General features: G+C 28.8%; 2 protein-coding genes across 2 annotated transcripts; one reads left to right on the top strand and one right to left on the bottom strand.

Annotated features, from left to right (window-relative positions):
* Window positions 1-31,977: 31,977 nt before the first annotated feature.
* LOC100215890 (acidic mammalian chitinase) lies at window positions 31,978-37,161 on the bottom strand. The gene is made up of 5 exons (XM_065806873.1): window positions 37,041-37,161; window positions 35,714-35,873; window positions 33,039-33,274; window positions 32,401-32,760; window positions 31,978-32,317 (listed from the first exon to the last, which is right to left on the bottom strand). The coding sequence occupies exons 1-5, from the start codon at window positions 37,126-37,128 to the stop codon at window positions 32,019-32,021; spliced, it is 1,143 nt and encodes a 380-aa protein (XP_065662945.1). The 5' UTR covers window positions 37,129-37,161; the 3' UTR covers window positions 31,978-32,018.
* A 2,453-nt stretch (window positions 37,162-39,614) lies between these two features.
* Window positions 39,615-40,247, top strand: LOC136085556 (uncharacterized). The gene has a single exon (XM_065806872.1). It carries the CDS (start codon window positions 39,615-39,617, stop codon window positions 40,245-40,247), a length of 633 nt encoding a protein of 210 aa, XP_065662944.1.
* The last annotated feature ends 15,307 nt before the right edge of the window (window positions 40,248-55,554 follow it).

The raw sequence follows: 55,554 nt of genomic DNA, 5'->3' as shown, positions 1-55,554 counted from the left end.
TTTATTTCATGAGAATTTAAAAAATTATCTTGCTTAATACTGATCTATTCAATTTTGTTAATTTGTTTTGTAAATAAATTTTCGTAATCATTTAACGCCGCATTATTCAAATTGAAAACTATAATTTAATTTGAGAAATAAAACAAGCACACCTGTTTATAGAGAAACTCTAATGATTAAATAAATACTTGATTTATTATATAAGTATAAAAATTATATCGGCTAAATATTTCATACTTTAAATTAGTAACTTGATACGTTTTTTTTTCAACATAGTTAAAAAAAGTTATAACATCTTTTTTCAAGGTTAAGCGCCGAAAACTTGTAATATTTAACATTCCGAGTTTTTGAATGAGAACTTGAAGTAGTTTTTGAAGAAGCAGATGGTTTTCACATAAATCAAAATAGATCGGGACTGAAATTTATATATATAGATAGATATATATATATATATATATATATATATATATATATATATATATATATATATATATATATATATATATATATATATATATATATATATATATATATATATATATACACACATATAAAATATGTTAGTGTATTCTACAAACAGAGTTCTCGATGTTCTAAAAAAACAGAGCAATAATAAATTAGTAAAAACACTTATCTAATTTTTGATTTCTTCAACACTGTGTTTCACCATCAGTAGGTTCCTCAGGAAGAATATTTCTTCCTGATGAGCCAAATGATGGTGAAACACAGTTTTGAATAACTCAAAAATTAGATAAGTGTTTTTCCTAATTTTTATATGTATTTATATATATATATATATATTAAATGTATTTTTCAAAATAAGTAAGTAGGCAATGATATATATATAGCTATATATATATATATATATATATATATATATATATATATATATATATATATATATATATATATATATATATATATATATATATATATATACATATAAATTATGTTAGTGTATTCTACAAACAGAGTTCTCAATGTTCTAAAAAAACAGAGCAATAATAAATTAGTAAAAAAACTTATCTAATTTTTGATTTCTTAAACACTGTGTTGAAGATAGTAGGTTCCTCAGGAAGAATATTTCTTCCTGATGAGCCAACTGATGGTGAAACACAGTGTTGAATAAATCAAAAATTAGATAAGTGTTTTTACTAATTTTTATATGTATATATATATATATATATATATATATATATATATATATATATATATATATATATATATATATATATATATATATATTTGCCGGTTCATTACTTAACTGATTGAAGTAAACTAGAAGTTCGAATATTTAAAATAATTTTTTTGCACAGGTTATTGTAATTGCATGTTAATACGTTTGTGAGTTGTAATTTAATTTATTGATTTCGTCTTCTCTAAAACTATTTTTAATGGCTACTGTGTGTTTAACAAAACACCTACTCCGCAAGATGAACTATTTGAGTAAGTTGAAGAAAACTTGCTTGTCAATCATTTAAAATAAAATGTTAAAAATTGCAATAAGGCTGTAGCCTTATATTACAATATATATTATTATATTTATTATATATTATTATATTTATTATTATATTATATTATTATATTTAGCTTACATATTTAGCAACTATAATATAAGAGAATTTGACATATTAGTATCGTATATATTAAGTTTCGTAAGGGTTAGGGTTAGGGTTAGGGTTAGGGTCATTCGTTTTGAATTAACTAAAAAGAGCAAAGAGAAGGAAGCTGTATTTATGAAAAATGTTTTTGCTAATAAAGAATCACGTATCAGTAAATTTACTCAGTGAAATTTCAGGAATGTTAATTATATTGGATAATGGCTGTTTATAATGTTATTGCTCTTATGTGCAATGTTTAGAGTATTTTGTGGACAAATGATATACTTGAGGCTAAATCACGAAATTTAAAAGTAATTAAAAACTCATTCTAAGTCTTTTTTAAAAATTTTTTCTAAACCTTTTAACTTTTTTATGAAATATAATTAACGCTTTTGAACTTTTTTGATATTTCTTTTTGGGTTTTAAAAATTTGAAAACCAAATAAATGTGTAATCATTTTATAAAAACATTGTCTTATATAATTGGCTACTTCCTAAAACAGAAGCTTTGTAAAGGGAAAGGGAATATCATTACCTGAATGAAAAAACTTATTTGAAAAAACTTAAAAGTAGTTAGATACATAGGAAGTGTCTGGCTCCTGAAGAATATGAGGTTTCTGAAAAATGAGGCTATGAGCTAGTTTCAGAAATATGAGGCTATTTTCAGAAAAAGTTCTACTAAGATTCAGCAAAGATTGAACTTAAGATAAATAAAAAAAAGACATGTTTGCATAAACTAATCAAGCTTTTTTCTTTAAAAAAAAAAGGATAACTGTAAAAAATATTGGTTAAAAAAATTGGGTAGTAAGAAATGTTTGGGTTGCAAAAAATATTAGGGCAGTAAGATATTTTTTTAGGTTTATGTGGTATAGACAAGCATACCATTTACGTTGATCAAACTTTCCTTCCAAAATGACGGAGTAAGACAATAAAACACTTTTTTTAAATTACTATATAACATTTATGAAAAAAAATTATTTGCTTTTAAAAGAAAGAATATCACGTATAACTTAATTTTCAAAATTCTGAAAAGTATTCTAAATTTAAAGTTTGTATTTAACAGGCAAAGGTACCTAAACAAGTCTAACTCAATTACAAGCTGTTAATTACCAACAAGCCCCCAAATTAATATATCATAACTAATATTTTCTCAATTCAAAATAAAGTTTTGAATTTAGAAAATATTAGGTATGATAAACAGTTATCTAACAAACACAACACATTTACACAAAAAGATTATGTCCTGTAAGTGTTAGTTGACAACTCCATTTATTTAATGGTTGAAAACAAGCAAACATTACTTCAACAAAAGATATGCAATCATAGGTATTAATTATACTGTATTATTTTGTGTTATAATTATGTATAATCATAGGTATCAATCATACTGTATTATTTTGTGTTGTTAATAAAAAAATTAACAACGCAAGATGATGTACCAGTTACAAGACTAATCATAAACATCTAACCTAGTATTTCATTCAAAATTTTACTTTACCAAAGAAAACTCCTTAATAGCCTAATATTTTTGTTTTATATTTTAATGACCTATTTATGGGAACAACTTTTTTTAGAAAAATCTGGAAAATGTATTAATATACAAATAATTCTTTTGTAACTAAGGTAAACAGAACTTGCAAGACTTAGGAGAAACAAACATGTATTTATATTGCAAAATAAATGTATTCTTTCTCATTAAATTTTGAGTTTATCCTTGTTCTTATAAAGTTTGAGTTTTACTAATGCATAAAGCTTAGCTATAATTGATTTTTTATTTAAATGTTTAAAAGATTGCTAAGCTATTTAAGTTTGCAAATTCTTTTTTTAATATGCTGATTGAAATCTTTGAGCTATTTGGTAAGTGTAATAGTCTATCTATTAAAAAGTATTGCGTAAATGTAAAAAACATTAATTATTGTAAAAAAATTTGTGTAAACCTTTTGCTAAAAATTTCTGTGTAAATTCAAAACAAAATTTTAAAATTTTGTTTATAAACTAGTGATATCGTTTTTATTTGGTTTAGCTAAAGCTGTTTTTTTTTTTACTATTTGATGTTTTTATTTTTTTGTTTTTTAAAGTATTTCGATATATCTGTTTGTATGTTGTTTGTTTTCTGAAGAAGTCCATGTTTGATCAACCTGAAAGTAAATCGTTGCTTTATCCAAATATATAAATAACCCAGCGGTATTTTTATAACGGTAAAAATGATTCAGCAACTAAGTATATGTTGAAGTTAAAGCCGACGCCTAGAGGCGATTTTAGGAATTAAATGAAGGAGGGGGGCCGCGAATCCTTCCTTCCCCTATTACCCACCCCCTTCATTTTATATGACTTAAACTAAACCAATAAAAAAGTTTGTTCTGAAGCATTAGTTTTGCTACCGAACCTTGTTTCACTCAATGGTTCGGTATTGTGGTTTATTCTCCTCCGGCTAGTTGCCATACAGAGACCACCATACCAAGGCACGCAAAGACAAGTTCAGCCCCCCAAGAAGGAGCGTCTTAACCGCTTTACGGCCAAGATTAAAGTGAGTTATGGAAGAACGAAGATATGTTAGAATGAAAGATAGAAGTAGTCAGGTTAGAAAGATAGCATAAAGAAAAGCCGACAGAAAACAAAAATGCAAACAGCTAGTAACATATTTATAACAGAGTTCTCAAACCAGTTGTTAGATTAGATTAGATTAAAATTTATTAGAACAGTGATACATCTTCTATTTACAAAAAAACAGTTTTAGTTTTATCACATTTATTTTTTTCAAGTAAACACAGTTAATTAATCGGACGATTCAAAAATATGTTGTTTTTTTAACAGACAAGTACCTTAGGTAACTTATACATTGAAGTGCTATAAAATTGTTTTTTAATAATACACGTGTTCGTGTTTCATCAACTGTAAAACACGATCCGTTGTCGGTTATAATTTAGCAAAGCTCACCAAACTTACTGGAAATTCTATACTACCCTAGAATATATGCTAAAGCTATTGAATTAGAAATTAAAACTGAATGTATAAAGTGTATGCACGTATAAAGTGTATGCACAAGTGTATAATTCCCTAACTAAATTCAATATACCAGTTTTATTTTAGAGTTAAACTTTTAAAAACTCACTAACAAACTTTTATGAATTTTAAATTCAGTTTTAATTAATTTAAAGTTGTTTTACATCGTTGTTTTTAAGATATATAACAATCTAAAATAATTAATTCTGTAAAACAAATTGATTTTTAATTGTTTTAAATTTTAATATAAATTGTTCAATAAATATATCTTGTTTGCATTTTCTTTTAAGCATGTAACAAATCAAAAAATATATGCTGTTAAATAACATCTCGTTTGTATTTTGTTTGTTAAACAACATATAGTTTGTATTTAACAAAGAATAAGTATTTTAAAAAGTTATTTTAAATCTATAAATGAGTCATTACTTATAAATAATGTTTTGCTTCATCTAGTGGGTCAATTAAATCAAATTTCTATCATAAGAATGCTAAACCTCTGTAGTATACAGAACTTTGAGTCCATTGAACCATAACTGATTATTAATTAAATTTTCAACGCTAATTCCACGGGATACAATATCAGCAGGATTACGATCAGCTTTGACGTAATTCTAAGGAAAAAATCAAAACAATCTCTAATTTTTTCAAGACAAATTTGGATAAAAAGTATATAAATTTTACTAGAGTTTTTAATCCAATGTAAGCAAATATAAGATCCTGATATAACTTTATTTTATAAAGGAAAATACCAGAAAGTTCCTTGACATAAGAACAGCAGGCATTAAGCAGTTTTTTTAAACGAGGTATCGTGTTTTTACTTGACGAAGCTATTCTTTATTTTGAAGTAACAAGAGAAGAACATCGATTGTTCTTATCTTAAAATGATCTTAAATATATACAATAGCAAAAGGCTTTCAAGTTAGCATCACTAAAAATAAAGTTCATATCTCATGTAAATAGCACAAGATTTTGAAACTAGGCGCTTAAATAAAGTGTACCAAACCTTTATAAAAGTTGACATCATTTTAATGAATATTCGTTAATTTTACTGTCCCATTCTATCCTATTTAAGATTGGCAAATTTGCTAAAATTAAATTCTTGCCTTAAAACTAATCTAGCCATAACTCGTAAAACTAATGAAGGCTTTTTTTTGTTGGAAAAGAGACGACAGTTTCAAACAAAAAATACGATTTTTTGTTTTTTTGACTTTAAACTTTTTGTTTCATGCTACGCCAAATACCTTTGTAATACTTTTACTATAAATTTCTTTATTTCATTAACTTTTTAAATCCACTGAAATAGATTTAAAGTTTCTTAAGTTGAGTTTAGCTTCGCGAAGCCGGCAACGTCATTTCTCATAAAACTTAAATTACTGATTTAGAAGAAAAAACTCAACATAAAAAGAACTTGTAAGTTGGCTTACAAATATAGGACCAAAGCTTAAATAATGCTCTGCATGATAAATTAAACTTGCTGAAAGGTAAAAAGGAAAAAAATTAACCTCGAAATAAAACTCGAGGTAATCTTTATGTTACTAATTTATAAGATTTGAAATTTTTTATGTCTGAATTATCCGAAAATTCATATCCTAAATACCTTATGAAATCAAGTTCTTTTTAGTTTATGATATATTTTATGAAAAGTTGTTCAATGTTTTAAATAAATGTCAAAATAAATTTTATGTACACGAAAACGTAATAAAACTTTGCTTAAGAGAGTTGTTAAAGAAAGGCCTGAATATAAACAATTATTGAGCAAACCGGCTAAATTAGTCACACTTGCACACTTGCAATGCAATACGGATTATAATTTTTATCTGCTTTTATGACCAATCTATGAAGTAAATAATGAACGGATCCAACCTTAGATTTGAATATTCAAACTCACTCAACCGTTCTATTTAACTGTTGGACGGACATTAAAACGGCGCACTCGAAACTTGGTAAATGACAAAGACTTTCGTTTTACTGCTAAAAAGACATATTTCTTTGGCTAAATAATTAAGTTATACTTTGAAATATAACTTATCAAATTATATTTCAAGGTTCACTTCTTTGCGACATCAGCAATCACACTGGTTTAATAATTAAATAATAACTTCCACCATTGCAAGCAAAACACTCACTCTTTCTGACGCTGCAAAGAAATTTAAAATTTTCAATTTTCACTCTAAATTGCAACTATAAAATGAAAAATGATCATAAACAGCAGGTCGACTCAAGATATTAAGTGTTGAAGAAAAAAATAGTTTTGTTTACAAATTAAAAATTACAAGTGAGTGGGGATTTCCATTTGAAGGGTACAAAGGAAGAACAGGTTATGTCAGTTTTTCGCAAACTGTGATAAATCAAATTTTGTTTTCAAAGTCTTCCCATACGTTATGTTTTTTCCTTTTCTTGTCACTAAATTAGACCAACAATTTTTATTTATTTGCTTTAATTTTAACACTGAAGGTAGCTTATGATTTGGATAATATGATAACAAAAAATCTCAATATTTTCAAAAACTGACATTCCCTGTTTTTTCCTTGCATTTGATTTATCAGATTTGAGAACTATGGCTTAACAATATTTGAATAAAAATGGAAGAAAAGTATATTTTCGAAAAGATAACCTTCCAAAAAAAAATGTGGGCGACAATTATTTTTGAAACAAATAGATATGCAGCCAATATTACCACAGATGGAGTAAAAACTTCATCTAATATAACTGATAACTTCTTCAATAATCTTGAAATAATATAAAAAATGTTGCAGCTGACTGTATCACCAACTGCGAAGAAGAAAACTTGAGAAATAATTCTAAAGTATGAGCCTAAAAAAACATTTTTTAACCAGGTATCTAGAAAGAAAAAAAGAAGGAAAAAAGCTTTACTAAACTCTGCTTTTCCACATCTTTTGCATCAGTTAATGGAAAAAATGTCTCTATACAACATCTCTAAAAAAACTTGATTTCTGGTTTAAAAAAGTGTGCCATATATCCTTTGAACAAATACCATCCAAAGTCAAGATTACCACAGTCAATTGTCAACAGCCAAGCTGTGGAATTCAACACATCTAATAAAGTAATGCTAAATTATATGCGACATGACAATTGCAAAAAAAGTTCTCAAAATTCCCAGACGTAAACAACGCAATGTATTACTAGGAATAGGAGTTTGTGTCAAAAATAACCTGTTTCAAATATATCCTGTTAATTCGAAGAAGGTGAAAAATAAAGAAAAATCAAACTTTGTGTAAGAAAACACATTTGAAAATTGCTATGGCATTATAGAAGAGAAAGCTGGTACTAGTGAAGAATTTTTGCTTAATTAATAATAGATAATGTTGGTGCTAAATTAATTTACAATTGTTAATGGTAGTGTGTTGTGTTTGGTAGTGAGTTAAGATTGCAATGTTAGTAATAAATACCAAGATTTATTAGCGCATGCATAACATATATGTTGTGCACCCATATCTGTTTTCACTACCCTAAAATCTTCAAGCATAGACAAGACTTATCTGAAAGTATTATTTTATCGCTTAGCGGCGTAGTAAGGGCTTATGAAATTTTCACGAATTGTTGTTTTTTTAATATTTATGACCAAACTTAACTTCATAAATATATTTAAAATGCTGCATTTATACTGTATCAACTTTAAAAAGTTAAGTAAAGTTAGAAACAATAATATATATACACAATTATTTACGCTTTGAATTTATAATACCTTAATGTAATTTATATAATTCATTATATTTTAAATTTAAATCTATATTGTAAAAAAAAAAAAAAGTCATTTGCAATGACTAATTTAACACCATCTCAATTAAAACAAGTCGATGACGCAATTAAAAACTTCTTGAAGCTGAATATGCAAAATGGCTGGCCAAAATATCCGAACTAAAGCAAGTCATAAAGCAACAACAACTGGATTTAAATCAACTAGTCCAAAAATCTATTAAATAAACTATTATAACAACCAGAATTATTGAATCCAGTTGGGTTATAGTTGCAAACAAAAACAAAACATAAAACCCTTTAACAGCTAACAGTTATCAACGCATTCTCCATTGAGCAGCAACAACAAAAAAAACGAGAAAAATGTTTAATAGTTTATGGTATTAAAGAGTAGACTCTATAATACCATAAATAATTACATTTTTTTCCGCATCTGATAACCCATAAGTTATCAGATGCAGAAAAGCAAGTCGACGATAAGGAAACGGTTCAGAACATATTAACTAACGTTGCATCTGATGCAAAACCAAAGTTTGTAAAACGTATTAATTTTATATCTTCGAAACCAAGACCAATTATCGTCGAACGATCAGATGTTTCTGAAAGAAACTTACATCAGCGAAAAAATATGGTTTCGAAATAACTCAGTTCCTAACATAGATGGGTATAATTTATATTGCAAAGTTCGCTGTGACGGATGTCAAGGTGGCGGTGTAGCTATCTACATTACTAACTTATTTAACTTTCACGAAGTTAATCAGTTCTATACAAACCCACTTGAACATGTTTGGGTATCAGTAAAAGTTAATAATAAACTCATACTTATTGGGTGTTTATACAGACCAAATGATACTAATCTAATAAACTATGTCACTGAACCTTTCAAATTAGCACATAGCTTAATTAGGAAGCCGATGATTGTTTGATCGTTGGTAATTTCAATTTCCCGAATATGAAGTGGTCTAATAATGGTATTAAATCTTTGATTCCAAACAATCTCTAACGAGTTTGAATTTTCTAACGATTTCTAACGAGTATGAATTTTGGAACATTTACCAAACAGCCTCTTTACACAACACATCACATTCCCTACTTTCCAGAGAACTTATGGTTCCCCAAAAAATATGTTGGACTTATTATTTATCTATAACAATAATTCTATTTTAAATTTGTCTTCTAATGCTATACTTGGTAATAACACTAAAGGTCATTTTAGTACTACTTGTAGAACTTTAGTTTCAGAACCGCTACCCGAAAACGAATCTCAATTGTTTAGTTACCACAAAGGTGATTATAATTGAATATCAAACTTTATTGCATCAATCGTTTGGGATATTTTATTTCTACACAAAAATATGAATCAAATGTTCAATATAATTATTTATTTTTATTGTATTGCTTTTATTCCCAAGATTAAAAAAAATAACAAAAAAGTATGATGTTACTCTTGAGTTACTCCACATATTAAAAACTTAATCCGAAGAAAAAAATTGGTTTGGCGTATCGGCTTGCACCCTTTAATACTTAAGATATGTCCCAAAAACTTTGCAATTCCGCTTACAAAAATCTTCTATGAATCATTTAATTCTGGAATAGCACCAACTTTCTGGAAATTAGCAAATACTAGTCCGATCTATAAAAAAAAGGGAGACAAACTACTTCCTGAAAACTATATACCTATTTTACAAACTTCGGTTGCGTTCAAAATCTTTGAAAAAGATGTAAAGAATAAAATCTTGAAGCACAATAATGATAACAACCTACTCTCTATAAATCAACATGGCTTCCTTCATCATAAATCTTGCGTAACCATTCTGATTAAGACTTTTGATATTATTTCGTCTTCCCAAGCACCGCACCAGTTTTTGATGTAATATACCTCAACTTGCCAAAGCTTTTAATTCCGTATCTCACACCAGACTTATGTTAAAATTAAAATCATTCGGAATAAACGGCAAGTTACTACAATGGATTAATTCCTTTTTCGTAGGTAGATAGCAACGCATTACATTTAACAATATAGACTCTGTCTGGGTTGATGTTCTTAGTGGTGTTCCTCAAGGTTTTATTCTCTTCCCGCTCCTCTTTATTCTTTTTACAAACAATCTTGTTCAACTGACTGAAATTTCTGAAATATTTGCCAACAATACTAAACTTTTTTCTAAAATTTTATCGCCGACTAATTTTGTTGATCTGCAGGATCGTCTACGCTTAGTATACAAGTGGTCAAGCACTTGGTTACTTGAATTAAATATTTCAAAATGCTCTGTTATCCATTATGGTAAAACTAATCTTATGTATAGTTACTTTTTGCAAAATAACCAAGTTATAATTGAAAGCCTAAGAACCTCAACTAAACAGCGCGATTTTGGAGTCATTTTTACATCTAACCTCAAGTCGAGCGCACATATTTAATTAGTTGTCTCTAAACCTTAACAAATTCTTGGTATGCTAAAAAAGACATTCACCACCATTGATGAAAAAGTGGCTCTCAAATTATATAAAGTGTTTGTAAGACTACACCTTGAATATGCAGTGTCTGCTTGGGCCCCGTATTTAAAAATGACGTTGCTTTTGTTGAATCTGTTCAATGTAAAGCAACAAAATGAGCTTTAAGCTTGAGAAATCTTCGATAATACGTAAGAATAAAAGGACTAAATCTACCACCTCTTGAATTCTGGCGCCTACAATGCGATCTTATCCAAATTTTTAAACTAATACACCGATTTGATATAATTAATAATATATATCAACCAAAATTTATTAACTCCTTGTCACAAGGTCACCATATTAAAATAAGGCTTGTAATATTTTCCAAACTGTCTTCCAAGACACAGCCAACTATATAATAGATCAGCAAAATACTGGAACGAACCCGAGCAAGTAACTTTCTATTCAACTATACTTTCTTTTAAAATTAGACTAGATCACTGATTGAAGATAAAATTCGAAACGAATATTTATAAAAATGGTTGTTTATATTAGGGTGTTTTCCCTGCTCGCTGTATGTATATATTGTATGTATATTTTACGGCTGCAACTATAATAATCAAAATTAAAAAAAAACTACTAAAGTTCCACACGTAAAAGACTTAAAATCTTAAACAGGTTTTGGTTTCTATTTAGAATTCTTTATATAAAAGGTGCATTGTTACAATGTAAAAAAAGATATTATTTTATAACAAATATACATTTTTTAATGTGAAATATATTGATCAAAAAAATATTTAAATGCCCTTTCATTCCAAAATTGAACAAGCACTATAGCTTAAAGTATAGAGATTGAAAACATTTGTTTTTGTCGTCAATAGCATTATTGATCTTGCATATTGACTGAGTAAGATATTTACGCTTTAACAAATAAATTTGCAGTTTAACAACAAGTCCTTGATTTTAACGTATGACTCCTTGGATCTCGATTCATAGACTGGAAATAGAAAGTCGTATGTATGGGAAGAAAGTTAAATGTGATTGACTTAAGATTCTTAATATTTGGACAGTGCAAAATTCAATAACCAAAACTTTTCTTTTACAAAAAAGTAGCTTAAAGTCTACCTAGGTCTTTTTTGCGCCAGATAAAAACATGGAGTGTTTTTAATTTGCTTAAAGCATTTGAGTTTGTTTGATTTTCTAGTCGCAAACATTAGGATTTTTTTCTGTGCAGCCCCCCAGTGGGCACGGGACGTAAAAAAAACGTAGTTTTTTAAATTTCACCAGATCCATTTAACGTATTTTAAAATACCTTTCTTCTCTACATATCTCTTACTTTAGATAGATACTTTGTGTTTGAAATGCTTTATAAAACAAGCTAAATTCATATTCATTAAGTATACGCGGTATCGTAACGGAGTAATATTATCGGCAAAGTTTATTCCCTCTAAAGAGCAGTCATTTTATGATTACGATGTTATCATTTCAATGATAACACCATAATCTTCACTTATGCATAAGAAAATAGCAGTTTTATAATTAATAGCAGTTTACTTTGCTTTTGTTTCAAGGTTTAAAATTTTTTGATTTACTTGCTCTAATTCAGTTCGAAATAACTACAAAATATCTAATGGATAAAAGTTAGGGAATTAGAATGTGAACACAAAACGCAACAAAAGATTGTTGGAAAGCATTTGAGAAAGATACACGAGCACTTTTTCTATTTTCCAATTTTGCTACTTTTTGCTTAGATAATTTTTTTTATCTGATATCACTTAAGTGTTGATAGTTTAACAATTTATCGGACTTTCGATTAAAACTACCCGTTTTTTCATCAGTCTTATTATTTTCTTTAAAACCTAACTTATGTGTCACCTAGTCTAATAGGGGTAAGTTGAGCAGCTTTGAAAAAAATAAAATAAAACTGAACTTTCGAACACAAAAAAACAACTTTGATAAAAAATAATTTAAGGTACATTATTTATATATACTTCTAAAATTAGTAATTTTTAAATCGGGCTTCAAAATTCAGGATAGTTGTATAAAATAATATTTTTTAATTTTATGACGCTTTCTTACTGTATAACTTTTTTTCTTCTCCTATTTAAGTCATTAAAGTACATAAAATAAAAAGTTTGTAAATTAAGCACACGGTTACTGTTAGTGAAAGTTTTATTGATGATTCCCCCAAGTTTCGTACCATGCATATTCATTCATTTGTTGATTGCTCAACGTACCCCGCTGGGGCAGGTTGAGCAGCTCCGCAAATTTAAGGCCTTTAATAAAAAAATCAAAAAGTATACTTTTTTCTTAACACATTTTTAGCAGGTTAAATTATCTTTTAAATAGTGAAAAAATTATGTAAATCCAACGCTCCGTTCATGAGATCTATTAGATTTAGTAAAAATTACTCAACTAGCCCAGCTCTACCCTACGTAATATTAACATACGGATTTGATATATTAATATTTTATGTAACGAACAAAAATCTTTTTTATGCGCCAAAGCAAAACTTTATTTCTCACACACGAAAAAAGGATGGCAGACAAAAGGAAAATTTTTTGGTTACATCCAAAGAATCTTTTCGCTAAACAAAAAAATCAAAATTATCAAAAGGCCGACTACATGTCACTCAAGAGCATAGAATAGTTTAAGTGCTTCTGGAAGTTTTGAAATCTTGAAAGTCTTGTTAAATTTTTTGTCACATTATCACCTTTATCACATTTTGCAAGTTTTCTCCGACCAATCAAACATGGACAAAAATAATTCACAGATAGAAAAGGTTGACAAATGAGACACTAGGGGAAAGCCGTCTATGATGGCATAGCGCCTATGATGGCATACCGGTCATATTTCCATTAAAATTGGTTTTGATAAAAAAAATGATTAGACCTACATGACTATAGTGACTTTACATTAGTTTTAGTGAATAAAACGTCCCTTGTGCACAAATATTGTTTTTATAATCAACAAAAATCGATTCTGGGATGTGCTGTTGTAGTTTTATTTCCTTCATATATTTAAGATTGTGATTTTACTATTAACTGTGCAGAAATGAAATTTTCATGCATTTTATATTCAAGTTTTGTGCATTTAGTGGAATAGTTACTTTAATTTTATCTTTTGAACAAAGCAGACACAGCCTCTTTTAATGAAAATGATGACTTTTACCCATGATGGCATACTGACGAGTTGGGGGTGTTGAAATATTGACGAGTTGGGAAAACCTTTTTTTTTTTATAAGAAAAACTTATTTTTAAGTAAAGTTAAAAGAAAGCGATGCTCCAAAATTTTTTTTTGGTCCAAAAAATACGTAAAACGCAATATATCATATGCGCATGCGCAAAATTTTACAATGCTGGTGTGTAGCATGAAATGGTAAGTTAGGATGGTTTCAAGTAATTTCTGGCTTTTCTGAGGGAAGACTCTAAGGTTAAATGAAATCATTAAGTTACCCTCGATCCTAACTAGCCCCATCCTCCCCTATGCCATCATAGGAGCAGTGGTTGCCTATGATGGCATACTTGCGCTTTTTTTTACAATAAGAATAACTTATAAAAATAATAAAACTGATGAAAACTCCCAGGATAATTATTGTTCTAGATGTAACAAGGAATGTATCCATATCAAAACTTCTATTATTGGTCTTCAGGGTACTGAATAATGAAACTTCAAAGTTAAGTATGCCATCATAGGCGCCTTTCCCCTATTATTAGACATTCTAAAAATTGCCTATAATCGTTAAGGACGATGTTTTCATAAAAAAAGTCATCAAAAACGATTTTAATGGAAACAGAATGCTTCCTTGTAATTTCAAGAATGTAGATGTGGATTTTATTTTGGAGCAAATTGTTTTACCCAAGCAGATCAAGATGAATTTATAATCAAAAACTGCTTGAAGATGCTTCAACCATTCCAAGAGGTTTAATATCTTTTAGCTAAGAGAGTTCTCAGGTCGTTGTCAAAGCCAAGAGAGTTCTCCGGTCGTTGTCAAAGCCAAGAAAGTTCTCTTGTTTCGAAAATATTTTTAATATTTTCGATGCAGATTTTCAGTGTAAAGGTTATAGAAGTGAGGCGAAAGAATCAATCCTTACTTTTTTTTTTTTTTTTTAATAATAAGTATTTACAATTTCATAAAGTTACATTATCTCAGGTTAGAATAATTTATGTTTTACAATATATAAGTTTTACAATTGTTTGAGTTTATATACATTTATAATATCAAATATAATTTTTTGATAGTTTTCGGTTTTATAAATTTTTGTTTTTGTTTTTTTTGATTTTGTATTTTTTTGTGTTTTTCAGTTTTATATTTTTTTGTGTTTTTTTTTTGTGTTTTTTTTTTGATTTTATATTTTTTTTTATTTTTTTTTTTTTTTTTGTTTAGCCACTGTGCGGAAGGATGTCATAAAGTAACTAAGGTTTTTTTATTAAATTTTTATTTGAAGATTTGGTTCAAAATTTGTTAAAAGTATTATGAAAAAGAAAGGTTTTGTTAAAAATAATAATTAAAGAAATTACAAGACTTTTACACAAACACCACTTTACAAAAGCTACATAAAACACTTATATGTTGAAATCATATATCATAAAATAATGGCTGGCAGTGATTGTCTAATCATAAATAACAATAGTTTTTTTGTAAAAAAAAGCTTTGCAGGGATCAGGAGGTTATTACTAAACATTTAAAACTGAATTTTGAGCAAGCGTTAAGATTTAGCTCAAATATTTAGTTTTAGTTTCCCGTTCTCTACTTGGCAAAATACATTATTAATACAAAAAAGTTGACAGAAAGTGTCCATAGTGTTTATACAGACATGGTATTTATATTTTAAACTAATAATATTCCTGATGCTCCTGATTACTACCCTGATCACTGTCATTGGATCAATTTTTATGTTACTAAACATGTAGTGGCATCTACTGTTCCGTATGGCATCTACTGTTCAACAGCAGCTGCGAAGTGGGATTTTTCTCTGATAAATTCGCTGTCTCGATCGAGAAAATCGAATTTATCGGAGAAAAGTTGGTTTGGGATGACAAGGATTTATATACATTTTTAAAATACTCCCAAATTTCAACAGAGGGAGGATAGTAAGCAAAGTATGGATGTTGTCCTCGATTTTACCACAAGTTTTGCATTTGTTATTTTTGACGATCTGTTGCCTTGTGCTTTTGGCTAGCAAGGCCGTAGAAGCTAGACTGTTGTGTAAAAAACGAATGAGGATATTTTGCGTCGGTCCGCATGCGTGGGAGGTGAAGTTTTTTTTCCAAATTTATGTCCACGGCATTGTTGTTTTTGTTGAGCTGTTCCAGAAAAGTTCTGCTGGCACGACTGTCTTTTTGTTTTTTGCCACTTCTACGTAAAAGTTTTTTGTTGTTTTTAGGGGGATGTTAAAGAGGGAAAATTGTTCTGCTTTAAAAAGTTCCAGCTTTGGTTTTGGTTCGTAAATTTTATAAGTGAACTCGCCAACCAATACTTTGAAAAGTAGTAATAATCGTGAGCATAAAAAAGTGTCTCTTTCTTGACCGGATTGAAATTGGTCTTTTGCCACAGATTTTTGAAAATAGCTCTGTGCAGACGTTCTATTACCCATTCGGGAATGGGTAGAGCGTTTGCCAGAAACTACACTTTTGACATTGCTAACGTATTTATCAACATAGTCAAGAGAGAGAGGGGGTTGCCCTGTCTAACTCCCCTTTCCGTAGGAAAGGAGGACGACAGGAAACCACAATTCAGAACAGAGCCGAATCTTCTGAATATAAGGTGTTAATAAACGATACAAATTTTCTCCGAGATTGAATTTTTGGAAAATCTGAACCAGAAACACACGATCGACTTTATCAAACGCCTTTTCTTGATCTATTGACAAAACGAAACTAGGTAGATTTTTTAAATTCCGCGTAATCTATAAGATCACGGACTAAATGTAAATTTGAGAATATTGTTCTACCTGGGATTCCGCAAGTTTGATTTGGTTCAATAATTTTTCCCATTACTTTTTCAAGTCTTAGGGCCAGCGCTTTTGTGATTATTTTGTAATCAGCGCCAATTAAGGATCCTTACTCCTTGTCTTAGAAGAAAAGAGTTTGATTTACAACCTTGATATAAGACTGTTGCGCTACTGTTGTTATATAACGAAAAGATAGTGTTAACTATACATAGTGGTAATTTTTTATCAAAATATAATTTATCACAGCTATCAAAAGCTTTTTCTGCATCTAAAGAGCATACGTGCACAGGGGAGTTGTTGCTGTTGTTGTAATGTTTAACTGTTTCGCTTATTAGAAATTCTGCATGTAACGTTGAACAGTTAGAACTGAAGCCAAATTGTAGAGGATGATTATCTCTAATACCCAGACAAATAATAAAAATTAGGTATTCTAGAACTGACCTTTGTAACTATTAATTAGACCTCTGATTATATCTACTTGATTTTTGTATTCTTCTAGTGACGAGAGATTAGTTCGCGATGAGGAGAACTATATTCCAATAACTATAATATTAAGTTTATTTTTTTCGAAATTTATTGCAAAAATATGATCATCTTTGTATATTACTCTAATATTTCGGAATTGATTTTTTCGTATAAAGAACGCATTTCATGTTTATAAGATTGATGGAAATAATTGTGTATTGTTAGATATATCTTTTATTATGGAGTATTCAAGTTTAGATATCCAATGTTCACATAAAAATTTTATAACATAAAATTGTATGAGTGACTTCGCAAAGTCAATATTTGCGATGCTTTTATAATCCGTAAATTTAGTTCCAAAAATAGGCTCGGAAACTTTTTTTCGAAAGATAAATTTTGGTGGCGTGTGACAGGCTGCATGGGTATGTAATGTATGTTTGGCAATCGTAGAATAACATCCGAATTTAAAGTTTTGTTTTTTCATTGGTATTTGCGGTCGATTTTGTTTGAGCTACGACATTCGCATACATTTTTAATAGTTGTGGTTAATTTTTATTGTGTAAAAATGTTTTATCCAAGGTTTCTTTAATTATATTATTTGTAACATATTGAATGAATCCATTTTTTTCACTATGCACAAAACCATCGATTATAATCTTTTCTTTTACTTGGGTATTGTGGTTTATCCTCCTCCGGCTAATTGCCATATAGAGGCCACATACCCAGGCCAGCAAAGACAAGTTTAGTTTATTAAAAAGCATCATCACCCGCATTGCTGACCAAGAGTAAGTGAGTTTAGGAAGAACGAAAAAAGTTAAAGTAAAAGTCAGAAAAAGTCGAGTTAGAAAGATAGCATAGAGAAAGCGGACAGATATTGCACGAGATGTTAGAATGTGCAATTCATACTGCACACATAATTGACTTGAGCAATATATGTGCATGATTTTCTTCAACAAAGTGCATCTTTTCTTTACTATATTGAAGTTTATTCTCCTCAGGCATTTGCCGTGCAGAGTTTTAATAATGAATACAGTAGTTATATTTACAATTTGGTCTACTGTTCCACTACTAGGTAAAATACATTAAAAAAAAAATAAAGAAAAAAAGAATCAAAAAACAAAAATAAACGAAAAAGCAAAATAAAAAAAATAAAAAAAAATTCGAAAAATAATCTGGGCATCTCAGTTTAAAAAACGGTTGATGTTCATTTTAATATTAATTTTATTTTCGTTGCTCCAGATTTGTGCAAGTTCTAAAGGGAGAATATCCTTTTTATTTGTTTGTTTCGAAGTTTCGAATTCTTTTAACAAAATTTTCTTGATTTTGTTTTGGAATTCTACTAAGAGCGTCACTCTCGTAAACATAGACTTTTCGTGGAATGACCTCATTCTGTTGCAATATAATTTATATAAAAGCTCATTAAATATTATTTTACCAATGTAAAAATTATTTACATAAGGTGGTAAAGCAAAAAAAAAGATTTAAATGTATTTTTAAGAGGTGGATGATGTGGATAAATTTTTCGGATGAGAGCAAATGTATATTTTATTAGTGGCTGTACTTTCTCGCATTAAATACATCATGTGGGGTAGATTTTCATTACGTATCATCTCTTTTTAAATACTGAGTTGGTAGGTAAAACAAAGTGTATGAGTTTATACCTTATTTCATCTGTCTTGTTGTTGGTGTTATTTTTGTGGATTGAGCAGAATAATCGCAACCATTATTTTGTTGTGGTGATCATGCTATTTTTGAAATGATCTTGCCACCTGAAATATTTTCGGGTAAATTTGTGCTTTTGTAGTTCTTTGAGATGATGTATAAAGATTTTGGATTGAGGTCGATAATACGAAGGGGAGGTCTATTTTTTAGGTGAATAGATGTCAGTGACTAGTTGTGATCGTATTTATAGTTGTGAGTATTTATGAGCTGTATCCATTGAGGCGGTAAGGAGTTTATAATTTTTGTTCTCTTATATCGATTAGTTGATTTACCAGAAATTCAGGGATAAATACTTTTGCGAAATCACCTAGCTTTATTACGTCGTTGTTTGTGGATTCTTGAGTTGGTTTAAGAGTTTTATTTTTGTGGCGTTTGTATGGGTTATAGAATATAGGTTGCTTTAGTATTTCTTCGATTGTGAGATTTGTGTGGTTATTTGTTTTTCTGTATAAGCTCATACATTTTTTTATAGTTTGGTGATAGTAAGAAGGGAGAGTTTTTAACGATTCTGTTGAGTGTGTGGTGAGAAAGATAAGGTTTCCCTGGTTGGCGTTTCTGTAACTGTTGAATATGTAGAAAGCTGAATCTTTCCACGCTCCTTTTTCATTTTTATTAAAATATTTTAAAATCTAACTTAGTTGTTAGATTGAATTTTTCCTTAACGTCTATGATATTTAAGCGTCCCTTATCAACAGGGAGTTTAGATATTTGTCTTGGAGTTTATATGGTGCAATTGTTCCAAAGAATACTTTCGATTTTTTGTTCTATTAGTTTAAATTTTCGGTCTCCTGGAATAGGAAGCCTAAAAGCAAGATGCCATAAGCTGTTTAAGAATATTTGGTTAATAATAATAGCTTTTCCTTTTATCGATAAATGAAATCTTTTCCAGCTTTCTATTTTTTCGCTGATTTTAGCAATACTCTCTCATCCCGTTGGTGGTTGGTATATCGACTACTTCAAGACTACATCAAGAAAATTGAGCCCAGGAAATTTATCAAAAAATATCTCTAATTGTTGGCGAAAATAAAGTCAGCAGTTTGACATACGATACCAGAGGAACTGGGTGATAGAAATGAACCAAAAAGAAGATGCGATTCTCGTTAATGAAACAAGTATAAAATTGTCCGGTAGTAAACAGAACATCAACTCTAAGATAGGGAGTGACATTGGTCTTCTAATAACCGTTAAATGTGACCCTCTAATTGAGGACAATCAAATTTTAGCACAAATGCAGCCCTTTATAAACGAGTTATACTCAGTAACTCACACAGCGTACCGCTTTAACAGAAATATGAAAGACGGTCGAAGGCTGATTCGAATAAAGCCTTCTTTAAGACTAGAAGAAACTTCACATACGATCGAAATTGATGGAAAAATATCGCTCTACATTTTGCAGGGAAATTATTTCTCTGCAAAACATGCTGCAACTCACACCCTCCCCAACAACGATGCGTTTCACATAAGAAACTCTCAAAAATTATTAAATACTCAACAGAAAAACCCAAAGAAAGAAAACAGCCTCTCGAAATAAATAGCGAAAAATCAGCAGAAAAAAAGAAAACGATTGAAAATATTACGCTTGCTGAAAAGCAAACCGACAGCAAAATACCTGTCAGTGTTTCTACAGAACCAATCTTTCAAGTCGTTAAAAGCCGCTACCAAAAACGAGAAGAAAAACTAAAACTAAAAAGAAACAGCGAAAGTTAAAGCGACGTTGAAGAAGGAGAGTTGATCGAAATAAAAAACGAAAAAAAATATTTCCCAGTGGGCACGGGACATAAAAAAGACGTCTTTTGAACGTCTTTTAAACGTATCGAACGTCTTTTGAACGTTCAAAAGACGTCTTTTTTTGGTCCGGTGCCCACTGGGTTGTTGCAGAAATGCATTATCGCCGACTACTCAAAAGGAAGGCTCGAAAAGAGTTGCACGACAAAGGGCGGTATGAATAAATATTTATTTAATAAAGTTTATATCTACAAGTATTTTTTTATTTTTTACAGCTTTGTTTTTTATACATTTATATTCTAAGAAAATGTATTCTAAAACCATCTGTCGTTATGCGTTATGCACATTCTTTCACTCTTTTTCGTCATTTCATTAAAAACCGCACTCAAACAAAAATGGAGGCAATAAAAAATTTTTCCGTTAATATATGCGACCTTGGTGACGCAAATAAGCAAAAAAATTATTATTAAAAAACTAAAAAAAATGAATTATGATTTTTATCTTCTGCAAGAAACCCATTTGAATACGCAAAACGCAGAAAACTTTATTCGACACTAATAATGGCATCTTTTTTTTTTTTTTTTTTTTTTTTAACCATTTTGTGTATATTTACAATTTAAACAAACAAAAACATAATAAGTAATTTAAAATTTCACACAGTACATAAAAGGAACAATATAAACGACATATACACCACATTTATTAAAAAATTACCTATAATTACTCTAAACAATAGGGTGTTTTTTTTAATGATCTATTTCCATAAGTTCCATCATTCTTAAACAATGCTACAACATATTTTGACATGTCATCCAAATCATTATTAGCAGAAGCTGAAAAAGAACTTAAAAAATCATAGAATATATCTAGTTTGATCGCATTTTACTTTATTTTAGGAAAATATTGTACATAAATGTAAATAAAAATATAACAAAAAATAAAACATTACTTTATTATTTAAAATTATTTCCCTTTCATCAAACCTTGTTATATTATTTATTTTATCATAAAAAAATAATGAATCTTCAAACTCAATCTTTTCCTCCAGGATATTCACTGCAGATAAAGACTTTTGATTTCAGTCATTAGGAATGGTATATCTGGTATCATGGTATCCACAAATACTGTTCCACTTATATGGGTATTGTGGTTTATCCTCCTCCGGCTAATTGCCATATAGAGGCCACATACCCGGGCCAGCGAAGACAATTTCAGCTCACCAATGAGCGTCATCACCAGCATCGCTGACCAAGAGTAAGTGAATTTAAGAAGAACGAAGTAAGTTAGAGTGAAAGTCAGAAGAAGTCGAGTTAGAAAGATAGCATAGAGTAAGCGGGACAGATATTGCACGAGGTGTTAGAATGTGCAAATTATAATAAATGTAAAAATGTATTTATGCATATATTATCGTATTATAGTTTATTCTCCTCGGGCATTTGGTACCTGCAGAGGTATTAATAGATGTTACAGTAGTTAAGAAATAAAAATACAAGGTGGTCTACTGTTCCACTAATAAAATACATATAGACAGACTCCCGGGGGGCTCACGTTTAAGAAAGTAAAAAAATAAAAACCCACTATACAAAAAAAAATCGAAAACGAAAACGGAAAAACGAAAAAATTAAAATTCGAAGAAATTAAAACGAAAAAGCGAAAAAGAAAATTTAAAAAAAAAGATTTTCACTAAAAAATATATCTGGGCATTTTAATTTACAAGAACTTTGTTAATTTCTAGATTAAAATTATTTTCTCCGCTCCAGATATTTTTGCATTCTTGTAGAAAAGAAATCTTTTTATTATTAATAATAGAAATTTGGAATTCGTCTAACAAAATTCTTTTAATTTTGCCTTGGAATTCCAGCATGAGCGTCCTTTTGGGGTAAATTTTTTTGTCGTGGAACGACCTCATTCTATTGCAATATATTATGTATAATAGTTCGTTAGTTATTAGTTTTCCAATATAAAATTTATTTACAAAAGTTGATGAAAAGAAGAGTAGTGATTTGAAAGTGTTTTTAAGAGGTATTAGGTATGGGTATATTTTGTGAATGAGGGCTAAAGTGTATTTGACTAAGGGTTGAACTTTTTCACATTTAAAAATCATGTGTTGTATGTTTTCTGATTCTTTCATACATTGTGGGCAGAGATCATCTGTTATATGGCCTCTTTTTTTAAACAGTGTATTGGTGGGTAGTGAAAAATGTATTAGTTTATACTTTATTTCATCGGTTTTGTTGTTGCTATTGTTTTTGTGTATGGATTTTTTCATTGGGGTGGTAATGACTTTATTATGGTTGTTTAGAGGCTTGGTGATAAGACAGAACTTGTCTTCTTCTTGCCTCAGCCATGTATTTATATATTTGTATTGCATAAACTTGTAAACTTTTCTTATCGGCGAAATACATAATAATAATAATAATAATAATAATAATAATAAAGAGGCGTTGTTTTATACCAATAACTTGGCTTTCCAGAAAGCCCTTGACAAATACTTTTGATATGTCCCCTAGCTTGATTATGTTATTATTTATGGATTCTGGAGTTGGTTTCATAGTTTGGTTTTTGTTGCGTATGTATGCGTTAAAACTATTGGTTGCATTAGCACTTCTTCGATGGTGAGATTCTTATGGTTATTGTGTTTTATGTAGAATATATTTCAACTTTTCATTGTTTGTTGGTAATACGGAGGCAGAGTTTTAAAGATTCATATGAGTGTGATGTGAAAAGGACAAGGTTTCCATGATTAGCATTTTGGCATTGATTGAGTATGTAGGACGCTGAGTCTTTCCAGGCGCTGTTTTTGTTTTCGTTGTATAACTTTGAGATCAAGCTCAGCTGTAAAGATTCGAGTTTTTTCTTGACGTCGACTATATTTAAACTTCCCTGGTCTATCGGAATGATATGATGTTTGCAAAGGGGTTTTTACGGTGCTGTTATTCCATAGAAAACTTTCTATTTTACGTTCAATTATTTTGATTTTTTTGTCAGCAGGAATAAGTATTGTGAAGGCTAAATGCCATAAGCTGCTTAAAAGGGTTTGATTTATTATGATAGCTTTACCTTTTATGGATAACTTGAAACGCTTCCAGCCATCAATTTTTTTGCTAATGATGTTAATACTCTCATCCCATTGAAAGTTTATGTAGTTACTTGTGTTTGAGAAGGTTATACCTAGACTCTGGAGAGTGTTGCTGTGCCAGGAAAAATTGAGGAAATTTTCTTTTATCGGAGATCTGTTCATTCCGAGCCACAGGCTTCGGCATTTGGTAGTATTTTGTTTTGCTCCTGTGGCTAGTTTGTTTACATTTAGGGCGTTGTCTAGAGCTTTTATAGAGTTGTCTGAATAGAGGTAAAAGTTTGTGTCGTCGGCGTATTGTTGGAGCTTTGCCTCTTTGTTGTTTAAAGTTATTCCCTTTATTTCGGTATTTTTACGGATGTATCCTGCAAAAACCTCAGCTTGCAGAACGTAGAGTGTCATTGAAAGAGGACATCCTTGTCCTCTTTCAATGACACTCTTGGTTCTGCAAGCTGCGGTGTTGTAGTCGGTGTTGAGGTCGGTGATATGGGTCGCCAGTTTAAGATATCGGCTTTATCCCTTTTTATATAGAGATATATATATATATATATATTATTCAAATTGTTGTTTATTTCTCTCCTCCGGCGTCTGCCTTGTAGAGATATTAATAATGAATACAATGGCATTAATTATAAGACGGTCCACTGTTCCACTACTAAGTCACATATAAAACTCACAAGAGTTAAATACCTAATATAAAATAATGAAGACCTCACATAAACAAAAAAAAAGAAACGAAAATGAAATAAAATCAAAAAACAAAACAAACAAACAAAAAAAAAAAAAAAACAAGAAAAACATAAAAAGCAAGATTCGAAAATAATCGAAAAAGTTCCAAAAATAATCTGGGCATTTTAGTTTAGAAAAAGATTGTTGTTTATATCTATTTTAATTTTGTTATCTTTGCTCAAGATTTTTTCACATTGTAAAAGAAAAAACTCTTTACTGTTTGATAGTTTTGAAATTTCGAATTCTTCATACAAAATCTTTTTGATTTTGTTTTGGAATTCCTCTAACAAACTCACTTTAGCAAACATTGACTTTTCATGGAACGACCTCATTCTATTACAATATAATTTATATAAAAGTTCGTTAAGAATTAAATTTCCAATATAAAAACTATTTACAGGTGTTAAAGGAAAAAGTAAAGTTTTGAATGTATTTCTAAGAGGTGGATGATGTGGATAGATTTTATGAATAAGAGCGAGTGTGTATTTTATGAGTGGTTGTACTTTTTCACATCTAAACATCATATGGGGAAGGTTTTCCGTTTTTTTCATACATTGAGGGCAGAGATCGTCTGTTACAAAGCCTCTTTTTTTAAAAATCGAGTTGGTTGGAATTGCAAAGTGTATTAGTTTGTATTTAATTTCGTCTGCTTTATTGTTGATGTTACTTTTGTGGATGTAGTTAAATAATTGGGACCAGTCTTTTGTTGTTATGTTTCTCATGCTATACTTATAGTAGTCTGCCCATCTGTAAAATTTTCCTGTTAGGTTTATTTCTGCATCATTTTTGGAGATAGTGTATACATTTTTTGGTTTGAGGTTTATAAATTTGAGAGAGGGTGAGTTTTTTAGATAAATAGATGTTAGTGCTTTGTTGTGGTCGTAATTTTGGCTTTGAGAATTTATGAGGTGTTTCCATTTCGGTGGTAGTGAATTTATTGTTTTTGTTAGAAGGTGTTGCTTTATACCGAGGAGTTGACTCTCTAGAAAGCCGTTAGCAAATACTTTTGAAATGTCGCATATCTTGATTATGCTGTTGTTTGTGGATTCTGGTGATGGTTTAAGGATTTTACGCTCGTGTCTTATATATGGATTGTAGAATATGGGTTGGTTTAGTACTTCCTCGATGGTAAGATTTTTGTGGTTGTTGAATTTTCTATAGAGATGACTCCACGTTTTTATTGTTTGACGGTAGTAGGGGGGTAGAGTTTTTAATGAGTTTGAAGAATGCGTGGTGAGGAATATAAGATTTCCTTGATTTGCATGTCGGTAATTATTAAAAATATGAAGGGCTGAATCTTTATACGCTCCCTGTTTGCTGTCATCAAAATATTTGGAAATCCAACTTAGTTGAATCGATTGCAGTTTTTTTTTCACGTCGATAATGTTTAAACCGCCTTTATTGATTGGGAGTTTGGAAATTTGTTTAGGTGTTTTTATGGAGCTATTATTCCAGAGGAAGTTGTCGATTTTTCGTTCTAATAGTTTTATGGTTTTGTCACATGGTATAGGTAGGGTGAAAGCAAGATGCCATAGGCCACTTAGTAGTGTTTGGTTGATTATTAGAGCTTTTCCTTTAATCGATAATTTAAGTCTTTCCCACTTTTCTATCTTTTTGTCCAATTTTTCTATGCTCTCGTTCCATTGTCGGTTGATATATTGATTAGAATTAGAGAAATTAACACCTAGACTCTTAAGAGTAGTATCATGCCATACGAAATTTAGAAAACTGTCTTTTATTATAGATCTGTTTTGTCCAAGCCACAAACCTTGGCATTTGGAAATGTTCAACTTTGTTCCTGTACCTCGTTTGTATATGTTTAGAGCGTTGCCTAAAGCTATTATTGAGTTGTCAGTCGATAGGAAAAAGACAGTGTCATCCGCATACTGTTGCAGTTTAGTTTCTTTATTGTCGATTGTGATTCCTTTAATTTCTGGATTTCTCCTAATAAATCCTGCAAAAACCTCTGCCTGAATTATATATAGTATCATGGAAAGGGGACATCCTTGCCTAACTCCTCTGTATATATTTATTTTGTTTGATAAATAACCGTTTATTTTAAGATATGCACTGATGTCATAATATAATGTTTTAATTACATTGATAAAGACAACACTAAAACCAAATTTAAATAAGCAATCATATAAAAAATTCCTGTCCACACGGTCAAAGGCTTTTATTTGGTCTATTGACACAATGGAGGCATCTAAATTAATTTTGTTAGCTATATAAATTATGTCTCTTGTATATGCAAGATTTTGATATATCGTTCTGTGGGGAACACTTGCTGTTTGGTTTTCGTGTATGATTGATGGGAGTATTTTTGCTAGTCGGTTTGCTATGATTTTGGTGAGTATTTTGTAATCTGTGTTTAATAGAGATATCGGTCTCCAATTGGAAATGTCAGTTTTTTCGCCTTTTTTAAATAAACATGTTATGATGGCTTGTTTTTGTGTTTCCGACATCTCGTGTTTTTTTATGATATCATTTAGAATATTAACTAAAGATTTCACCAATATTATCAAAGTTTGATTTGTAAAATTCGACTGTTAAACCATCATTCCCGGGTGATTTGTTATTTTTCATATTCGTTAATGCGTTTTTGACTTCAGATAATGTTATTGGTACGTCCAATGATCGTTGTTGTTGTTTAGATATTTTTTTAATATCCGAATTATCTAGTATGAATTTTTGGAGTGTGATATCATTTTTAGTGTCTTTGTATAGTTTTTGGTAGAAATGTTCAAAAGCTTTAGTGATGTCTTTGGTGTTATTTTTTTCAATTCCGTCTTTGTCTTTTATTATTGTTATGACTTGTTTAGGAACTTTTGATTTTTCCAGGTGAAAGAAGAATTTGCTCGATTTTTCACCCTCTGTTCGCCATTTAACCTTTGCTCGGATTTCAGCACCTTTGGCTCTATTTTTTTCATACATTTCAAGTTTTGTTTTTAATGCATCACTCAAGTTTTTCATTTTTGGGTTGTTATGGGCTTTTTTTAACGAGTTTTTTAATTGTTTTTTTAGTCTGTATTCTTGAATTCGAGTTACTTTAGCTTCCGTTTTGCTGAATTTTTGTGAAAATATTTTTATTTGTTTTTTTAGATGGTCCCAGTCAGTAATTTTATTTTTGGATTGATCAATTATTGAGGCGTGTGATTTAATAATTTGGGAAATGTTTTCAATGTATTCTATTTTTTTTAAATTTTTATTATTTAAAATCCAAACTTCTTTTCCAATATCAATGTTATTTATAGAAATCGCCGCACATACGGCATTGTGATGATCAGTAAATGCCATTGGTTCGTGTTTAATGGAGGTAGAATGGCGCATGTGTTTACTTATATATATCCGGTCAAGTCGAGAGAATGTTATGTTGTTTGTTGATTTATAGGTGTATTCTTGGGCATGTGGATTAAAAATACGCCAAGTGTCTTCGATGTTTAAAGTTTTTAATAAAGTTTTAAAATCATTTGTTGACAAACATTTTTTTCTGTTTATTTGTGGATATCGATCAATATCATCTAGGACCATATTAAAATCACCTCCAAATATGATAGACATATTATTTAAGATTTTTGTTTTGATTGTTTTTGTTATTTCTTTAAATAAATTTTTCCTTTTGATTTGGTCAGCATAACTTGAACCGGATTTTCCGTAAACATTTATTATTAAAAAACTGTGATAATCGTTTCCTACAAGTATGTAATTAAAGTGACTTTCGTGGTCTTCGTAATGGTCAATTATTTTTAGATTATGCTTTGTTTTATTAATTAATGTTATAGTCCCTCCTGTGTGTGACGTACCGTTAGAATAGTAGCCAGGATTATTCCAAAGTTTTATAAAATTTTCTGCGTTTTGTGCATTAAGATGCGTTTCTCGCAATAAGAAAAAATCAAAGTTCATTTTTTTAAATTTTTCTATAATTATGTTTTGCTTGTTTATGTCATCAAGTCCACAAATATTTACGGAGAATATTTTAACGGTTTCCATTTTTGTTTTATTACGTTTTATGATATGTTTGTGGTTTGTGGTGATATAATTATTGGTATGACAGTAAGAGTAATTAAATGCGTAAAGGAATGGAATGTCAGATGTTTTACATTTACAAAAAAGTTTTCTCGTAAAAAATAAAATAAAAAGATTAAACCAGATAAATTAGAGAAAAAAATAACAATAACAATAATATAGTATAAAAATATCTCATACCGCTTTTTTTCTTGGTAATCTCTTCGGGTCAATTTTTTGAGGAGTCGGTGGTGGGGCATTTCTTTTATAAATGTTTTTATCGTTTTGCCGTATTTCGCCTTCTTCCATTTCTAATTCTATATCGCTAAACTCATTTTGTTCGTTTATGGTCTTCTTTATCTTTCTTTCCTCTTTTTTTTGACTTTTACTTTTCACAGTTACAAATGCTGGTTCAGTAGGAGCAATTTTGGTTACTTTGCTTTCGGATAATTTCGATGTCAATTCATTATTATTTTCAGTTAGTTGATAACTAGGTACGAAATCATTCGATTCGTTTTTGTCTTTATTATTGTGTTTATTTGGAATAGTCTGCAGTTGGTTTTTCCGTAGGTTTTCGAGCAATACACCGTTGTTGAGGCGGATGAGAATACTGGCATGTAGAACAAAGAAAGGATTTACCTGCATAGTGTAAAGCTATTTTGATACCACCAATTTCAATGGTATGAGGGATCTCCTCTAATTTTACTTTTGGATTAACTCGAAATAGTCGTCGGCCATCTTTTAAATTACGGTCAAATTTATATGTTGTGTGTGTTATTGAATATACTTCCCTTATAAATGGATCCAATTCTGAAAGAATATCATGGTCTTCGACTAATGGGTCGCATTTAACCGTAATTAGTAGCCCTATGTAAGAACGTATTTTTAGATTGATGTTTTGGTTACTTCCAGATAATTGAATGGTTGATTCGCTAACATGTATAGCGTCTTCTTTTCTTTTTAGTTCCATCACCCAATTTCCTTTTTTGTTGTTAGTTAAACTATTGATTTTATTTTTCCCGATAATTAATGATACTTTCTCGTAAATTTCTTGAGCTCTGTTTTCTTGATATTTTTTATTAAAGCTTTCGGTCGGATCCATATAAACATGTAAGTCTAAAATGCATTCAAGTCGATTAGATTTCGAAGATGTCACACTCGCGTAACTAGCCATATAACTACAACAATAAGCAAAACTAGCAGTGTCTTAATTAAACTAGCAGTGTCTTAATTATATATTATATATTATAAATATATATATAAATATATATTATAATAAATATATATATATTATTAAGCCACTTTTATTGCATTTTTTTTTACAAATTTGAGCAAATGATAATATGTAACCGTTAATATAAAAATTAACTACTATATTGCTTGCGGGTTATTATTTTAAAGTGATTTTCATTAAACAATAAATCTTGTCATATTTAAAATCGGCTAAGATTGCTTGTGGATTGTATTTTTATAAATCTTTTTTAATACCTACTTATTTTTACTTACTTTTACTTTATACTTTACTTTTTTTTTGAAAAAATAATTTTTTTTTAATAAAACTGGTAAAATAACTTACAAGATAACTTTGTTTAATATTAATATAAAAATATACTACATATTTGGGAGGACGTGGGTGGCAATGCAAATGAAATATTTGTACTTTATATTATTTTACTTATAAACAAAAAAATTTTATCCTTTAAAAAAAAATATTCCGCTCCTTTAATTAGGAAATACACCGTTTCTTTAATAAGGATAAAAAGCTCGATTTAATTACAAATGGGTTGACAAACGCATTGCTAAATATCGTAACTCTCTGTAAAGAATAAAAAGTAGAAATATAAATATAGCGAAAATGTTTGCTAAAAAATATAATCTTTTTTTTATTAAAAAATAAGAAATAAACTATTTAATGTAGGGGAACATGGGGTAAGATGACGAATGGGGCAAGATGACGACATACAGTTATCTCTTAAGCAAAACTAAATATAACAGTTGACTTTAGCTGAAAGAGAAGTAGATTAATTTTACTAGATTTATTAATGGTTTCTTTTTAAATATTATTTTTGTGACGAAAGTTAAGTTTTAAAAAAGTTTTTCCGACATTGAGAAAAAAACTTTTTATCCTCGTTTTACTTGATTTATTGCATCGCTAAAGGTTAGCGAGAAATTTTTATTTAATTTGATTAAACTGGAAACCATACAAGAAATATTAGGCTATGATAATTTGATTATGTACTGATTCTGATTCATTTTAAAGGTTGTATTAGCCTGGGGCAAGATGACCGGGGCAAGATGGCTTGTCCGTAATCTATATTAAACGGAAGTTTACTTGTACTGTTTGCTATTCTTGTATTGTTTAGTCATTATTTTATTACGAAATACAATATTTGTTTGACAATAGTTTTATTTGGTTGCGTTGGAGTTTGCTACAAACTGATTACTAGGTTGTTACTGTGTTTTTTTGCATTGACCGATATAAATGTATAGTTTATTAGTTTTAAAAGTTACACCTTTATTTGTATTACTTTTTTAATAAAAAAGAAATTGTGATGATGGCATTTGAGGCGTTTATAGCTTCATAGAGTTTTCTTTTCTTAAAGTTTTAAACTTTGTTAACTCAAATCGTCATCTTGCCCCGTATGCGGGGCAAGATGACGATTTGAGTTAACACCGTTGAATGAGTTTCTCCTTAGCTATTTTCTACTTTTAGAGTGGTTTTTTGATACATCAATGATGCGGAATGATTTTTTATCACTTTTAAATCAATTTTTAATTTTTGGGACAGATATTGACTAAGATACAGGCGTTTTTCGAAACGTTCGTCATCTTGCCCCATGTTCCCCTAAATTTAATAGTTCAGTAAACTAAAGATTGACAGGTATGTTTCTATATAAATCTTCTGCAGACCTGTCAATTCTTAGTTTACTGAACTATTAAATTTAAATTAAAAAATTTATTTTCTACTTTTTAGTACAAATAAGATTATATTTTTTAGCAAATGTTTTTGCTATATTTTATTAATGATGAAAACAACTTTAAAAAATATATATTTTTTTTTATATCGCGAGAAAAATAATACAAACAGTCACACACATCAACATACACGATCAACATCTTTTGAATTAATAAAATTTTGAATTAGTGATTTTGGTCGAAATAAAATCAAATAAATTGCACCTCCTTAAAAAATATTTTATGTTTGTTTTAGCAGAAAGCTACGTCTTCTTCCTTGTCATTAAAAACTTGTGTTCAATTTCACAATATTGAGAAATAAATCAATATGTAAGCATAAGTTTAATCTTTGGTTGAAATAAATAAGTTATTTTTGGGAGGCTTTAAGTTAACAAACCCGTAGCAACCGGGGAGTCAGCAGGGGCATTCCCCCCTTCCTCCCACCTTTCCTCAATAATAATAAGTTATTTTTGGGAGGTTTTAAGTTAATGAGTGAAATTATTGTTTACAGCCTTTTTTTATATGACAAATCAAATAATATCAGTTCTATATTAAATTGTGCATAATATTTATTCATAATTAAATACATTTCTAATCAATATCTATGTCAAGAGTTTGTAGGAGCATGTAAAAAAACTTAACAAGCGCACGCGCAGACTGGACATACTCCCTTTGGGCAATTAATAAAACACCATATATCCATTCCTGGATATCCTTTCCAAAGCCCTACGGCGTAGCATTTTCCATTATATATCGGCTTTGGTATTACGATCTCTCCTGAACGAGTTTCTTCTGGAATTAAATTTTCAGTTTTAATTTTACCACCTAAAGCAGTTTTTACCGCCGATAACAAAGGATATCGTCCTTGTCCGCATTGTTTACCATTGAAATCATCCATATCTAACGCCCAAAACATTGCGCCGGCTAAGTTTTTATCTAAGAAAAAAAAATGGCTTTAAACTAAAAATTTAAACTTCAAATATAAATAGTTTGACATTTTATCAAAAAATTTGCAATACCTTTAATTATTTGGGATTTGTTTGTCAAGCTGATTGCATCGTCATAAGATACCCATACTGTTTTCTTATAGCCATAAGGAGCACCTGCTTTATTATTTTGAATAACAGTCAACCCCATTGAACAAATTTCGTAGTAAGCCAATAACCCTGCTTCTCTTGTAAATGCTCCTTTTGGAGCTAAATCATCTTTTTTGGAAATATCAATATCCACCGACAGTCCATGATCATCCTCATCTTCTAGATAAAAAGATCTTCCGTAAGTAGCTAGACCTAAAGTAATTTTGTTTGGAGGAAAACCTTTCTTAATCCAGTGTTCAACTGCATATTCAACTGTGTATTCTTTTCGCTTTGGAGATTTACCTACAAATTTAAAAAATAAATGCTTTAAAAAAAATAATTATTTATTGTATCTTTATTTTATTTGTTTCATTCAGTAGTTTATACTTTTACGAAAGCTTTAAGACAATTTTTACGCAATAATTTCAGAAATTATTCACCGCAGTGAAAAATCTTTAAGCAATTTTGATATTGAAGCTATAGAATAATTGTGACATATAACTAAAAATATATTCTTAAATATTTAATTATATTTAAAACAAATATTGAAATACATTTGTGTGGTATTTAAAAGTATTAACCTCCGTCATATTTTAGAGCAGCGTGATGTCCAGTCACTTTATCCCAAGTTCCATGTAGATCGTAAGCCATTATATGAAGCAAATGTAAATATTTACTTAATTCTTTAGGTTCATAACCAGCATCAACTACGTCGTACGCCGAAGCAACTGCAGCTGTTAAAAGCAAAGCCGGTTTTCCGCTTTCCAATGCATCTTTTTCAAATGCAACTGAAAGTTCTTTTACAAGAACGGTAAACCTCAAAAATGTAAAAATATTGTTTAAATTCATCATCTAATATCAAATTAAAGGTGCTAAAAACAAACAACACATTACGACTTTTTTTTATTAACTTACAATACTATTGAAACAATAGAAAAATTGCAACTAAATGAAATCAATACAAATAAAATAACATAAAATAAGATAACAATAATCACTGCAAATGACAAAAATAATAAAAAACATTTCTACGATACTTTGAAATATAGCTTTTAAACATAATGATAAAAATTGTTATTTTCGAACAATCAGTAGAACAAGCAGCAGCTAACGCTGCGTACTACGGTGGCTATTCTCCCATTATACTATGTAATGCAGTAAATAAACGAAGACTTAAAAAATAGTTCTAGGTTTTTACCTAAAATTACTTTATATAATTTGCGCATTGTTGCAAAAAAATATATATAATATACTAAATATCCGTACTTAAATGTAAAATATATTCTTCAAAAAAATATTTGTACGTCCCTTTTTTTAAAGATTGAACAAACATCATAGCTTTAAGTTCTCTTGAGTCCTTAATACACGAAAGAAGGAGGGGAGGAAAGGGGGTTTGGGGAAACGTTTGTTAATTTTTGAAAAATTTCTCGACCCATCCTAAGTCTAATAAGAACCCTCCCTTCTTCCCCCTTCCTATTGTATTAGAGACTCGAGAGTATAGATATTAGAAATATTTGTTTTTCATTGTCAATAGCGTAAATGATCTCGTTTATTTAGGGTGGAATGCAAGAAGCGAACTTGAGTCAAGTTCGACTTGAACTTTACATTGTAACCAATAGCGGCAGAGTATTTTTTTGAGGGGAAAAGCCATACTCTGCTGCTATTGGTTACAATGTAAAGTTCAAGTCGAACTTGACTCAAGTTCGCTTCTTGCATTCCACCCTTACTGAGTGCGGTATTGGCGCTTTAACAATTGAATAAATCTTTGGTTCTTTGTCTGCTCACAGAAAGTTGTTTGTAGGAATAAAAAGTTGAATCTAATTGACTTATTATTTCTAATATATCGATTTTGGCAAAGTTGTTTGTCTCCATTATAATTTTTCATTATTATTTACAATTTATTTGTAGTTGACACATATACATACAAATAATAGCTCTATATAGACTTATCAAATTCAATTCAAAAAGCCGGTTATTTGATTGGTCAACATCTTAAGCATTATATTTAAAGCAGTTATAAAATCATCAGCAATTTTATTTGCTTTTGTCTTATGGAGCTATTTCCTCGTACAATAAAATATAATGATGGAAAAACTTCGTATGACAAATCTTTCAATCCAGCTTTTCAATTTAATTTTATACAAATTCAAAAAAAAATTGATTGATAAAAGGTGGAATTTATGTATATTTTTTGAAACAATTTAAAAGCTATTTTAATTAAAAAACTTTTCATAAAAATGTACATTTCAATTAATCGAAACCGAATCCTCGAAAATGTTTAGTTTGTTGAGTTTTGATTGATGTAACGGTTTTTATTTAATTTTGTTGAGTTTTGTATGATGCGATGGTTTTTATTTAATTTTCGTTTTGAAGTTTTAAAGTTTTATTGAAGTTTTTTAATTTTTTAAAGTTTTATTTTGTGTAATATTTTTGTATATATATTTATATGTTTACATATGTGCATTTATACACTATATATACACACACATTACACGCCTGTTTTGAAACATTAAGCTCTTATAAAAAGTTTTTAAAAAAAAGTTATACAAATTTCAGTCACAAATGATTTGCACTTTTCTTCCTGTTTTTTTATCAATACGCGACGTGATAATTATCTTGTTCTATTTTCACTTTTTGAAAAAATTGAGTTATTGATAGTGTCATGTATCTCAGAATAATGTATTTCTATTGTATTGAAACTTGAATTTTAAGTAAAAAAGTTGTGGAGAAAACTTAAGTTATAAAAATGTTTTTATATGCCGTCTGTGTTTTTTGGCTTACTATACAAACTATTATTTGCTGTCAGCAATAATATTGAATTTTTTGCCTAAAACTATTTGCCAACAAAAAAAAAAAGAAAAAGTGTTAAATTTTGCTCTCAAAATTTATAAAAAGGTTTATAAATTAAAGTCTTAAATTTAAGTAAAAAATTTATTTAGCGCCTAACTTTGATAAAACTACAAGAAAGAAAAAAAAAGATCTCCTACTTCTATTTTTATAATAAATGCAAACCGAACATGTTACACAGATTTTTCAAGACTAAACTTTACTATTTACAAAAAAAAATGTACCATACAGTGCTCAAAGAGTAAAAAGAGACAGCTAGCCCCGGTCTTCTTTTATTATCAAGACCCGAATAAATGGTTTTGGATATGTCTGTGACAAAAGTTTAAAATTATAAAAATAAATTGTAAAAAAATCCTTTATTTTAAATACTTTCAAAATAACAAAATCTATTCAAGATAATAATACTTACATCTGTTTATCTTTTGCCGGTGAATTCCCTCTTCCTCCCGGAAATTCCCAATCCAGATCAAAACCATCAAACTTATAGTTCCTGAGTAATTTCACAACCGATTTGACAAACTTTCCACGGTTTACATCGTTGTTTACCATTATTGAAAATGGCGAAGTTGCTTAAATATATAAAGAAAAGGTTTATTTTATTTTAAGTTTTATAAGGAGTAAAAATGATTTAAGATGCCAATAAAAACAGGCGCAGAGTTAGGTTTTCCAGCGTGGAGGTTTTAAAAAGGTTTGAACAATCCAATTATCGGTAGAGTATTTCAAATAAAATTGATGAATAACATTTTTAATATTTTGTATTAGTTAATTTTTACAAACAGCCTGACGTAATCATTTTAATAACATTTTATTAAAATTGATTGTCTGTTTTCAAATGAATATTTAACTAATTATAACCAAAATGAATTCAAACCCAATAAGTTATATTTTAAAAATTCATTTAGTTTACCAACGACTTGATTAGAGACCACAGCCTATAGGGCTTGAATGTCTTGATGTCGTACTTAAATTAAACTAAAATATATAAAAAACAACAAATTTGGTTTGGTTAAATATCAAAACTTCAGGATTTTTGACAGACCTTTATCATCGTAATCAATAATGGTCACGCATCATAGACTAAGTATTATATTCATGGCATTGATTGAAGGACATTGATTGGGCAAGTACAAAGAACTAGCATAAACTAAACTCTTAGGAACAGAAGTTTCTAACTCATATTTACATAAATTTTATTGATGTGAAAATTTAATTTAAAAACCAATAGTGAATCTTAATCATGGTTGTTAACTCAATCTTGAGTTTACTTTTATATTCACACTATTTTTAGTTAAAATATTTTACAGATATAATTCAAAATTGAATTTATTTAAAAGTTGATTTTATAAACCAAAAAGTAGTTAAAAATCATTTCGTTCTATTAGGTTCATCTAGTTTTTTTTATTAAATCAATTATGTAGCTTAATATAACTTATTAAGCTAAATAAAAGATTTAATTTAAAAAGTTTTAAATCAAGACAAATCGAATAACAAATTCCTTCCTAAATAATTAAATTATCTCTTCACATTTCCCACTAATAATTTGCATTAATAAAGTAAGCAATTAGATGAAAAGCAAAGCCTTTTTATCAAAGGTTTGTTAAAATATTAAAAAAAAATTTAAACCTGATAATATATGTAAATAATATTATTTGACGTAAAATAGTAAAAATAATCAATTCAAATTAGTTCATCATTTTAACAGATTGACAGTAAATATTATATTATAAACTACTTACTACCAGATTCATGTTTCCATCCACCTACTGCCAACAAAATAATTAATTTGGGATTAACTTTCTTCAAATCCATAATGCGTGCATACATTTTATCGTCATTCCACTCAAATAAGTCCAACTTTTTTTCTGAAAATTTTATTATATTGTAGTATATTATAACTAATTTACAATAGCAATAAATTTGTAAAGTAATCATGTTATACAACTTATTAATGGTATCTAGAATGCCATTTAAAACGCATAAATTAACAAAAAAAGGGCTTGGGACAAAATTTTTTATATCTTATACTAAAACATAATATGGATTTTTAAATCTGAGTTCTTGAGAAGATTGCTTCTTTTACAATTAGTTCTGGGCTAAGCTTTGAGACCTTGACGAGTTGCTTGCATTTTTACCGGATGCCCAATTAATTTAATTATAACTTTTAATATTTAGCTGCTAATATATTTTTTTTTTATAAGAAAATGCATTAAATATTAGTCTATCCATTTTTAATTATATTCATAAGTGTTTTTAAATATTTAATATAAGACATTTTTCTTTAGTTTTATAATTACCATTTTCGATTCTACTAAAAGCATATATAATATGACTACAAAGCGATACATCTACGTCTTCTGGGAAAAACTTCATGGGTGATGGTCTGTATTGTGCCCAGTTTGTGTAGTAACAAACCATGACGTAACCACACGTTGATAAATAAATATCAAAAGTAAGTACCAATTGAAAAAACTGTAAAACAATAAAAATAAATAACAAAATGCTTATTTTTTACACTTTATCTAAAACTTGTAGAAAATATAGAATTATGAAACACAAATCTTAAATAAATAAAAAAAGTCTTACTTTTGTCATTTAAAAAAAACGAGTTCTGCGAATTAAATATCTGTGACTTCAAAAAATCGCGAATAGCTAAGTATGAAACTTGGTAAAGGTTTATTTTTTATCTTGTTCGTTAAAGGTTTGTGTTTTAAATTAATTATGCTACTAAGCGACACAACAAAGCAGCAAAGTAAATTAATGCTTAAAATTTACCACAAGGAAGCCACCTAAAGTTCACCACTAAGTAACTTTAAAATTAAGTCCTACTAATAACATTTAAGCATTATTAACCTCCTAAATTAGTCAGCCTGTTAAAATAATTAAAAATGCATTTTTAATTCAGTTTTAACTTCTAAATGTATTAATAAAATGTGACATGATGTAATTAAAAAATGAAATTGTCTTTTTAATTAGTATTAACACAAATTATTTCTAATTAGACCGCAAAATAATTGTACTTAATTGTAACTTTTTTGAAAACATGAACAAGGTATTTACATGTATTTTATCTCATTGATTCCGTTAACAAATAGTGGACTTATTATTGCATTATGATTGCTTCTAAATTCTTAAAGTTACACACAATTAATTAAAAGCAAAATTTGGTTGTTTTTTTTTTAACACTATTTTCACTATAAAATTAAATAAACTTTTCTTTATGTTTCCATTTTTTAAATTGTATATAAGTGAAAAAAAAAACAAACAGTTTTCTGCTTTTATTAACATTTACGGAAACAAAAGTTTTTTGGCAAGTTTTTTACATTTTTTCTTTTTAATAATGGTTAAGTTTAACATAAAAAAAGTCCCTGCAAGCTATTGTAGAAAAGGTGACTTTCCACTTAAGAATTAGGAACTAAAACTACTGCTCAAAAGGAAACGTTCATCGACCGATGAAGTTTTGCCTTTAGAGAGGACTTATAGAATTAGATCACAAAACACACATTATAATTATATAAAGATAAACATCTAAAAGATATTGGAAAATATTTTTATACGAACTTAAATTTAATTTAGTTGCAGATATAAGTAGTTTTTAACAGGGCCATGGAGAGGATAAAAATGTGATGATGCAATTATCTTTTGGGCCCTTTACCCCCTCCCCTCCGCTTGTTATGTATATATATGATAGAAATGTTGTTAAATAGAATAATTTTGTTAAAGCAAGGTTGCCTTGCGTGTCTTTTTCTTCGCAAAATTACGTATTATAGTATCAAAGTCTATATGTATTGCAATATTAGACTCAAATCTAAGCCTAGCCAGGTTGTTAAGGCGATTCTGACTCATTGCAGACCTGAGGTAACTTTTAATAACTAGTTTGAGTAACTCTTTATTTTATCCATGTATAAAATAATACTAGCTTTGATATTTAAAAAAGTTTACTACTTATTTTGGCAAAGGCACACAGAACCGGTTACTAAATTATCTGAAACCTACCGCTGGTTCAAACCGTCAAAACCTTTTACTTAAACCACATACAACAAAAAAACTTTTTTTAAAATAAATATACATATATATATATATATATATATATATATATATATATATATATATATATATATATTATATATATATATATATATATATTATTTATGGGCCCTAGTGCGGCGCATCGATTGCACCCCCCTCTCATAGGGCCTGGTTTTCAATAACTTAGAATTTTTTTGTTTTATTAATATTTTTATATTGTTGAATTTGTTATTCAATTCTCTCTTGAATGATGTATTAAATGTTCTTAAATGTTTTATTTTCAGATGTCTATCGAACGTGAAAACATTCGTACGTCTATAATTTCCCTGTATCAGCAAAATAAACGTCAAATCGAAATTGTGCGTTTACTCAATGTCAGTAAATCTGTGGTGTCTAAAGCAATTAAACGTTTCATGGAGTTGGGCCACACTAAGGACCGTCCTCGTAGTGGAAGACCACGCACTGCCAACACTCCTACCAACCGCAAACTGATCCGAGACCGAATTCGACGAAATTTCCGCCGTTCAATGAGGCAAATGGCCAGAAAAATCGACATTGATGAGCACAGTGTCCGTCGTATTGTCAAAAAAGAACTTAAACTCAAGTCTTTAAAACTTCAAAAAACCCAACATCTAGATGACAAAAAATGCGAAACAAGAAAACAAAGATGTCAAAGATTGTTACGGGAGCGCGGTGCTCAATTTCAACGAAAAGTTCTTTTTACAGACAAAAAATTCTTCAGCGTTGAACAAGCCCACAATGTCCAAAATGATCGTGTACTTGCTTCAAGGTCTTCTGAGGCTAAAAAAAAAGGTCGTATAGTTTCACGCACCCAGAAGCCAGCTGGAGTGATGGTTTGGGACGGAGTGTCATTTTTGGGTAAAACAGAGCTTATTTTTGTCGAAAATGGAATCTAAATCAACGTCAACAACTATGTCACCGACATTCTTCAAGCCGTAGTGTTGCCTTGGATCCAACAAACCTATCCGAACCAAAATTGAATCTTTCAACAAGATTCTGCGCCAGCACATCGAGCAAGAGCGACGCAAGAATTTTGTAAAAACAATTTTCCGGCATTTTAGTTGCCTCAGCAATGAACGCCGTATTCGCCCGACTTGAACCCACTCGACTACGCCATTTGATGGATTATAGAGGCAAATATTTATTCTAAACCACACAAGTTGGTAGAGTTGTTGAAGCACAATTTGGTGAAAGCGTGGAGCAAAATTGACGAAAAAATGGTGTGCGCCGCAATTGATCAGTTCCCGCGGCGTCTCAGAGCTGTTATCAGAGCAAATGGAGGAATTTTTGAAAATGAACTTTTGTAATTAAAATTGCATATGTTTTTTGATGTTCTTAGGTTATTATATTTTTTTCGACTAATAAAATTGTAATACAATCCTTTATTAAAACGTTTCCGAACTTTTCCCGCTCCTTGTATATAATAATAAATATATATATATATATATATATATATATATATATATATATATATATATATATATATATATATATATATATATATATATATATATATATATATATATATATATATATATTAATTATATTTTATATAATATAATATATATATATATATATTTTTTTTTTTTAGGTGCCCCAAGAAGTCCTTACGGTCTTGTCACAGAACACCGCGGAAGTGCATTTAACCAGGAAGTTCACGCCTCCTTCCTTACCGTAACGCGAAAATTTGTCCAGAGCTCGTTTCGAACCTTGATCTCCTGCATATAGAGCAAGCGCTCTAACCACTGCGCCACGGCCGCACAAATATATATGAATGGATACATTGAAATAGATAAACAGAAATTGCGAGAAATATAACTTTCAGGTATAGAGCAACATGGGGAAGTTATGACTATGTTTCTTAACTCCTCAAAATGCGAAAGTTAATTTAAAAATAAACTTTACAAAAGCATAAGTTTGGACACATAAATATTGTTTGATAAAAATTAAAATCGATAGGTAAATATAAATTTAGTTTTACAAATAAATTTGACAAAAGAAAGTTATAAAAGAAAAAAGTTTGACGCTAAAAGTTAAAAATAAAGTAAATACAAAAAAAATTAATAAAATGTTCAAAAATCCGCCTCTATCTAACGATGGCACTTGCTTGACCAAACCTTTAGAGAAATCAATCTTATGTCCACAATAGTTTATATTAAATTATTTTCAGTTCTAATTATAAAAATAATGAATAAACAACTCTAATTAATAAATAATTACTATCAATAAACTTTAAAACAGCAACTTATAAAACTTGGATACATCCAAAAACGAAGTGTAATCGGTATTTTGTACTCGAAAAAAATGACGTGGTATTTTGTACTTGAAAAAAAAACCAACGGGTAACCACTACTGTTATTTAGTTAGTAATTAATAATAATAAATACTTAGTAACTGTAAATTATTTATTATATTAGTAGATTATCTAACATATTTGATAAATATACTAGATAATGTTGTTTTGGTTATAGTTACCTCTTGACTTTTAAATTGTTTTAAAACTGTTATACTTTAAGTTATTATAATATTTATTATTTATTAAAGTAAATTTTTTTGATTATTTGAGTATTTTACGATAAAATTTTACAACTTATTGTTTATAACTATAAGTTATAAACAATAAATTCTTTTTTTTTAATGTCTTTCATCGAATCTTACGAAGTAAATGTTGTTTGGCTTTCTTTTGAAATAACCGAGCTGAATTTGTTATTTCTTTTGTAAATCAATTTCAAAAAACGACCAAGATCTTTTCTTGCTGAAGTATATTTTATAAAAAAGGCCTTTGCTTCAATTGTGAACATAAGATAGTAAAGAGTGCGAGATACCCAATCCAATATTACGTAAGCTATTTGATTTTTAGCATTTTTATTTAAGAAAAACAAAACAATAAAACCAGCGACAAGATAAGCACTATGAAAAACTGTAGTAAGTTGAAGCATTGAAATAGCAACTGTAATATTTTTTAAAGAATCAATCTTTTGAGTGATTTGTGCGTTTTTTATCATTTTTGAAAGAAAATACTTTAATAGAATATTTAAAGTAATACAGGTTAAAATGGGAAAAATTCCTATTAAACCACAAACAAAATATGCGTTGAAGTGTACTACTTTAAAAAACTTGAGGATTGTAAACAAAGATGAAATGACGAGTGAAAGTAACCAAGATGGTAGTGCGTAAAGAAAAAGTAACTTTTTGTTGCTTTCAGTTCTAGCGACGTTTTGGTTGTTATTTAAAACTCCTTGATAGCGGTTATACGTTGAATATACAAGGATAGCCATGTTGACTGTAAATCCCAAATAAATAAAAAAGTTGTAATCAATTGCATGTTGACAGCTTATGGTTGGAATTCCTATATTGTGATTATATACTCCATTGAGTGCAAGAGAAATCAAACCACATACGTTTCCAACATAACATGAAAGAAATAACCTGGCAGTAGAGCAATGACACGCAAAACTGTTTCTTAACGTTGCCACGATTGTCAAGAGATTAAACAAGATACCAACAATGACCATGATAAGTAAAGCAGAGTTTTGTACATGTATGTAGATCTTTTTGTCGTTATAAAAATAACTGCAGTTCATTTTTCTTATAATTTAAAGTTGGCTAAAAAAATAAATTTAAAATTCATATTATAAACTTGGTATCCAAGTAATGATCTTATTATGCAATCTCATTTTATAGTTTTATAGTTGTTTTTTATTATTTCTTTAATGGGTTAACGGATTGATATGAAACGCCAAACTTGCCTTAAGTGCGTTCAGTTCATTATATGTGCTGACTACATTATACGCTGTGTTAACTACATTATACAGGTTGCTTACTACATTATATGTGCTCACTACATTATATGTGTTCACTAAAATGACAAACTAACATTATATGATGTGCTACTAACATTATATGATGTGCTACTAACATTATATGATGTGCTTCTGCATTATATGAAGTGCTCACTACATTATATGATGAGCTTATTACATTATATGAAGTGCTTCTGCATTATATGAGGTGCTACTGCATTATATAATGTGTTTACTTCATTATTTGATGTGATGACTATTTTATACAGTAAGCTCTACATAGTTTGGACTCAATATTCTTAATAAAATATCTTTACTCGCTCTCATTCTTCTTTTTCTGAACAAACGATATCTTGCAGATACCCTTGCATAAAACGATATCTTGCAGATACCCTTGCATAAAACCTTCCAAGATTTAACGCCGGTAGAAAAGTGAAATTTTTATTTTGAGTTGTCGATGACAAGCTACATTTTCTTGCTTGTTGTTACTGCTTGTTTTTACTGCTTGCTGTTACTTCTTGTTTCAACAACAAATCTGATTTTATCTCGTGATAACTCCAAGCTTAGATTAAATATCAAATTTTTCTGTTCTAAATACTGTGAATTTTAACTTTTAAAAAAAATTCGTTTAGCCTGGGTGTGCCAAAGTTATTGAGTCCATTCATATCAGAAATACTCTGGAAAAATTCCAACGCTCTAGAAAATTCTCTTAAGGTACCCCAAGACCTTTGAAAAAATAACCGGTCCCTAATATTATTACAAATTATTCCCTAATATTATTACAATATTATTACCCCTAATATTATTACAAATTATTATTTATTACAATATTATTACAAAATATTACAATATTATTCACTAACACAAAAAAAATTTCGAAAATATGTTATGTTGGGTCTCAAATAAAGCAATAGTTTATAAAAGTTTAAAAAAATAATAATCATTTAAAAAAAGAGTTCTTTATTCTTCTTCCTTTTTGAAATTTAGCCCACCCAAACCAAATAAATTCTGAAAAAAATTGATGAGCGCATCATGCAATATAGTCACAACATTGTATAGTGCAATAAGCACATCAAAAAATGTAGTAAGCGCATCATGTGATGTTGTAAGCATATCATTTAAAGAACTGAACACACTTAAGGCAGCGTACCGCGTTGTGTGCTTGAAGTTCACACAAACGATTAATCTAAAAAAAGCACTTCGAAGTTTATTTTATTTAACAACAGATATCATAATTATTTTGTTAAACCTCAGATATTTTAAATTACATTACGCATACATGAATTTTTGATTAACAAACAATGATTACTTTTAACTTCATCCCGTGTAAAAGTGGTGTACCTTAACTCCATAGCAAACAGATGAAGATTAAGTTGTTTGAAATAAAATTGCTTTCACTTTTTTTTTTAATTTAAAATAAATTTAAAACGTTATTAAACTCTTTGTTTGTTAATCAAAAAAAATAATAAACATTTTATAATAAAAATATGATAACTTTTTTTTTTTTAGTTACTTTTTACATAAAAATCATAATAGTCATTTAATAAGTTGTATACATAATTTTTATTAACTTGTTTCTTACCGTATCTTTATTTCTATAACATTTTCAAAGGAGTTTATTTAATGTATTTAAATTTATATTTTTTATAAAATTTGAGAAGAACATTTATAAACTTGTACTTATACTGAATAAACCGACATCGTAAACAAATATTTTTAAAAACAGAATTTAAACTTTTACTACTGATATTAATTTTATTTTATTAATACCAAAGATTTTACCACAGAAATAATACAACCATAAACATAGCAACCCAGCGGGCACAGACGTCAATAAGACGTCTAACGGACATCCTGAAAACGTCCGTAAAAGACGTCTTTATTATGATGTCCTTGTGACGTCTACATTAGGACCTTATCGGAATTTCCATATTTAGACGTCTTTTTGACGTCCCTAAGATCGACTTTAGACGACCTTAGAAATAAGTTTTCTCAAAGTCGGTTAAAGGACGTCTTCAAAAAAATTTAAAATAGATAAATTTATATATAAACTTAGCGCATAAAATATTATGCGCTAACTCGGTTAATTAAAAATATCTGCTTGTTTTGGTTGATTATTTTGATATTATTAATTTTGATTGGTTATTTGTTTTTTAAAGATATTTTCCAATTTTTCTTATTCTATACTCTATAATCTATACAAATTTTAAATAAAAGAAAATTAAGTTTTGTTATTAAGTGTAAATAAGTTCCAGTATAGTGAGGAAATTTTAACAAAAGATATCAAAATTGCAACAAGACGTTACACTTTGTATTTTATAGAATAGTAATGATATTTTGTGTGTCTGTGTTAAATATAATATATATACATATATATATATATATATATATATATATATATATATATATATATATATATATATATATATATATATATATATATATATATATATATATATATATATATATATATATATATATATATATATATATATATATATATATATATATAGATAGATAGATAGATAGATAGATAGATAGATAGATAGATAGATAGATAGATAGATATAGCGGGATATATATATATGGCGCAATAGCTCAGTTGGTTAGAGCGTCAAACGAAAAGTTAAAACCCGGACTGTTGAACAATACGAGTTTAAATCCTGCCACCGCCAACTCAGCACTTGAGTAGTACTTCGGTACGCAAAAATGTTGGTCAATAACGGAAGCTACTTTGGATTATTCTTAAGGACTATTTGTAGCTGTTCCTATGCGAAGTCAACAATATCTTCAGATATAAGAACATTGTATAGAAAAATATAGCATGAAAATTCAAATATAAATGTAATATATAATATTTATATATATATATATATATATATATATATATATATATATATATATATATATATATATACAGTTCATTTATTTTATACTTATTTCTACAGCATTGATATTACAAATCTTTGCAGAGTAGGATTTTTGTTATCCTACTGTACTAGCAATTAGTTAATTATTTGTTGTGCGATAAGATATCATATTTTTTCTTAAATTTTTTAACTGTTTTTAATGTTACTAACTTATTTGGTAAATTGTTTCAATAAGACATTATCTTTGTATGGTTCTTCTTAGATATTTGAAAATAGACTTTTTAGAGTTGAAGAAAGCGTTTTTGAATTTAGATGTTAATAACACCAGTTTACTTTGTTTAAATAAGTTTCTATTTTAAAAAATCGGATGAGGTCCCCAATAATTCTTCGTGTTTCGAGACTTTCTAACCCTAAGCTTAAAAATGTTTTCATACAAATTGGATTTAAACCTGGTACAAGCTTTTTACCTCATTACTGAAGTCTTTTAAGTTTTTTTATTTCATTTTTCAAATGTGGATTCTAAACTGGTGCACAAAATTCTTATTCAGATTAACATAGTTTAGCAAACGAGTCAGTTGACCAGAATTTAAATGTCTGCTTTAGTCTACTTTGTTTCGAGTAAACTTTTTTAGTTATTGTTGTGATGTGGTCTTTCCATTTCAGATTACTTATGTTGATGCCTTGGTCTCCTTCCTGTGTTGTTTCATTTAACTTGATGATTGTTCCGTCGTGGATTGCATATATAATTATTTATATATATATTTTTTTTTTTAGGTTATTTAGGTGCTCCCAGAAGTCCTTACGGTCTTATCACGGAACACCGCGGAAGAGCATTTAACTAGAAGTTCACGCCTCCTTCCTTACCAATGTCGCTTATTGAGCTAGAGTCGGCGTCGAACCATGGACCTCTGGGTTGTAGGCCAGAGCTCTAACCACTGCGCCATGGCTGCTCAATTTATATATTTCAATTGCACGAGCAGCTATTTATATATACATGATGTATACATTATATTATAATGTATACATTATGCATACTATATCGCTTTGATTTCGGCAATTATCAGAATACGTATATTTGATGTCAGATGCCGTTGCAACGCTAAACTTTTATTTTTATAATGGTTTTATATTTTTAAATAATATAGCTGATGGTTGCTAAAAGGCATGAAACTATTAGTTCCATTATAAAGATGTATTTTTTCATTTAAATAATTTTACTTATACATATGTATGTATGTGTATATATATATATGTTAATGTATTCTACAAATAGAGTGCTCAATATTCTTAAAGAACAGAACAATAATAAATTAGTAAAAAGACTTATCTGATTCTCTTCGTCAGCTTGTTTCTCCATTAGTTGATTCATCAGGAAGTTTCCTGTATATATATATATATATATATATATATATATATATATATATATATATATATATATATATATATATATATATATATATATGTGTGTGTGTGTGTATATGTATATCAATCAAAAAAAAAAAAAAATTTAATTTTTGCTTATCATTATTATTATTTTAAGTTTTAGATGTTTATTTTTCTTTATTTTTTCTTTTTTTTTCTGTAAAAACAACTTTTTTTCTTGCGCAGCTTTTTCGCCGATGTTCTGTATTTTTTTGTCTCTGTGAAGTGACCAACGGTAATCATCCATTATTACGATATTCTACCGCCCTTCATATTGTTTCTCCATCTCAAATCCTTCACCTTGCTTTTTACATTACAATAATTTTCAGGAAAAAAGACAAGATAGTTGTGCAACAAGTGGATTTTACGACCCATCAGGTAACCAAGACTTTTAAACTTTTTAGTAATGCTAACTACAATAAGTTTATAGTTTAGAGTATTACCCAAAAACTTACTCACAACTTTATTAAATACACACCCCTTCATTTCCTTCTCATTCATCGTTACTCCAAAGCTTGAATCAAATATAAATTTGCGGATATCAGGTCCAACAAAAATCCTTTCCTTTATTCTAGCTTTTGTAAAAAGAAACTTTTCCCCACAAATGTTTGAAACGATCTCTGAATGCAGAGCTTTAACAAGTTGTTTTATTAGTCCCAACTTTAATTACACTAGCATTAGAAAAATTTTCCCGCGGTCAACTAAAGCTTCAAATAAAATGCTTTTTTTAGCCAGGTAAAGTTTTTCTTAAGAATCTGTTTTTCAGTTATTTTCCCACTAACATAAACTTTGTAAATACTTTTTGTTGACAAGGATAGAGACAACTTTTAAATCCCCACACAGCACCCAACCACAAGCTGTATTATTTTGATTGTTTAATAATACTCATTTAAACTTGTTTTTGACGAGTCTATAAATTGTATCCAATTTTCGTTTTTGTATTCAACGCTAAATTCATTAGTTAGACTGATAATATCATGACAGTAAGCCAAATACTTACCCTGCCATGAAAAATTGAGTAAACTGCTAATCTTTTGTGCTATTATAGCAAATAGATGTTGCAGGTCCAAATAAATGATTTTTAGTTAGTCTTGAAACAATCTATTCTGGTTTTTCCTTAGTCAAATCCCAAATCTCTCACTTATTCATTTTACTCAGTTTGCGTAAACGTGGTTTTATATTATATGTTTGACTTAAACGTAGTTTTAAAGTTAAACGTGGTTTTAAATTGTCTGTTTGACTTAAACGTAGTTTTAAATTGTCTGTTTGATTTAAAATGTTTAAATTAAATATTTGAATCACTCAGTTGATTTTGATTAGAATCGGGACTATACTGTAAATTTGAAAAGTTTACAGTATAGTCCCGATTCTACATTTCTACATCAAAAACAACATAATTCTACAATTCTACATCAAAAACAACATAAACATTTGATAGTTTGTGAGGAACCATGCACTTGTCTTGATTATTAGTTTCTATACCAAAATATGCAAAGGCGTTAGGAGAATCTTTACTATTACGTTTAACCATTTTAATCTCTAAATAAGTACCACATAGGGTAAATATTGCAATTTGAGGTTATATTTACTGAAAGTAAACTGAAATTAATATTTTATATACTTTTTGCTAACTATTTTTACTTAATTGTGAACAATTGGTGATACGAATTTTTTTTTTTTTTTTTTGAAATCAGAACACCTAGTCACAATAGAGTTAGTAAAAGTTTTCAAAAAATGTCATCACATCAACTTTCAGAAAAGAAGAAATAGAAATCAGATAAATAAGTGAAGTAGATGACTATTGCAAAATTCTGAAGACTAATGCAAAATTCTTATATTGAATTTAAATTTATCTCATTGGAGCTGAATGCAAGACCATATAACTAATGTTCATTTCACCTAAAAAACGTATTTATTTAAAATCTTATTTAAATTTGGACAAACGATTGTGATTTTAAGAAGATTAAAAAAAAAAAGAATCGTTGGTCTTGGTTTTTTTGCTTTAAACATTTATTTTTTATGACACCGCAAAATTTATCATTTTAATTTTGTTCGTCTTTTCATAATTCACAGACCTGATCATTTAACGGAAATATGTCGTAGTCAACAAAATATCAAACAGACGCTTTAATATTTTAAAACTGCCTTAACTACACCGAGCAGGCTGTAAATCCTGTTATATGGGCAAAACTACTCGCCATTTAAAGACACGAATAATCAAGCACTATAAAAGGAAAAAAAACTCTCACATTAAAAAACATATTCATTTAAATAAAAGCTGCTTTAATCGTTTTATTCGTGCTAGTTTTTTAATTTTGGATTCGGCCTTCAATATCTATCTATCTATATATATATATATAATTTAGTAAAAAACCACTTAACAAAAATTTAACAAGAAATAACATAAAAAACTTAATAAAAAGTAAATTACTTTTCCTATGTTTTTTCAGGTCAGGATTTCCTGCTACTGGTAACATGTAACCCAGTGCAACCTGCTTCATGTTCTGCTGTCTTGTAGGATACGCTTTTTTAGCCAAAAACTATGAGAAGCCAACTCTGACTTAAAACACCCACTGCCTTGGGGTACTTGGTTGAGTAAAGGATAGAAATAGTGTCTTAATAAAAAAATTATCTTGGGCAGATGTTAAACGCATCCGGCTACTGTCTTGTAGAAGACTTCATAAGCAAAGACTTAAGGGGTAAACATATTTAGTTTGTTAACCTACCTTGCACTCCTTTTTTATCTATTAGGCTGGCGCAAATGTATTAATAATACATTTTTTCCAGGGTTTTTTAATAGTAATGAGGCAATTGATTGGACTATTAAATAGTGTACTGAGTAATATTTGTAATTTGAGTAAAGTTCTTTAACAAGTTTAAAAAATTCTAACACCATAAAACACAAAAAACCATCGTCGTCACTAAGTTCCCTAAATCTATTATTCACTAACATTCGTGGTCATTGAAGTAACTTTTCTTCTGTTGAGTTTTATCTCTTGCAAAGTTCATCAGATTTACTTGCTCTTTGTGATCTTAGTTTTGGAGATTATCTTTAATTTGTAAGGCAGTAGTCACATGCTTAGCCAGGGCATCTACATTTGTAAGAATTAACCCGTTTATCGGGAAACTAGGTTTGAATCAACAGACTATTCTTTTATGTGCTTTCGTTTAGCACCACTTCACTTTGTGGCCTTTCTCTTTGTTCTATACTGCTCTCCTGTAACTCAAGACTGCACTCTTTTTGATATTTTTTCTGATCAACTTATTATTATTCTTTAGCCAATTTCATTGTTGTTGGTAATTTTAATGCTTGTTAGACTGAATGACTTGGCTCTAGTGTCAGTGACTCTGCAAGGTTTAAAGTCCACAACTTTTGTCTTTCTCAATCTTTAACACAAATAGTCAACATTCCGACTCGCTTTCCTTACAATCCAGTTTATTTACCTTCTCTACTCGACATCAGCAAGAATTATAGTTAATAAACACTTAATCTTTTATCTTGAATCTTGAAATCTCAAATCCGTCTTTGTATGGGATACTGCTGCCATATTTGGGGCTAATCTTCCAATGATGCCCTTTCCTTTTAGTCAAGGTGAAAAAATGCATTGTAAACATAGTTAGATCTGCTTTTGCAGCCAACCTCCAACCATTATCACATCGTCGTAATGTTGATTCTTTTTATCTTTCCTATAAATGCTCTAATGGGCACTGCTCCAAAGAGCTAGCATCTCTTGTGCCATCTACTAAAGTTCATTTTTGTATTACTCTTCATTCAATCAAGTCTCATCCTTTTACTGTGACTGTTCCTAATTGCTTCAAAAAATTTCTCAAGTCCTCTTTTATTCGTTACTTTGCTCTATAAATTTTATCTTTTCTCTTCCAGTGACTTCCAAATCTAATAGTTGTTGCTTGCAGCCTCTTTGGAAGTGAAGATATTTAAATGTTTTAATAAAGCTTTAGTTAAATGGTTTAATTTTTTTTGTGAAAAAACAGCTTGTGCTTTTATCTTATCTGAATTTTTAATCTTATCTGAATTTTTAATCTTATCTGAAAATGTTTTGTTTTTTACCTAAATGTTGGCTATTTATGTTATAAATGTTCATAATGACTGTTATAATATTGATTAATCTTATGCTTTATTATGGTAGAAAGTTTTTTGTTTTTTAAAATTTTATTTTGTGTATAAGCGCTAGTTAATATGCAAATATACCTTTCAAATATGATGGTTTTATATTATAGATGGCTTCCTTGTGGCATGAGACGCTTGTTTCTACATATGAGCAAGCATGGTTTTAAACCTGACAATGCAGAGATCTCAAAGCTTCTTGCGGCTTGGATGACACAGGTTTATCTTTCAATACTTTTTAAGATTAAAGTAAATTATGGCATTAAATGCGGTTTTGGCCATCTTTTAAAGTTATTTCAACTTTGGCAGAAGCAAGATGATAGGGTTAAAGAAGTCTCTGAACTTTATCTAAAAAGTGAATCCTGGTGGGCTAATCCTGAAAATATACTATTGTACTTATCTTTTCTGATAACTCAGAACAAAGGTCATTTGCAGTTGACATAATATTGGCAGTCAGGGTTGAAAGTGAACATGGCTCTACTGATGTGAAACTTTATTAAATTTCCACAAATATTAAACCTTGATGCTTGTGAAATTAAAGAACTTATTGATTGGAAAAAAGATGTCATTATTAAACCAGTTTTAACAGCAAATTTGTTATCAGCCCAACTCAATGCAATGAGAGTATTTCCCTGGAGCTTTCTTTATTTTCATTACACATCCAAAGTTGAAAAAGCAGTCAAATTAGTTATCGAGGCAGCTGAGTCAGTCTTTGGTTGAGATAAAAAAGATGGTTTCATACGAAGTCAATTGCGAAGTTGAATGTATTATACAAAAATAATACCTGTAATTAAATCCAAAAAAAGAAATTTTTTACATGACCAATGCTAAAAAAAACTGTAATGTGAAATGTTTTAAGCTTTTTCTCTCTTGTTTTCAAACAGATTGATTATATATTTAGTTGGTACCAATTTTTATTATTAATGTGATATTATTCAGTTATTATTACTGTATTTGTTACTTGATTGTTTTATCTTCAAGCTTGTTAAATTTATATTAACATTTTTAAATTATTTTTGCAGCTATGGCATTCCTACTATTTAAATGAGTTTGTTTGTTTTTTTATAGGAGGAGGAGGAGGAGGGGGGGTAAGACACTCCAGTTTATTTCAGCTAAACTTTATAAAACTTTGAAATGTATGTTTAGAAAAAAAGGCTTTTTTATTTATGTTTGTATAAACAGTAATCTTAATATATTTTGATAATTATGAAAAAATTCCCAAATATTGACAGAAGGCGGCAAGCAGCCCTAACCGTTTTTATACATTTCTAGCAGTGGAATCCTGGGGATTCCTAGCAGAGGAAACCTCTTGGTGAAAAATTTTGAAACTTTTAATGAGGTGAAAACTAATCTTACGTTGACCGACTTACAAAGCATTTTAATGATTGAGTTTAATTGTTTTTTGGTTAAATCAGATATTTTTCCAATATAAGGAAAGTTTAAATTATTAACAGCTATATATATATATATATATATATATATATATATATATATATATATATATATATATATATATATATATATATATATATATATATATATATATGTATATATATATATATGATATATATATATATATATATATATATATATATATATATATATATATATATATATATATATATATATATATATATATATATTCGTGTTTTAAAATATATTTCGCAATATTTTACAAACTTAAATATATTATAATACCTTTATTAATCAGCGACGGAGCCAGGGGGATATGGTGGTACGCATCCCCCACCAGAATTTGAAAGTCCAAAAATTATGGATCTTCTTATTTTGGAGACGCAAATGTGGTACAAAATACAAAAATATTTCAACACTCTCCCAACCAGAAAAAAAAAAATTTCGTGATCCGTCACTGTAAATAACTCATAAATTTTATTTATGTATTCAAAAAATTTTTTATTCAAGTAATTAAGAAAAACTTACTTATCAAAAACTGTAATATAAGAAAAATTAAAAATTATAATTGTATGATTTAAATACTTTACAGTTAAAAGTTTTTTTCCTTCAATGTTGTAAACACTATTGAAATTTTAAAAATAAAAAATCAAATGTCTAAATTATTATTTAAATAGCAAATAATTAACAAGTTTTCATTTTGTATTGCATTAGGTTTTCATTTTGTAATGCATTTTTGATGGTGCATTAGGTTTTCATTTTGATAATGCATTATGCAAATTTATTGTGCACATAAATGTTTAGCTGAAATATGAGCAATCTGGTATATTTGGCTCTAATGTCAAAAGGAAGAAATTATTTAAAAAAAAGAAAGCATTAATAGAAATCTGTTTGTTTTTTAAATAATCATATATTTTAAATGTTAAACTAAAACGTTGTTTTTCAAATTTTTAAGTAACTAATTTAAAAGGTTTTCAAAAACGAGTAAACAATTTTTAAAACTTTTGACTTGTTCAACATCTTCAACGACATTTTATATCTTTTTTCATAAAACGCTGTGTCAAAAAATCAATGAATACATTTATATTTTTTTGTCAATATTTCTAGGAAAAGTTAGTTTTCAAACAAATAGCTTTTTATAAACAAATATTAATAAACAAAAGTCTTTTATAAACAAATATAGGAGAAAATGATTTTCAATCATTTTTTAGCTTGAAACTTATATCCAAGCTGTACACGAGAAACTAAGTACGTTAAGTAAGTATAAGTACGTTATCACGTAAAAAATTATTTGCAAAAAGATTAAAAGATAAACAAAAAGTACAAATGAAAAATACAGCAAGTTAACTGAAGATAAATAGATATTACTAAGAATTATTTAACAATTTAGCAAAAAAGTATACTTTATTACATATTTTTATAATAATCTAAACAATATTAAAAACATCTAGTAAGGAATAAAAGAAATCATCTATATTGGACCTTCTACACAAAATACATTTTTTAAACTTAAATTGAACGAAAATCTTACCACTGATCACACTGCTGCATCTAATATATTTAAAAATTTTTTTAGCACTATACATAACAAACTACTTACCAAAGCCATACCCTTAACGCATATTTAGTGACTTTCTTAACATTCCAAATGCTAAATCGTTTTTATTAATCCTGTAACTGAAAATGAAATATCTGGTCTCATTACAAGCTCGCTCAAAAATGAAAAAAGTCTTGGTCCTAATAGCGTACCTACATTTCTCCTTAAACTAGTCCCACACATTATTTCAAATCCTCTTTGTACTGCTATAAATAACTCATTTAAAAGTGGTATTTTCCCAGATTTTTTAATGTTGCCAAAGTTATTCCAATATTTAAAAAAGGCTCTCTACTAAATTTCACCAATTACCGACCCATCTCCCTGCTTTCTAATATAGGTAAACTCTTTGAGAAGGCAATGCATAATAGGCATTATGCTTTTCTTGAAACATTTAAATGCTTTTACACCCATCAATATGGATTTCGTGCCAATCACTCCACAATTCATGCTCTCATTGAAATGACTGAATTATTTCAATGAGAGCATGAATTATTATGGGATCAGAGGCGTACTCCTTAAATGGTTCAATATATATTTAAATGATAGAACACAATTTATTTCTATTAATGACTCAAAATCTACCCTTGTAAAATGTTCTAATGGTATTCTACAGGGTTCAGTATTGGGACCACTGTTTTTCCTTCTTTTTATTAATGATCTTCTTACATTAAGTTTGCTACTATTTACCACTTTGCTGAGGATACTAATCTAATGCTAATTAATAAATCCCTGTAAAAAAATAACAAACACATTAACCATGATGTCGCCAATCTAGTTCTGTGGCTTCCTTCCGAAAAACTTTTTCTAAACTCTAAATAAACTGAACTCGTTATTTTTAAATCAAATAAGTCATATATAATCAATCTATAAACATATGAACTTTAAATTAAGTGGAAAAAATTTGAACCAGTTAACTCAATTAAATATTTTGGTATAAATTTGATTCAAATCTTTCCTTTTTATCCCATTGTA

Source organism: Hydra vulgaris, chromosome 09, assembly GCF_038396675.1.
Source record: "Hydra vulgaris chromosome 09, alternate assembly HydraT2T_AEP".
Lineage (NCBI taxonomy): Eukaryota > Metazoa > Cnidaria > Hydrozoa > Anthoathecata > Hydridae > Hydra > Hydra vulgaris.
This window is presented reverse-complemented; position numbering and strand designations above follow the sequence as displayed.

What these genes read in the sequence shown, in the direction of transcription:
- LOC136085556 (XM_065806872.1), top strand. Translation starts at nt 39,615, where the DNA reads ATGTCTATCGAACGTGAAAACATTCGTACGTCTATAATTTCCCTGTAT.
- LOC100215890 (XM_065806873.1), bottom strand. Translation starts at nt 37,128, where the DNA reads ATGTATGCACGCATTATGGATTTGAAGAAAGTTAATCCCAAATTAATT. An exon ending in CCGGCAAAAGATAAACAGAT is followed by an intron (nt 33,275 to 35,713) that starts GTAAGTATTATT and finishes TACATTTTTGAG; the next exon opens with GTTTACCGTTCTTGTAAAAG. An exon ending in CAAATCCCAAATAATTAAAG is followed by an intron (nt 32,318 to 32,400) that starts GTATTGCAAATT and finishes TTTTTTTCTTAG; the next exon opens with ATAAAAACTTAGCCGGCGCA.